Here is a 72,089-nt window from a genome sequence, read left to right as displayed (position 1 = left end):
CACTACTGCCTTCCCGCACGGTCAGAACGAAGATCTATAACGCAGTTCCTCTCATTTAACATTTAAATCTGAACCGTTTAATTTCCAACCAAGACAGTTAAGGACATATCTGATATTCAGCTTCGAACAGAGTGAGATTTTCATCAGTGAAGAGACAATTCAATTCTGTTTCTCACACTGGTTTTACATCCATTTTGGAAAACATGACTCATTTTCTCTATGTGGTCTGGTGGTCTCCCGACAACAAGCCTCCTGCACCCTCTTCCTCAATTCTGGTTTCCCAAATGCTTTCCACCATTTCTCTACTAGAATGTTTATTTCCTCAACAAGTGTGTAAGTTTTGAGCAAAGAGTACAGAGTCACACCTCTCTTTTAATATATGTGATTTTTAGAACACAGTGTACTCCCTGATTTCCTCATTTGTGTCGTGAATTTTATATGCTTCATTCTCAGTGACATCATAAGACCCATTTCTTATCCATGTATTAGTTCACTTTGTTTAGTACCCAGGGTCTAGACGCAGCATATCACATGCTATGGCAATATGGATTCATTCAGACCCTGCCATCTTGTCCCCTGAAATACTGGAATGAATGTTGCTGCTGTGCCTGCTCCTATATTACTAACCCTGGACTGAAATCTGCTTCTTCCCTGCTGTATTTTCAACCTGTTACCCAAGGACTGGTTACACAAAACCACTGGTTCTAGCCTCATTCTGGGCTTTTCCCAGAAAGCATACCCAAAGTGGAGTAGAAATGCAGCAAGCTTTGCGTTTGGAGCTGTTGACTGCAAACCATCAGGTCACTGAGAGTGGTTTTCTTTTCCTGCCAGCCATCCCTCCTCCACAATTAAAATGGTTTCCATGTTTTCATAGAGCGAAAGTAAATGTTTAGTTTTGAAGCACAAGCTTTATTACCTAATCTTTGTACATATACCTGGGCATCTGTGCACATATTTTGAAAGGTAATTATTAAGTAATGAACCTATTAAAATGAAATATGAAACCTAGTCAGAGGAACTGCTATCAGGAATTTAGTGAGGACTAAAACCCCGGTTCTCACAGTATGATCTAAGTGCCCTGGGGAGCCCCAAGATCTTTCAGAGGTTCATGAGATCAAAACTAGTTTGTAAAAGGGCTAAAACGACATTTTCCTTTTTCCGCGGTGTCAGTACTGGTACTGTACTCACATCACAACAGATTGGATCCAGAAGCAGGCATGCGGGACGCCCTGGTGGTCCAGTGGTTGAGAATCTGTCTTTCAATGCAGGGGACGTGGGTTTGATCCCTGGTTAGGAAACTAAGATCCTATGTGCTGTGTAGAAACTGAGCCCGAGCACAGCAGCTAGAGAGTCTGCATGCCACGATGAAAGATCCCGCATGGGAAAATAAGACCCGACACCACCAGATAAATCAATGTTTTTAAAAATAAGCAAGTATGAGATTCTACCTCTCATTTGATTAAGCCAACCGTTATAGAGATTTGCAAAAATGTGGACCAATGCTATTCTCCTCTCTAATTTTTTATTTTAGAAAATAGTTTTTTTTTTAATAAAACACATTGACATGTAACAGGTTGAATAAATACACATTCAAAACTTTCTTCAATTTAATTTGTAATACAGTAAATATCAACATATATAATTCACATAATCAAGAACTCTTTGGGATCCTTAATTTTTAAGAAGGTAAAGAGTTCCTCAGCCCCAAAATTCTGAGAGCTATTATACTCAAATTATTATTCAAATTCAGTCTAGTTATCTTAGCTTCGAATAATTTTTTAGCTCACAAAGATGGGAAAATTCTATCCACTATTTCCATCTTCATATATTATAGGTTTTTATTATAACAACTCATTTGTATATACCTATAAATATAAATGAAAAGGAAATTGTAAAAGGGGATTGGAAGCCCCATCCCATACAACCCAGAAAAGACACACACATGAGTAAAAATCTGTCCCTGAGAAATAAAAATTTCTTCTGGTATCAGTTGAAGTGTACAGAATTCTGTGTCAAAGTAATTAAAATGTTACTTTAAAAAAAAGAGGTTAATAAGGGCGTTCCCTAGTGGTCCAGTGGTTAAGACTCTGCACTTTAGAGTGCAGGGGGGCCCAGGTTTGACCCCTAGTCAGAGAACTAGATCCTGCAGGCCACAGCTAAGAGCGGTGCAGCCCAACAGATTCAAAAAAGAAGAGAGAAGATAGCATCCTCTTCACTTCACTTCAGTCACTCAGTCGTGTCCGACTCTTTGCGACCCCATGAATTGCAGCACACCAGGCCTCCCTGTCCATCACCAACTCCCAGAGTTCACTCAGACTCACATCCATCGAGTCGGTGATGCCATCCAGCCATCTCATCCTCTGTCGTCCCCTTCTCCTCCTGCCCCCAATCCCTCCCAGCATCAGGGTCTTTTCCAATGAGTCAACTCTTCGCATGAGGTGGCCAAAGTATTGGAGTTTCAGCTTTAGCATCATTCCTTCCAAAGAAATCCCAGGGCTGATCTCCTTCAGAATGAACTGGGTGGATCTCCTTGCAGTCCAAGGGACTCTCAAGAGTCTTCTCCACTATCCTCTTAGTTCATTCATAACTCCTGTTTCTCTAAAGTCACCATCTCACAGCATTTTTTTAAACGGCTTTCTTGAAATATAACTCCTATGTCATATATAGTGTATAGCTAAATGGCTTTTAGCATATTTAAGAATTGTGCATCCATCACATAATCAACCTTAGAATATCTCCATTACCCCAAAAGGGAATGTGGTACCCATTAGCCATCATCACTCAGCTCTCTTCGTCCTTGGCAATCGCTAACCTACTTCCTGTCTCTATAGGCAACTATCCTGGACATTTCACATAAATGGGATCATGCTGTAGGTGATCCTTTGGGACTGACTTCTTTCACTGAACATGTTTTCAAGGCTCACACAGGTGTAACATGAATCAGTATATTGTTTCTTTTTATTGCCAAATAATATTCTTTTGTATGCCTATCCCACATTTTATGTATTCATTCATCAGCTGGTGGATATTTGTGTAATTTCCACTTTATGGCTATTTTGAAAAATGCTGCTATGAACATGAATGTACAGGTGTTTGCGTGAGCATGGGTTTTCATTTCTCTTCGGTATGGACCTGGGAGTGGCAGTGCTGGGGCAGATGGTAACTTAATGTTTGAGATTTTGAGAAACTGCCAGACGGTTTTGCAATGGGGCTTATCCATTCCACATCCTCGCTAACAACACACCAAGATTCTAACTTCTCCAGACCCTCACCAAAAAAAAAAAAAAAAATTCTAGCCGTTCTGGTGGGTGTGAAGAAGCATCTCATTGTGACTTTAGTTTGAAATGGCCTTTTCATTGTGAAATGAAGATTGTCAACTGGAAAATTCTAGAATCTCAGGCTTTAAACACCCAACTTCCTCAAAACTCCTCTTCTCATGGGGATGCTAACCTCAACAGCTTTCCCTCCTAAATAGTAACATTAAGTTTAGGGCAATTTTCTTTCTGTAGGGTGTCTCAATAACCCTATCAGTTGAAAGCAAGACCTAGAGAGTTCAGTAGCCCCACACACGGTCACAAACTCAATGACTTGGTTTTCTCTTCTGTGTCTCAGACAGTAAATAACATGCCGGCAAAGTGGGAGACCTGGGTTGGATCGGGGTCAGGAAGATCCCCTGGAGGAGGGTATGGCAACCCACCCCAGTATTCTTGCCTGGAGAATCCCATGGACAGAGGAACCTGGCAGGCTACAGTCCATGGGGTCACAAGGAATCAGACACAACTTAGCGACTAACACACACACAACCTTCTTTATGGTCCAACTCCCTCCTGAGAACACAGCAAGAAGTCTGCACTCTGCAACCAGGAAGAAGACTCTCACCACCGCTCCACCAGACTGGCACCCTGATCTCAGGCTTCCAGCCCCTGGAACTATGAGAAATGTGTGTGTGTGTGTATAAGCCGCATAGTTAACAGTATTTTCTTATGATAGTTTGGTTGGACTAAGATACTTTCCCTTAAAGGACCCGGATGGAAATTAAGCAAAGGTTAACAAAGGAAATTGACCTACAAAACAGGAGTAAAACAAGGCCCCAGGAAGATTCCCTTTGGAGACAGGAATACAGAGCTGATGTTTGCTGAAGACAGGTTTCTGAAGCATTGTGGATATTGATAAGCCATTCTATAATTGAAGCAATGTGGGGCTTCCCTGGTGGCTCAGATGGTAAAGAATCTGCCTGCAATGCAAGAGACCTAGGTTTGATCCTGGGTTCAAAAGATCCCCTGGAGAAAGAAATGGCAACCCACTGCAGTATTCTTGTCTGGAGAATTCCATGGCCAGAGGAGCCTGGTGGGCTACAGTCCATGGGGTCACAAAGAATTTCACATGACTGGATCAACTGACACTTTCACTTTCATTCTTCTGGACATAGAATCTATTAGGCAGTATTGTGTGAAGTCAAGAGCACTGGTTTTGGGTAAATCCCAAGGTCAAAATAATCTCTAACTCTTCCCAGCTATGTGAACTTCATCCTGTAATTTGTTTCCCCCCTCCAGTCTCTTTGTCTATAAAAGAGGACATCACCATCTATCTAAGAGAAGTATGTTATTACAGTCAGAGTCACAAGCTCTGGACCTGATCTACCTAGATTTGTAATCCAGCTCTGCAACTTCTCGGCTGTATGACCTCGGGCAAGTTGCTTAACCTCTCTGATCCTTTGTTCATTCATCTGATGCCTACCCACAGAAGCGAGATAAAGACCAAAGGATGAAATGATGTAAAGTGGCTGGTGTATAGTAAAGCACTCAACAATAGTTAGTGCTGTTACCTAATACTACTATTACTATGAAATTAAATAAAGCAAAAATGGGAAAGTTGGATGATGCCAAGAGCTGGGGATATGAGGAAAGAATATCTTTTGTTGACTAACTGGGGGAACTTAGTCAAGTTAAACATATGTTTACTTTATGACCCAGCCATCCCATTCCAGTGTATATATTGCAGAACAATTCTCAGACAAGATTCACGAGGGAACAAGTGCATGAGAATGTTCATCAAAATGCTGTGTGTGGGAGTAGGACTTGGAAACACATGTTACCCAGGACACGGATGAGTAAAGTGTGGTGGATACAGTGTAGCTCAGTAATGAGCAGTCAGAGAGCTACATATACAAATAAGAACAGAGACAGACCTTAAAATACAGTGTCACACACATAAAAAGGGGGAAACCAAGTGTATTAGCTGGGGATTAGCAGGAATGCATAAAACATTGTAAGCATTTTAAAACAGAGAGGAAATTTAATATGGGGAATTGGTTACACAGGTGAAGAAAACTTGAGACACTGACGTGAGACAGGTGAGGCAGCCTAGGTGTTCACAGCAGCAGGAAGTAATCACCACCACCCCAGGCTGGAGGGACAAGGGACTCAGGTGCGACCTGAGTCCAGGGACTGAGGTCACTGGGAGAAGCTGGATTTGTGGCAGGGTTTCATTTTCAGTTCAGTCACTCAGTCGTGTCCGACTCTCTGCGACCCCATGGACTGCAGCATGCCAGGCTTCCCTGTCCATCACCAACTCCCAGAACTTATTCAAACTCATGTCCACTGAGTCAGTGATGCCACCCAACCATCTCATCCTCTGTCATCCCCTTCTCCTCCTGCCTTCAATCTTTCCCAGCATCAGGATCTTTTCCATGAGTCAGTTCTTCCCATCAGGTGGCCAAAGTATTGGAGTTTCAGCTTCAGCATCAGTCCTTCCAATGAATAGTCAGAACTGATTTCCTTTAGGACTGACTGGTTTGATCTCCTTGATGTCCAAGGGACTCTCAAGAGTCTTCTCCAATACCACAGTTCAAAAGCATCAATTCTTTGGCGCTCAACTTTCTTTATAGTTCAACTCTCACATCCATACATGACTCCTGGAAAAACCACAGCTTTGACTAGATGGACCTTAGTTGGCAATGTCTTTGCTTTTTAATATCTAGGTTGTCTAGGTTTCTCATAGCTTTTTAATAGCTTTTTGATATCTAGGCTGTCTAGGTTGGTCATAGCTTTTCTTCCAAGGAGCAAGTGTCTTTTAATTTCATGGCTACAGTCACCATCTGAAGTGATTTTGGAGCCCCCCAAAATAAAGTCTCTCACTATTTCCATTGTTTCCCCATCTATTTGCCATGAACTGATGGGATTGGATGCCATGATCTTAGTTTTCTGAATGTTGAGCTTTAAGCCAACTTTCTCACTTTCATCTTTCACTTTCATCAAGAGGCTCTTTAGTTCTTCACTTTCTGCCATAAGGCAGGGTTGTCCAGGGGGAATTGGAGCCATGGGGAAACACAGCTGCTGCAGGATATCCTAAGAGAGAGAGACTGAGGAGCAAACACTGGACTCCCCCTTCCTCCATCCTCGTCTCCCACCATGTCTCCCACTGGCTCACTTCAGGCAGAAGCTGACTAGGGAACCCAGCAATGCAGCTTGCCCAGATGAGTTCACCCCCATGCCCCCCATCTCACTTCACTCCACTCCACCCTACAGTGCGTGGTGATACAAACCAGAGCAGGGAAAGAACAAGAAACAGGTATGAGAGTCAGAGATACCAGTCGGCACACAATTAGTCATGTAAACTGCAAACACCTATACATTCAGGGAAATGGCAACCCACTCCAGTACTCTTGCCAGGAAAATCCCATGGACAGTGCATGGGGTCGCTAAGAGTCAGACACGACTGAGCAACTTCACTTTCACTTTTCACTTTCATGCATTGGAGAAGGAAATGGCAACCCACTCCAGTGTTCTTGCCTGGAGAATCCCAGGGACAGGGGAGACGGGTGGGTTGCCGTCTATGGGGTCGTGCAGAGTCGGACAAGACTGCAGTGACTTAGCAGAAGCATACATTTAGGGATTTCTCTGGTGGTCCAGTGGCTAAGACTCTGTACTCCCAGTGCAGGAGCCCTGGGTTGGATCCTTGGTCAGGGAACTAGATCCCACGTGCCGCGTCTAAAGCTCCTGTGCACCACAACGAAGACCCAGTGCAGCCAAATAAATATCACAAACACACACAGAAAACAAGTACCTACACATTCAAAACATAGCTACTTATTTTGCAAGGAACCTATAAACTCAAGGACACATAGAAAACACACGAGAATAGCTGTCCATGCATGAAAATTTCCTGTCAATCCAGAGGTTGGAATTTTACCTTCCAATGCAGGGGTGAGTGGAGAAGGCAGTGGCACCCCACTCCAGTACTCTTGCCTGGAAAATCCCATGGATGGAGGAGCCTGGTGGGCTGCAGTCCATGGGGTTGCTAAGAGTCAGATACGACTGAGCGACTTCACTTTCACTTTTCACTTTCATGCATTGGAGAAGGAAATGGCAACCCACTCCAGTGTTCTTGCCTGGAGAATCCCAGGGACGGGGGAGCCTGGTGGGCTGCCGTCTATGGGGTCGCACAGAGTCGGACACGACTGAAGTGACTTAGCAGCAGCAGCAGCAGGGGTGAGGATTTGATCCCTGGTCTGGGAGGATTCCACACGCCACAGAGCAACAAAGCCCATGCACCACAACTACTGAACCTGTGCTCTGGAGCCCGGAAGCCTCAACAGAAGCCATTGCAATGACAAGCCCACTGAAAACTAGAGAAAAGCCGGAGCACAGCAACGAAGACCCAGGGCTACCAAAAACACAAAATAAATTTTTTTTTAAAAAAAACTGGTCCACATTAAAAAAAAATTCTTAAAAAGAAATTGTCCATGTAGGAATGAGTGAGGGAGTAAGAAATGGGGCTAAAGAGGAATAACAAACAAATAAATGAAACGAGAGCAGGACTTTGCAGGAGCACAAAGATACCTGCTCACAAACCAGAAAGTACAATTAATTAACCCCAAGTACAATTAATCAAACCCATGTCTTTTGCACTCCTGCCTTACAGGCGGATTCTTTACTGTCTGAGCCACCAGGGAAGTCCCATAGTGTTAGTCACTCAGTTGTGTCCCCATGGACTGTAGCCCACTGGGCTCCTCTGTCCATGGGGATTCTCCGGCAAGAATACTGGAGTAGGTAGCCAATCCCTTCTTCAGGGGATCTTCCTGACCCAGGGATCAAACTAGGGTCTCCTGCATCGAAGGCAGGTTCTTTATCACTTGAGCTACCAGGGAAGCCCCAACTAACCTGCTGCTGCTGCTGCTAAGTCGCTTCAGTCGTGTCCGACTCTGTGCGACCCCGTAGATGGCAGCCCACCAGGCTCCCCCGTCCCTGGGATTCTCCAGGCAACAACACTGGAGTAGGTTGCCATTTCCTTCTCCAGTGCGTGAAAGTGAAAAGTGAAAGGGAAGTCGCTCAGTTCTGACCCCATGGACTGCAGCCCACCCTCCATCCATGGGATTTTCCAGGCAAGAGTACTGGAGTGGGTTGCCATTGCCTTCTCCCAACTAACGCTGAGGTGCATAAAAAACAGGTGGAGCTGAAAATGACGATAGGGTAAGGGAATGTCATCAGCTGCTGTTTAATTGTTAGCACCTTAGTAGATCTGTCAGTTCCCATCCTCTTCTTGCTCCTTCATAAAGAATCACAGAATCTAGAGGTGTAAAAGGACTTAGATCCTCTGCATCTTCTGGAAGGAATTTAATGTGTTAGGAAGACCACAGGCTTCATAGGCAGGTAGGCCTGGGTTCTTACTGGCTGGAGGACTGTGTGCTTGCTAAACCTCTCTGAGCTTCAAAATCCTCACCTATAAAATCACAGTACATTAAAACCTTGCAAGGCAGGGCTGGAAATGATACACATAGAACAATAAGCGGATTGTCTGGGACACATCTGGCTTTCAATAAATGGGGCTCTCCTCAAGTCCAGGGGGCTTCCCTGGTGGCTCAGTAGTAAAGAACCCGCCTGCCAAATACAGGAGACATGGATTCGATCCCCGAGTTGGAAAGATTCCCCTGGAGGAGGAAATGGCAGCCCACTCCAATATTCTTGCCTGGAGAATCCCATGGACAGAGGAGCCTGGTGGGTTACCGTCCATGGGGTCACAAAGAGTCAGACATGACTTAGCAACTAAAGAATAACAAATCACTGAGTTCAAACCCCTCACTTTCCAGAGAAAGAAGTGGACACTACCATCTCACGGAAGCTGGAGGTGTTATCTGGGGTTGTACAGGCAGAACAGAGTTGATTATGGATTTAAAATATCCATATTTAAAAATCTACTTAGGGAATTCCCAGGGCTTCCCTGATAGCTCAGTTGGTAAAGAATCTGCTTGCAATTTGGGAGACCTAGGTTCAATCCCTGGGTTGGGAAGATCCCCTGGAAAAGGGAAAGTCTACCCACTTCAGTATTCTGGCCTGGCAAATTCAAGTCGGACACAACTGAGTGACTTTCACTTTCACTTAGGGAATTCCCTGGAGATCTTGTGGTTAGGGCTTTGCACTTGCACTGCAGTGGCCCAGGTCCAGTTCTTGGTCAGGGGACTAAACTCCCAAGCCACACCAAGCAGCCAAAAAAAGAGAGAACTATTTAAATGGATCTCAAGGGTATCTACCTAGGACTCCAACTGAAGGTAGGACTCTAGGATAAATTCCTAGAAGTAAGATTGTTGTGTGAAAAAGTTAATAAATATATAGTTTAGTTCAGTTCAGTTCAGTTGCTCAGTCGTGTCTGTCTCTTCTCGATCCCATGAACTGCAGCATACCAGGCCTCCCTGTCCATTTCCAACTCCTGGAGTCTACCCAAACCTATGTCCATAAAGTCAGTGATGCCATCCAACCATCTCATCCTCTGTCGTCCCCTTCTCCTCCTGCCCTCAATCTTTCCCATCATCAGGGTCTTTTCAAATGAGTCAGCTCTTCACATCAGGTGGCCAAAGTATTGGAGTTTCAGCTTCAAAATCAGTTCTACCAATGAACACCCAGGACTGATCTCCTTTAGGATGGACTAGTTGGATCTCCTTGCAGTCCAAGGGACTCTCAAGAGTCTTCTCCAACACTGCAGTTCAAAAGCATCAATTCTTCAGCGCTCAGCTTTCTTCACAGTCCAACTCTCACATCCATACATGACTACTGGAAAAACCATAGCCTTGACTAGATAGACCTTTGTTGACAAAGTAATGTCTCTACTTTTTAATATGCTTTCTGGGTTGGTCATAACTTTCCTTCCAAGGAGTAAGCGTCTTTTAATTTCATGGCTGCAATCACCATCTGCAGTGATAATTTTGTTAGGTATTGCCAAATTCCACCTCCCCAAAAGAATGGACGTGTTTGCATTTCTACCAGAAACTTATGAGAGTGCCTTAAACTTTTTTTCAAAAGAGTAGTGATGTCTCTAGTGTAGGAAGATTGAAGTAATTTCAAAACCATGTTGTGCAAGACGCTGCATACAAACAGGTGTGCCCTTAATGGATTAAACGAGTTCAGCTGACATGTCATTTTCATTGGGGACGGTGTGAGTACCAAGGAAAGCGTTTAGCACAGAGCAGCTATTCAATTGGAAAGCTTTCTTTTTCAAATATTGATTTCCTTGTGTGTGAGGGAAGCTCTGCTTTGTAGAGAAGTGAGAGGGATGGAGGTGGGGTGACCCAGATTTGTGGCTTTGTAAACACACATCCTCATGAACAAGGTTTAATGAGATACACGCTGCCACCCCACCAGCCACTCCCACTTCTCCTAAGGACTCTGATTGTGCTGCTGTTTACTGTTATCCACTTCGTTCCCCAGAGCCTTTCTACTTTGGAAGAATATGCCTCTACCCCTAGATCTAGAAGGTCTAGGTGGGTCATGTGACTCAGGCCTTAGCTAACCAGCCCAATCTTTTCTTTTGAAATTTCCTTATTTATTTTCTCCATGCTCTGTGGCCTCCAGGATCTTAGTTCCCCGACTAGAGAATCAAACCCGCTCTTCCTGCACTGGAAGTGCAGACCTTTAACCCCTGAACTGCCAAGGAAGTCCCCTAACCAGCCCAATCTTATTCCATGATTGTGTTGATATTTCCGGTGTGGATGTATAACACGGTGAGGACCACAGTAGAAAATATGAATCTGACAAGAGAAAAAAGAAAGTAAGGATGTGTTTGCCTAGCTGAGCCTCTCAATAAACTAACCATGAAGACTGTCTGCCGCTGGGTCTCCATCTGCATGACCCAATAAATCCCATTAAGTAAATCAGTAAGACCTGGGTGTTCTATAACTGCAACCAAAACCATTCTGATTTATACAATGAGAAGCTTCAGTATTACCTACAAGAAATGTTTCATAAGTACATGATATTCTTTAGTTTTTTTTTAAAGAACAGGTATGTGAAAAAATACATATCTTTTTAATCAAAGTATAGCTGACTTACAATGTTGTGTTAATTTCTGCTGTACAGCAAAATGATATATATATATATTCTTTTTAACATTCTTTTCCATTACAGTTTATCCCAAGAATATAGTTCCCTGTGCTATATAGTGAGACATTGTTGTCCATCCAGAAAGATATACATCTTTGCATGAAGCTTCTTAATTCCAGAAAACAGTTTGTCATCTTAATAGCCGATGCTACTGGTTCCAGATTCTTGCCTTTTAGAACCTATCATGTACTAAGTCGCTTCAGTTGTGTCCGACTCTGTGCAACGCTATGGACTGTAGCCCGCCAGGCTCCTCTGTCCTTGGGATTCTCCAGGTAAGAATACTGAAGAGGTTTGCCGTGCCCTCCTCCAGGAGATTTTCCCAAATCCAGAGATCAACCCTTATCTCCTACATCTCCTGCATTGGCAAGCAGATTCTTTACCACTATTGAAACCTGGGAGGCCCTTAGAAACTAAAGTGGGCATTAATATTGGTAGTTCTAAATTTGTGACCTCTCAGTCTTACAAGTTAGATTTAAAAGTTTATTGAGAAAGTTCAATAAGTCATGAAACATCTTTAGATCGGAATGAAAGACATATACACCTAGATTGGCTACACTTTCCCACCATTTTAAAATACAGTTGCCCCACCTTTCTCAATTACGATTATATTTCTGCTTCTCCGAGCTTCTGCTTTGTTCAATCAAAACCTTTAATTTATCCTGTTACAGATTGTTTAGTGTGGGTTGTCAAGACCTAAAAAGATCCTGGGCTTTAATTCTTCCTGCAAGCTGACAAAGCAGCCTATGACAATTTCATGGATGCTGACAGACCACACAAAAGTCAAAGTTAGACACAAAAGATTTTGTTGCTCATAGTAATAGGAGTAACCAGCAAATCAGCATTTCCTCTCACTGCTTGCCAGAGCCCCAGTAGCCATAGGGCAGTGGGGAAAGGGTGAGACATGATCAGCACATGGAGTGGGCTGCATACAGGAGAAGAATCTTTGGCTTAGGGAACCCAAATCTTTTATGGGCAGTATGCATGACTTTTCTCTGGTTACTCTACAAATGGCTTAGGAAATCCAGGACCTCAGTAAAAAATGGGTTGTAGTTCAAATCATTGCCATCATCAATATTATCTGAATCAGATTAAGATTTATGGACTTGGTAAGGGAGCAAATAATACAGTTTGGCACCTTGACAGTATTTGTCTTATTTTCTGGAGACTCCACGTGTGGTAGTGGATGGAGAGGAGGCAGAGGAGAGAGATGTTGGTGGAGGCAAATGGAGATGGTGGGAACACACCAGCTTGTTCACCTCGCCTTCAATCACAGTCCTTTAAGCCCACACATGGCAACCTCATGTTACGAAGGCGCATGTTTTCTGGCACCTTTTTCACCCTCTTTCCAAGAGGCTTTGCCTCCTAACCTCATACAGTATTCACCTTGAAAAGAGCTGTGATAAAAATACATTTTTTTCCCATATCACATGTCTGCAGCATTTTCGTACCTAGAGAAGTTGCAACACTTTTTATTCAACTCCCAGACAGGCTCATCTCTTAATCTGGCCCTAATCGCTGCAATCACGGGGAATGGAAGATCTCTACCAAGTATTATTGTATCTTTGGTGCTACATTAAGTGACAATCTAAGAAAGGCAGGGAGGTAGGAAAGGAATTTATATTTTGGGCAAAGTACCGTGCTAACCATTTTAAGTACATGGTTTCACTTAGTCATCATCAGTTCAGTTCAGTTCAGCCACTCAGGCGTGTCCGACTCTTTGCGACCCCATGGACTGCAGCACGCCAGGCCTCCCTGTCCATCACCAGCTCTCAGAGTTTACCCAAACTCATGTCCATTGAGTCGGTGATGCCATCCAGCCATCTCATCCTCTGTCGTCCCCTTCTCCTCCTGCCTTCAATCTTTCCCAGCATCAGGGTCTTTTCAAATGAGTCAGCTCTATGCTAACTAAGATCCAGAGAGATAAGTAACTTATATCAGGGTAATAAGTGACAGAATCAGGTTAAAACTTCTACGTGTATCTGACATCAGAATCCATGGTGAGTTCAGAAAATTCATCTTGAAATTCAGGAACATTGTAACTCAGTGAAGAGCTCTGTGCAATGAAAGAATAGTACTGCTGCTGCTGCTAAGTCACTTCAGTCGTGTCCGACTCTGTGCGACCCCATAGGCGGCAGCCCACTAGGCTCTGCCATCCCTGGGATTCTCCAGGCAAGAACACTGGAGTGGGTTGCCATTTCCTTCTCCAATGCATGAAAGTGAAAAGTGAAAGTGAAGTCGCTCAGTCGTGCCCGACTCTCAGCGACCCCGTGGACTGCAGCCTACCAGGCTCCTCCGTCCATGGGATTTTCCAGGCTAGAGTACTGGAGTGGGGTGCCATAGTACTAACATGTGTTGAATATTGAACCTGACTATAGATAATTACAGGAAAATTTCCCTAGTTAGAACAATTACTGCCGTACTCTACCACAGTATTAGGTCTCTCACCTACTGCATTATATATGCAAGTAGATCAAGAGTGGTTTTCTGGGGAGGGTGGGGAACATTTGTTTAGAGTTGGGTGCTCCTTTTAATCTTCTCAAGAGGAATTTAAACCCCAATCTTGTATTTCTACTAGCTAGCTATTTACTTCAGAGAAAAAAACATAAGTGCTCAGACTAGAACTTCCTGAACCTCTTTGAGCTCCACATCCCAAACTATATTTGGCACCTACATCCATGTTTTAAATGAAGCATCATTGCATGTCAAGAAGCAACAGTTAGAGCAGGACATGGAACAACAGACTAGTTCCAAATTGGGAAAGGAGTACGTCAAGGATGTATATTGTCACCCTGCTTATTTAACTTTATATGAGTACTTTATATGCAGAGTACATCAGGAGAAATGCCGGGCTGGATGAAGCACAAGCTAGAATCAAGATTGCTGGGAGAAATATCAATAGCCTCAGATATGCAGATGACATATACAGGATGGATAAGCAACAGTGTCCTTTTGTGTAACACAGGGAACTATATTCAATATCTTGTGATAAACCATAAGGGAAAAGAATATAAAAAAGAATGTATGTATACATGTATAACTGAGTGACTTTTCTGTACAGCAGATATTGTAACACAGCACTGTAAATCTACTACTGTTGTTTTTTAGTCAATAAGTCATGTCGGACTCTTTGTGACCCCAGGGACTGCAGCACGCCAGGCCTCCCTATCCTTCACTATCTCCTGGAGCTTGCTCAAACTCATGTCCACTGAGTCAGTGATGCCATCCAACTATCTCATCCTCTGCTGTCCCCTTCTCCTGCCTTCAATCTTTCCCAGTATCAGGGTCTTTTCCAATGAGTAGGCTCTTCACATCAGGTGGCCAACTTAGGATTGACAGGTTTGATCTTCCTGGGACTCTCACATCAGGTGGCCAACTTAGGATTGACAGGTTTGATCTTCCAAGGGACTCTCAAGAGTCTTCTCCAACACTACAGTTCAAAAGCATCACTTCTTCAGTGCTCAGCTTTCTTTATAGTCCAACTCTCACATCCATACATGACTACTGGAAAAACCATAGCTTTGATTAGATGGACCTTTGTGGGCAAACTAATGTCTCTGCTTTTTAATACACTGTCTAGTTTTGTTATAGCTTTTCTTCTAAGAAGTAAGCATCTTTTAATTTCATGGCTGCAGTCACCATCTGCAGTGATTTTGGAGCCCCGCAAAATAAAGTCTGACACTATTTCCACTGTTTCCCCATCTATTTCCCATGAAGTGATGGGACCAGATGCCATGATCTTAGTTTTCTGAATGTTGATCTTTTTTTTTTTTTTTAATTTCTTTTACTTCACTAAGATATATTCAGGACAAATTTATTGGACTCATATATGTTTAATTATACACCCTCTATGTACAAACTTATCCTATGGCTGAGTTCAGTGAGAAAAACGGGCTGCTTTTTAAATAAGTCAAATTCAATTCAATGCTTATCATTGAAAGTATGAAATCTACTACAAATATGATTTAAGAGAACAAGGAGAGATGGAGTGCTTGAAGAGTGCTCTCCCCTGCCCTCATCAGAACCCCCATCAGCAGTCAGTCCAGATTAGATGCCTGTGTTTGGCTGCAAGTTCAAAACCACAGACATAACGTTCATCTGTGTTCCTGCCTCACTGCACTAGAATTGTCAATTTGAGGGTCTTTCTATCCTTCCAGTCTGTGGGAGCCCTGAGAGCAAGGTCCACATTTTCACTCTAATTCCAACTTTTATTTTTATTTATTTTTTTTATTTTTAAACTTTACATAATTGTATTAGTTTTGCCAAATACCAAAATGAATCCGCCACAGGTATACATGTGTTACCCATCCTGAACCCTCCTCCCTCCTCCCTCCCCATACCATCCCTCTGGGTCGTCCCAGTGCACTAGCCCTAAGCATCCAGTATCGTGCATCGAACCTGGACTGGCATCTCATTTCATACATGATATTTTACATGTTTCAATGCCATTCTCCCAAATCTTCCCACCCTCTCCCTCTCCCATAGGGTCCATAAGACTGTTCTATACATCAGTGTTTCTTTTGCTGTCTCGTACACAGGGTTATTGTTACCATTTTTCTAAATTCCATATATATGCGTTATTATACTGTATTGGTGTTTTTCCTTCTGGCTTACTTCAATCTGTATAATAGGCTCCAGTTTCATCCACCTCATTAGAACTGATTCAAATGTTTTCTTTTTAATGGCTGAGTAATACTCCATTGTGTATATGTACCATTGCTTTCTTATCCACTCATCTGCTGATGGACATCTAGGTTGCTTCCATGTCCTGGCTACTATAAACAGTGCTTCGATGAACATTGGGGTACATGTGTCTCTTTCCCTTCTGGTTTCCTCAGTGTGTATGCCCAGCAGTGAGATTGCTGGATCATAAGGCAGTTCTATTTCCAGTTTTTTAAGGAATCTCCACACTGTTCTCCATAGTGGCTGTACTAGTTTGCATTCCCACCAACAGTGTAAGAGGGTTCCCTTTTCTCCACATCCTCTCCAGCATTTATTATTTGTAGACTTTTGGATCGCAGCCATTTTGACTGGTGTGAAATGGTACCTCATGGTGGTTTTGATTTGCATTTCTCTGATAATGAGTGATGTTGAGCATCTTTTCATGTGTTTGTTAGCCCTCTGTATGTCTTCTTTGGAGAAATGTCTATTTAGTTCTTTGGCCCATTTTTTGATTGGGTCATTTATTTTTCTGGAGTTGAGCTGTAGGAGTTGCTTGTATATTTTTGAGATTAGTTGTTTGTCAGTTGCTTCATTTGCTATTATTTTCTCCCATTCTGAAGGCTGTCTTTTCACTTTGCTAAAAGTTTCCTTTGATGTGCAGAAGCTTTTAAGGTTAATTAGGTCCCATTTGTTTATTTTTGCTTTTATTTACAATATTCTGGGAGGTGGGTCATAGAGGATCCTGCTGTGATGTATGTCAGAGAGTGTTTTGCCTATGTTCTCCTCCAGGAGTTTTATAGTTTCTGGTCTTACGTTTAGACCTTTAATCCATTTTGAGTTTATTTTTGTGTATGGTGTTAGAAAGTGTTCTAGTTTCATTCTTTTACAAGTGGTTGACCAGATTTCCCAGCACCACTTGTTAAAGAGATTGTCTTTAATCCATTGTATATTCTTGCCTCCTTTGTCAAAGATCAGGTGTCCATATGTGCGTGGATTTATCTCTGGGCTTTCTATTTTGTTCCATTGACTATATTTCTGTCTTTGTGCCAGTACCATACTGTCTTGATAACTGTGGCTTTGTAGTAGAGCCTGAAGTCAGGTAGGTTGATACCTCCAGTTCCATTCTTCTTTCTCAAGATCGCTTTGGCTATTCGAGGTTTTTTGTATTTCCATACAAATTGTGAAATTATTTGTTCTAGTTCTGTGAAGAATACTGTTGGTAGCTTGATAGGGATTGCATTGAATCTATAAATTGCTTTGGGTAGTATACTCATTTTCACTATATTGATTCTTCCAATCCATGAACATGGTATATTTCTCCATCTATTAGTGTCCTCTTTGATTTCTTTCACCAGTGTTTTATAGTTTTCTATATATAGGTCTTTAGTTTCTTTAGGTAGATATATGAATGTTGATCTTTAAGCCAACTTTTTCACTCTCGTGTATTCGTCCTGTATATGTGCTGGGCTTGTGCTTAGTCGTGTCCGACTCTTTGCAACCCTATGGACTGTAGCCCACCAAGCTCCTCTATGGGAATTCTTCAGGTAAGACTACTGGAGTGGGTTGCCATGCCTTTCTCCAGGGGATCTTCCAAACCCAAGGACTGAACCCAGGTCTGCCACATTGCAGGCGGATTCTTTACCATCTGAGCCACCAGGGAATCCCACGAATACTGGAGGAGCCAGGGGATCTTCCTGACGCAGGAATCAAATTGGGGTCTCCTGCATTGCAGGCGGATTCTTTACCAGCTGAGCTATGAGGGAAGCCCATGCTATATATAATAGTTTGCATCTGCTAACCCCAGACTCCCAATTCATCCCTCCCCCACCCCATTGCCCCTTGGCAACTACAAGTCTGTTCTCTATGTCTGTAAATCTGTTTCTGTTTCATCAGTTCAGTTCAGTTCAGTTGCTCAGTCATGTCGGTCTCTTTGCGACCCCATGAATCGCAGCACGCCAGGCCTCCCTGCCCATCACCAACTCCCGGAGTTTACCCAAACTCATGTCCATTGACTTGGTGATGCCATCCAACCATCTCATCCTCTGTCCTCCCCTTCTCCTCCTGTCCCCAGTCCCTCCCAGCATCAGGGTCTTTTCCAATTAGTCAACTCTTCGCATGAGGTAGCCAAAGTACTGGAGTTTCAGCTTCAGCTTTAGCATCAGTCCTTCCAATGAACACCCAGGACTGATCTCCTTTAGGATGGACTGGTTGGATCTCCTTGCAGTCCAAGGGACTCTTGAGAGTCTTCTCCAACACCACAGTTCAAAAGCATCAATTCTTCGGTGCTCAGCTTTCTTCACAGTCCAACTCTCACATCCATACATGACCACAGGAAAAACCATAGCCTTGACTAGACGAACCTTTGTTGGCAAAGTAATGTCTCTGCTTTTTAATATGGCATCTAGGTTGGTCATAACTTTCCTTCCAAGGAGTAAGCGTCTTTTAATTTCATGGCTGAAATCACCATCTGCAGTGATTTTGGAGCCCAAAAAAGTAAAGCTGACACTGTTTCCCCATCTATTTCCCATAAAGTGATGGGACCAGATGCCATGATCTTAGTTTTCTGTTTCATAGATAGATTCATTTGTGTCATATTTTAGACTTCACATATAAGTGTTATCATTGGTCTTTTTCTGTCTGACCTACTTCACTTAGTAGGATAATTTCTAGGTTCATTCCTGTTTCTGCAAATAGCATTATTTCACTCTTCTCTATTGCTTAGTAATAGTCCATTGTGTGTGGGGATGAATACCAACTCTTCTTTACCTGTCTGTGGACATTTAGGTGTTGCCATGTCTTGGCTATTGTGAATAGTCTGCCCCTATTATTGATTCCGCTCCCTGCTCACAGTGGAAGATGCCCTCCCCCATCTAAAGCTGATTCTTATATCCAGACCCTCCTTCTTCTTCCGGTCCAACTCCATCAACTATCCTTCCTCAGATACAGTGTCTCTAACCATTACATGTCTACCAGCTCTTAACTATCAGCATTTAAACATGAACCAGGCTTTACCTTCTTAAAAGACTCTTCCTATATCCTATATATATGTTTCTTCTATGTAGCATGTTATTTCCTTCCTTCAGAGCCAAGTTTCTTTGAAGAACTGACTGTATTCATGGTCTTTGCTTCCTATTTCTTATTAATGTCCCAACCACTATGATGATTGAAGTGAAGTGAAGTGAAGTGAAGTCGCTCAGTCGTGTCTGACTGTTTGCGACCCTGTGGACTGTAGCCTACCAGGCTCCTCCATCCATGGGATTCTCCAGGCAAGAATACTGGAGTGGGTTGCCATTTCCTCCTCCAGGGTATCTTCCCGACCCAGGGATTGAACCTGGGTCTCCCACATCACAAGCAGATGCTTTAACCTCTGAGCCACCAGGGATGATTACAACACAGTAAAATGGGCCAAAATAAATGCCTCAGTCTCCTCACCAGTACAATGCAGATTATTACAATACCCACATCAGGACTGTGAGGATTAAATCAGTTATTATATATTAAAGCCCTTAGGACTGCCTGGCACTGTAAATGTTAACTATCATTACTATTATAAAATCATTTCTTTATTACACAGCTGCAAGTGTAAGGATAAGATTAAGAGAATGGAGAGTGCCAACCTCAAAGTTTTGCCCAACCAAACAACAGATACAGCTGTTGGAAAGTGACTTTTTAAAGGACACATTGGAATAAATGACTTTCCTATGCTGTAAACTTCATTCAGTGAAAGTGAAAGTCCCTCAGTCGTGTCGGGACTCTTTGCGACTCCATGGTCTGTACAGTCCATGGAATTCTCCAGGTCAGAATTACTGCAGTGGGTAGCCGTTCCCTTCTCCAGGGTATCTTCCCAACCCAGGGATCCAATTCAGACCTCTCGAATTGCAGGCGGATTCTTCACCAGCTGAGCCACGAGGCAAGTCCAAGAATAACTCCATTCAGACATGTATCTTATTCTTTGTTCTGTTCCCAGGACTCCGCACAAGGTCTGGAGAATAGCAAATACTCAATATCCATCCATTTTTCTATCATCTCATCTAATATTCATCTTAACGGATAGACACTTGATAGCAACTTATTAATAGAATTCTTCTGCCTCCAAAATGAACTCAATAAATCTGTCGGCTTGGTACATTTTTAAAAATTCGTTTAAATTTAATGTACTTTTTTTCAGAATCAACCATGAACCACACGCACACGCTGCTAGTTTTACTTAACAAAAGCATATTGAAGTTTACGAGAGAGGAAAATAACCCTCTAATGGCACCCCACTCCAGTACTCCTGCCTGGAAAATCCCATGGACGGAGGAGCCCGGTAGGCTGCAGTCCATGGGGTCGCTGAGGGTCAGACACGACTGAGCGACTTAACTTTCACTTTTCAATTTCATGCATTGGAGAAGGAAATGGCAACCCACGCCAGTGTTCTTGCCTGGAGAATCCCAGGGACTGGGGAGCCTGGTGGGCTGCCGTCTATGGGGTCGCACAGAGTCGGACACGACTGAAGTGACTTAGCAGCAGCAGCAGCAGCAGCAGCAGCAAGCTGTCTCCTAGTCTCCTAGGAGACGGGGGTCTGACGTCAGTGAACCGGCATGCTAGAACGCCCTACTGCGCATGCCTGCCGGCTCCCCACCGTAGGCTGGGTGCAGTGCGCATGTCACGCCGGGGTCAAAGGGTCAGCGTCTTTGACTGGCTGAGGGGAAGACGCCGGGCGGTAAATGGCGCTGTAGGCGGGAAGATTGAGTGGCTGGTGCGCCGAGCCTCCGGGGAGATGTGTAGTGACTTCCATAGGGCTGAATCTGGGACGGAGGTGAGAGGCGCCGGGGTGAAAGCCAGGGAGACGAGAACAGGGCCGCGGGTCGGCGCGGGAGGCCAGCGGGCGCGGGAGGCCCGGGGCCTCAGGAGGAGGAGGCGCGCGGGGCCCGGACCCCGGCGACCCTGGTGCCCCGTCCCCCAAATTTGCGCCCCCCGGAGACTTGGGGCCCTCAGAGGGCTCACTGCGTACACGACTGCGTGTAAAATGGGAGCTGTCTAGTCTCTAACGTTATGGGCCAAACCCGTGCACGGCAGTCAAACACGGTTTGCAGGAGAGGTAAGAAAAGCAGGGTGTCGCCCAGCTGAGCGTTCATAGATTTTTCTAGAACAGGGGTGTTTGAGTAGGTGGCGCCACCTTCGCCTTCTGTTCTGTACGTCTTTGCTTATGGCGTCCTGCCCTCGCTATTACAATATATATCCAGCCCAAGTATCCAGGGCCACACAAGCAGTGAGTGTGAGGCCTGCAAGGATTTATTCAGGAATTGAACCAGCAAGGATCAAGCACTTCGTATGTGTTAGCCGCGGGTGAAAGACCTAGAGTTAGAAGCAGGAAACAGCTTCCGCTATTGCAGAACTGAGAACGGAGGCTGACCGCCAATTACAGGACCTTGGGCAACCTGGAAGACTTAACTGGGAGGGGGAGGCGACAGCGGAAGTTTCAGGGACCTTTTGAAGGTGACTTGGCAAGGAAGGGGTGACATGGGGCAGGGAGTTGGAAGTATGTGGGTTCTGCCTTTGGGCATCCCTGATACCTCAGTTGGTAAAGAACCCGCCTGCATTGCAGGAGACCCCAGGTTCGATTCCTGGGTCGGGAAGATCCCCTGGAGAAAGGATAGGCTACCCACTCCAGTCTTCTTGGGCTTCCCTGGTGGCTCAGCGGGTAAAGAATCTGCCTGCAATGCGGGAGATCTGGGTTCGATCCCTGGGTTGGGAAGATCCCCTGGAGAAGGGAAAGGCGTACCCACTCCAGTATTGTGGTCTAGAGAATTCCATGTACTGTATAGCCCATGGGGTCGCAAAGAGTCAGACACAACCGAGCGACTCTCACGTTTATGCTCCCTGATTTAGGGGAAGTGCAAGTAGCTCTTTGTAGTTGAAGCCAAACAAAGATAGTGCGGACACATTGTTGGGAAGTCAGCCCTGAGAAGTAGGCAGTGCAGGTTACGGAGGATCTTTTATACGGAGGAGGGAGGACGGGTAGCACTGCCCTAAACTGATGAGCAAGCTTTCCGCGGAGGTCCAGATAGTCTGTATGTAGGTTTTGCGGGCCGTTCCGTCTGTCAGGACTACTCAACTCTGCTGTTTAATGTGAAGGCAGCCAGAGACGTGTAAACAAATGAGCGTGGCTCTGTTCCAATAAACCTTTTGTTCTTTTGGGGAATCTTATTTTTGGTGCCAGGTCTTCATTGCTGTACCGGCTTTCCGTAGTTGTGGCAAGTGGGGGCTGCTCTCTGGTTGTGGTGCTGCGGCTTCTCGTGTTGGAGCGCGGCCTGTACCGCACAGCAGGCTTAGACAGCTGTGGCAAGTGGGCCTTGGAGTTGTGGTCCGCAGGCTCTAGAGCACAGGCGTGGTAGTTGTGGCGCACAGGCTTGGTTGCCCCACGGCCTGTGGGGTCTTGCTGGACCAGGGCTGGAACCCAAGTCTCCTGCATTGACAGGCAGATTTTTTTTTTTATCAGTAAGCAACCAAGGAAGTCCCAACCTTTTGTTTTTTAAACATCAAGGTTTGGTCTGCTGGCCGTTGTTTGCCAACCCTTGCTCCTTTAGAGTGGAGGCGCCGCTCCCCATAAGAACTGCCACAGTTACAAGCTCACTGATTGAAATGATAATTTGAATCCTAGGTTAAACTCAGATGACTTTGGCAGTCAGAACAAGGCTAGCATCTAAAAACTGAGAACCCAGTACAGTCAAATTACTGAACAAAAAATTCATCATATCGTCTGCCTGCCCCAGCCGTCTGGCGATCCTCAGCAAGATTGCCTTGCTAGAATTACTTTGGAGTACAGAGTGGGCGGGGGTGGGGAGGATGCTTCCTTATTCTTTTTCCTTTTTGTCAACAAAACCAACTAAACAAGCCTCTTTTTTAAGTGCTGGGCACCCTGTGGCCGTTGCTGAATTTATTTGGATTTTGTTTCTTTTCTTAGTACATTAGTCTACTACACGAACTTCTTCTTGGAGTCCTTGTGTTGAAGATATCTGAGGTCACAGACTATCCCAAGAAACTGAAATAAGCTACTTTTTAATTCACAAGAATAGCCACATTATAAAATAGCTAACTTTCCCCCACGTCTTGTGACTAGGAGGCAAAAGACATTTCATACAGGGTCTTAAAAAAAAAGACAAAAGTTGCAAAGAGGATTTTTTTTTTTAAGCAGATTCCAGGGATGCAATCTCTGGTAGGCGAGAGAGCAAGTGGAAAACTTACGTAGTGAGCCCTTGATTTAAAGAAGACACACCTTGGAATGCAATTTACAGTAGATAATCTGTTCTTTACCTTACTTTTAAACAGTAGCAGTGGTATTTTTACTTTTATATCCTCTGAACATTAGAAAAGATTTTGGCGATATTTTGGTATCACCCACCAAGTGGCTGCATTTGCACGTAGTTGTTAAGTAGTGACGTACTTGGAGTTTTCTCAAAAATGCCAGTATTCGTTAAGTGTAAAAGTAACCAGGGGATAAAAAAATTTGCTGTCCAGTTTTGGTTGACATGCACAACATACTCTTTCTTCTCTTTAATTTTATTATGATAGTTTCTATTGTATTTATTATTAAAGTATTACATGCTTATGGCAGAACATTCCAGTAGTACGAAGTGAAAAGTTGGAAACCTCTCCACCCCAATTATCATGTCCCAAGGGTGGTGCTAGTGGTAAAGAACCTACCTGCCAATGAGGGTTGCTCCCTGGGTGGGGAAGATCCCCTGGAGGAGGAAATGGCAACCCACTCCAGTATCCTTGCATGGAGAATCCCATGGACAGAGGAGTCTGTAGGGCTACAGTCCATAGGGTCGCAAAAAGTTGAACATGATTGAAGCAATTAGCATGCATACAAGGTGGATTTTTGTGAGGTTTCCCAGAAATTCTTTTTTTTTTTTTTTTTGGTATTTTGGCTGCTCTGCTCAGCATGTGGGACGGTTTTCCAACCAGGTATCGAACCCAGGCCACCACAGTGAAAGTGAAGAACACGAACCACTAGACCACTAGGGAATTCCCTGCCAGAAATTTCCCAGTGTCATTGTTTTGGAGGCTGAGATGGAGAGTGCTGGATCATGATTCTAGTCTTGGCTCTGCTGGCAGCAAGCTGAGAGATTTTGTATAAGTTGTTAAACCTTGGGGCTGCCCAGGTGGTGCCAGTGATAAAGAATCTGCCTTCCATCTCAGGAGACCTAAGAATGGGGGTCGATCCCCAGGCCAGGAAGATCCCCTGGAGGAGGAAATGGCAACTCACTCCAGTATTCTTGCCTGGAAAATTCCATGGACAGAGGAGCCTGGCGGGCTGCAGTCCATGGGCCGCAAAGAGTGGGACACTGCTGAGCACACGTATTAAGCCTTGTCTTCTAGCTGTAAAGTGAGGGGATAGATGATGATTTCTCAGTTCCCTTTCAGCTGTACTTCTAGAAGGTGAGTCCTTATACTTCTGCATATCCTTCCACTAAGCACAGTATTCCCTGCACAGTGAACACTTGATAAATATTTATTAATAGTAGTACCTGGTTTTCTTTATTTTTTGGCTGTACCGTGCTGCACACGGGATCTTAGTTCTATAACCAGGGGTTGACCTGTGCCCTTGGCAGTGACAGTACCGAATTGTAACCATTGGTCCACCTGGAAATCCCCTGGTTTTCTTTTCTTAGAAAAGGTTCAACTCACCTGCCAAATCAACTGGCCCTGAAAATAGATGGCACTGGAGCGTCGGGCCCATAGCTGGCTGTTGCTGGCAGTCAAAGAGGCACAAGAGGACTGGTGTGCCAAACAACACCCCTCCACGCCCCCCATGCTGTAACGCATAGGAGGGCCACTTCGGTGGGCCTTGAAGCCTGGGTTGTGGACCCATGTGGAGCCACAAGAGGCAAATATTACATAAGACAAGTAGTGTTTCTTAAATAATAATAATTGGTCTTGCAGTGATAGAACAACATCTATCCCCTTCTCTCTTTTCGTCCCTTCTTATCCAGAACCGAATCAGTGCTCCATTATTACCATTAATCCATTGTGAGTACTTTCAACTTCTTGTCTTTTTATATCCTAACCTACAAAAGCAGAGACATTACTTTGCTAACAAAGGTCCGTCTAGTCAAGGCTATGGTTTTTCTGACAGTCATGTATGGATGTGAAAGTTGGACTATAAAGAAAGCTGAGCACCGAAGAATTGATGCTTTTGAACTGTGGCTTGAAGAGTTGAAGAAGGACTCTTGAGAGTCCCCTGGACTGCAAGGAGATCCAACCAGTCCATCCTAAAGGAGATCAGTCCTGGGTGTTCATTGGAAGGACTGATGCTGAAGCTGAAACTCCAACACTTTGGCCACTCATGCGAAGAGTTGACTCATTGGAAAAGACCCTGATGCTGGGAGGGATTGGGGGCAGGAGGAGAAGGGGACGACAGAGGATGAGATGGCTGGATGGTATCACTGACTGAATGGACATGAGTTTGAGCAAGCTGCAGGAGTTGGTGAAGGACAGGGAAGCCTGGCATGCTGCAGTCCATGGGGTCACAAAGAGTCAGACACAACTGAACTGCTTTCCTGACCATGGTTAAACCCAGCTGTCTACTTCCTACTGTTTACTGTCTACCCACTTAGCTGGATATTGCTAGGGAAAATCACGACCAGGCTGACTGATTTCATTTTTAAATTTATAACCATCAACTTCAAGTGGACTCCCAATCCCACCTGTGCTTTCCTAGCTAATTCACTTTGTCTCAACAAAATACCTGTTATCAAACCCAACCTTATGCCTGAATTCCAGCCACACATGTTCTAGTACCTTCTTGATACCCACATGGATGTCTAATAGGCCTCCCACACTTAACATGTTCATCGTGATTGACTCCTGGATCCAAAGAAAATAGGAGAAGCCTTGCCCCAAATTGAGCCCTTGGTGTACCACCACACATGTACACCCAGCCCCAGCCTGCCCCCTCCTCTGCCTTCCCTATCTTGTTAAATGGTGAACTAATTTTTTTCTACCTTTTGCTCAAGCCAAAAACCTTGAAGTCATTGTTGAATCCACTTTTTCCTCTCATATCAGCCCACATTCGTTCGTGCATTCTGTCTTCTGTACCTTCAATGTGTTATCATGGATTTGACTACATTTCACTACCTTTCCTGCAGCCATTCCTCTTCCTAGTAACCATCACCTGCTTGACTGCACTAACCTCCTAACTGGTTCTGCTTCACCATGTTCACACTTCCTCTAATGTATTTTCCACGTAGTGTCCATGATGCTCCACTCAAAACATAAGCAGACTCTACTGCCCAGAGCTTTCCAGAGGTTCCTGTATCATTCATAGTAGAACCTGGAATCCTGTTTCTTACATGATTTGCAAACTGTGTGATTTGTCCTTCCGCCCCACCCATAACCTCAGCTCTCCTCTCCTGCCTTTGTGATCTTCTCTCCCACTCTCCCTGACTCTTCTTCAGGCACACTGTTCTTGCTCTTCCTTGAATGTACCAGATCTGCCTCAGCCTCAGAGCCTTTGCAGTTCCTATTGAGTCGGCCTAGATACTTCTCCCTCAGAAAGTGACACAGCTCACTTCCACACTTGCGTCGTTTGTGTTCACAAGCCAACTTGTACGAGGAGGTCCTTCCTACTGTTGTTTTTTAAGATTTATTTTTGTTTATGGCTACACTGGGACTTCGTGGCGTTGTGCAGGCTTTCTCTGGTTGGGGCGAGTGGGGGCTGCTGTCTGTCAGTCACTGCGGTGGTTTCTCCTGTTGCCGAACATGGGCCCTAGAGTGTGCAGGCCTCAGTGGTTGCGGCTCACCGGCCCTAGAGCACAGGCTCAGTTGTCCCACAGCATGTGGGATCTTCTCAGGCCGAGGGTTGAACCCATGTCCCCTGCATTGGCAAGCAGATTCCTAACCACTGAGCCACCAGGGAGGTGCCCTTCCTACTAGTAATTTTATTCCATTTAACCTTTTTCTCCCTCTGAACACTTACATCTGACATCTTACATTGTACATGTGTTGTCTTCCCACCTCCCACCCCCGCCATTTAAGAATCATGATTGCAGATGTTCTCTGCTGAGTTTATTTCTTCAAGTCTCAGCGTTTAGAATAGTATTTAGCTCACTGAAGGCGCTCAGTAGGTGTTCCCTAGTAACTCAGTAAAGAATACCTGTGCGATGCACGTTCGGTCCCTGGGTTAGAAAGATCCCCTGGAGTAGGAAATGGCAACCCATTCCAGTATTCTTGCCTGGGAAATCCCATGGACAGAGGTGCCTGGTGGGTTGCAGTCCATGGGGTCGCAAAAGCTGGACACGACTTAGCTACTAAACAACATCTGGCTTCTGTCTCCATCTTCCACTAAGTGCTTTTCTCAAGGTTACCGTCAAACTTTATGTTGCCAAATGCTCATTTCTAAGCACCCGTCTTAGACTAGAAAGGCAGAAGGTACACTTCGTGCAGACAAGCTGTCAGGACCCCGGCACAGGCTGATCAGTGCGTGTCTAAAATAATCCATTAGGAAAATCCCTCCTTCCCTGGGGAAGAGAGAACAAGAGGATAGGAGAATGCACCTCACATGTTTCTCCAGCGGAGTCTCACAAATGGGGCAGGAGGCCAGGGGAGGGAGTTCCTCCAGTGTTAAGCTTCTGCAGTTTTGAGTCTATGCTTTGTTGTCTCTTTCTGAGGTCTTGTGTATAGTTGATTTTTCTAAGTGAAATTTTGAAGCACAGTCTGATAATGACTTCCTAGTGAAATCTTAACTGTGTAATGAAATTACTAATTTGTGGAATGTCATAAATTAAAATTTAGTCTTTATTTTGCTAGAAATTAATGCTGCTTAGGTATGTATAGTAATTTTCGCCTGACTTTTAATAAATTTTTCTTATAGGATGATTGCTTTTTAAAACATATTAGTGAAAGGCAGCAGCTCTCAGGGAATATACTAGAAACAATGGAATTGTACTATTTAGTGTCTGAGTAACAGCTGTCTTTTCCATGTAATTTAGACAAAAGCTTTATTGAAGAACCAGGCCTAGTACTCTGCCCTGAAGGGCAGTTGAATTTTCTAAGTAGCAGAAGAGCCTGATTTCATAAATGAAAAGAATTAGTCCTCTGATTTAAGGGACTCCATGATAAGGGCCAAATTTTGCATTGATCACATACATGTTAACATAGATGCTGTTTCCTTGCCTTCCTACACGTTCCAGCTTGTCTCTTTATGTGTTGTTGGGTCACTAAGTCGTGTCTGTCTGACTCTTTGCAGTCACGTGGACTATAGCCCACCAATCCATGGGATTTCCCAGGCAAGAATACTGGAGTGGGTTGCCATTTCTTCTTCAGGGGATCTTCCTGACCCAGGGATCGAACCTACATGCCCTGCATTGAGTGATGGATTCTTTATTGCTGAGCCACCTGGGAAACCCTCTCTGTGTTATAGTTACACATATTTGCCTGGAGTGAATTTCCTCTATATATTGTATATGCAGGAAAACTAAGAATTGTATTCAGTTTGTAGATGAAAGTCCAAGCCTGTTATAGGGCAGGGGGGTGAATATTTGATTTAGAGTGTAGATGGACTTTCACACTTAACTGGTTTGAAACCTTGCTGCTGGGTCCATCTGCAAACAGATTTCATCACAAAAGGTCAGGGGAAATGAGCCTTTACCCAAATGATAATTACATACGCATGTTTGCCTTAATATCATTCATTTCTGGTAATTTGATCTTTAAGCTCCCCTTCCTGCTCTAGTGTAAGCTTCTCCATAAAAATAAAGTGATGCTTTAAAGCATCTTTATGATACATATTCTACTTAATAAGCATATATAATAAACATATACCTTGAAGGTATATGTTCAATAAAACAGACTCTTGTTAATGACTATTAATAACTTTAGCAATAACTGTGAGTCTGGGTGAACTCCGGGAGCTGGTGATGGACAGGGAGGCCTGGCATGCTGCGATTCATGGGGTCGCAAAGAGTCGGACACAACTGAGCGACTGAACTGAACTGAACTGAAGAATACTCATGGGCTTTTGTAGAACTTTGCATAGGTTGTCCAAACATAGAAAAATTTGTATAGTTTAAGGATCCTTATACTCCAGCCTTTGCCCAGTTCTACCTACCTGTGCCCTGTTTACCTTCATCTTAACAAGCAGCTACTAAGGTTGTGCCAGATGTAAAGCGTTTTGGAATTGGTGGTGAGCCAAGATAGAGCCCTCTCCTTTAAGCTCTTACGTCCAGATGAGGGAGACTGGTAATGTGTTCTGAAGTATAGGAATAGCTTTCTGGAAGGAGGTGGCCCTCAAGAATGTATAGAGTTTTCATTCATTCAATAGTCTGGGCCTTAGAGCATTTGAGAGTATAGGGAAAGGACATTTCTTGATCAATGAACGTCTCTTTCAAAATTAAAGTAGCCTCTCACACAGATTAGAATCCACTCTCCCTTTTCAGTGCCTTCACAGAGCCCCATGTCATTTCTGTTACAGCACCTACAATACTTTCTTGAATTCTTTAACCTTTTGACTCTGCCCCATTCAATTTTTTGAGGATAGAAACTGTGTCTGTTGTATCTATGTATGCCCAGCAACTTATTCACTGGACTATTTACTGGAAATATTCAACTGGAATATTTACTAATGAATATTTGTATAATTAAGTATTACCCCCTATCTTTCTGCTGTTGAAAGAAAATATTTGGGGATCCTTGTGATGTTAGGGTGTGTTATGAGAGATGGTGAGAGAGCCCAGGTAAGTGTTTAGACAGGACCTTAGGTTGGTTTGACCTTCCGCTGAGGAAGTCCAAACCCGTTGTCCCTGTGTCCAGTGATGCAGACTTCGAGGCTTTGTAGCGCAGGGGAGAGCTTCAGGCTTTGGGAGGCAGAGGTCTCAGTGAAATCCTAACTCATTTTCTCATCTGAGAAGCAGAATGATAACAAATAGAGTTAATGTAACAATTAAAAGATAATGTATAGAAGTTATGTACCACTGATACCACAGCAAGTACAAATAGTAGTTGTTTTTAGATAGGTATTGTTATGATGATAAAACCTGGCAGATACTGATTTACAAACCAAATGCAAAAACTGTTCATTTACAATTTGAGTGCATGTGCCAAATAGATGAAGATTGTGTCTGCTGTGTATTCTTTCCCAATTAGGAAATTTGGGCTCAGAAAGGGTGCTTAGAGAATCAAGAGAAATAGTTTAATTATCTTAATAGATGCCATCACCAAACTCTGTTTGTCTGACGTGGTCATCTTCCCTAAAGGAATTAAACTGTCCCGTCAAGCAGAATTTAGTTGGATTCCTTGTACCTTGGCTTAACTTACTTTTTGCACTTCTGAAGCTCTAGTTTGATTACACCTTGCTTCTTTCAACTCCTCAAATCTGGACATCATTCACTTAAATTTATGTAATGGTCAGGTTTATGCCAAATTTTTAGGGTATTTTCTACTTGGGTTTGGAAGATACTTCATCCCATCAGATGACTTTTACATGTTGTTAATATTGCCTATTTGTGTAAGTATTATTATGAAAAATAGCTATGTTTTCCTCAACAAAAAATGTAGTGAGGAGTGAAGTTAACTGGGTTCTCATCTCTCCTTCTGTATCTAATCTATTACTATGTGTTGTTCTGGTTAAAGTTTGTGAAGATCATCTCAGCTCTTACAGAGCTGGAAAAGGAAGAAGTATTTTTGGACAATTGTGGATATTCTTCCTTGACAGTATACCAAAACTTGACAAGTAGTGAAGTTATTGCATTGTAGAATATGAAATTATTTCAGTAAACTTTTCATATGTTACAATCCATTGACTTATCATAACTTTAAACTGTCTGGGAGTGAATTTTACCCAGTGATTGGTCATTTGGAAATGGTGGTTCACTGAGTTATGTAGATCTTCCAAGTATTTACACGTTTGTTAAATAATTAGCCCCCCAAAATCACATTTGTTAAAATCACCAGTGATTTTACCACTACCTTAAGTATTGGGATGCTGTCAAGCTCACAGTAGTAGATAAAAGTTTTCCAAAATTCATATTTTATCATTGGCAACAAATACTGACAGTTACTTTTCCTTAAAGTGATAGGCTCACTTCCTTCATTTTCAATAAGATGTCTGACATCTACCCAAGTTTGTGTAATCATAATTTGTCAGTCATTCTTCAAATAAAAGTGTTTTGTGAAAAAGTATCCATCTCATATAATCACACAAGTGCTTTTCCTAGAGAAAACCCACTGCGTTTGAGTTTGCAGCAGAAGTGCTTTCTTTGTGTGTGAAGTTGGGGGAAGTCCCTAAGACTCCGTCTGCAGAGTTCCAGGTCCTCACACCCTCACTCATTCAGACATTAATTGCATGTTTGGCGGTTCCCAAGGCTACCTTCAGGTTTAGTGATTTTGCTGGAAGGACTTACAGAATACACTGAAAGCTTAGTCACACTTATATTTTGCTGCAGCAGAAGGAAACATTGAAATCAGCCCAGGGAAGAGGTACAGTGGGACGAAATCCAGCATTCCCAACAGGAGCTTCCGGTTGTCCTGTCCTGGTGGGGTGTGGGCAGTGTGCTAGCTTTCCCCAGCGGCAGCGAGGACAGTGTGCTGGCCGAGGAAGCTCACCTGAGCTTTGGTGTCCAGAGTCTTTATGGGGCTTTGTCATGTGGACATAGTCAGCCCACCAATAACTGAGGTTGAGTTGCCTCCAATCCCTCACCCCACCACTCTAGGCATCAATTTCTCTTGGAACACATTGAATCCTTAGCAGTCTTGTGAAGGAAATACTGGTTTTTTCTTCCCTTTACCTATGAGAAACCCCAAGCCCAGAGATCTAGTGGGTCAGGTTCTGAAGTCCCAGCTGTCTACTCTTAACTGTTGTAAATTGCTGCTATTTTTTTTTTTAAACTTATGATTTACTTTTGGCTGTGCTGGGTCTTTGTTGCAGTGCACGGACTTTCTCCGGTTGTGGTGAGTGGGGCTGCTCTTCACTGCAATGCTTAGGCTTTTCTCTTTACGGAGCACAGGCTTTAAGGCAAGCAGGCTCAGTAACTGTGCTTAGTTGCTCCATGGCATGTGGGATCTTCCCGGACCTGGGATTGAACCCATGTCTCCTACATTGGGAGGCGGATTCTTAACCACTGGACAACCAGGGAAGTCTATTCATTGCTTCTGAAAACCCCTTGCTCTAATCTACAGACCAGAGAGCAAACTCATAAAGGTGACATCCAAGATCTTTTGTGATCTGACTTCTGTTCTTTAGGACTTCGTTATGTCCTGCCTGTTTTGTGCCGAAAGCTCTGGCATTTCAGATCTCCTTACAGTTTACCTACACACAGCTGTTTATAATCTTTTCATCTTGGCTGATGTTGCATCTGCCAGGTATGCCTGCCTATGTGCCCTGTTCACAGATTCAAGTATTTGGAGCTTCTCAGGGAGAGTTTTTCTCCATTGTCCCTTCCCTTCCCATCCCCTCCACCAGATAAGGAGCTGGCACTATAATGGACAGATGAAAGCTGATACCTGTGTGACAAGTGTGGTAGGCATAGTGAGAAAGATAATTATAGCAAGTAAGGAAGGTAAATACTTTGCAATTAGTTTGATCCTGTGTCCCAAACTATGCTATCGGCTTCTTTGAAGGCAGAGACTCATTTTATACCAAGAGTACTTGGTACGTAAAAAATAAAGTATATTCTGGGTAAATGAACACAACTTTTCTTCTAAATTATATTTTCTATTTCATAATTTCCTCCAAATCCTCAAAATGCTGGTGAAAAGTTTCTTACAGACTTTTGGTAAATTGTATAAATTTTGATTTGTTGTGTGTGTGTGTATGTTGGATTTAAAATTTTTAGATAATAAATTTTCCTTCTCTCTCTTTTTTTCCTGCCTTTTGCAAGCTCCTTGCCCGACTGGAAGGTAGAAGTTCCTTGAAAGAGATAGAACCACATCTGTTTGCTGATGAAGAGTCACCTGTGCATGGTAAAAACACAGTCTCAAGCCAAAATACAGTGTCATAAATGAAATTTTATAAGACAAGTTTTTCCCCTGCATATATCCATATATGGGTTTCCCTGGTGGCTCAGATGGTAAAGAATCTGCCTGCAATGTGGGAGACCCAGGTTCGACCCCTGGGTTGGTAAGATCCCCTGGAGAAGGGAAAGGCAATCCACTGCAGTATTCTTGTCTGGGAGAATTCCATAGACAGAGGAGCCTGGTGAGCTACAGACCACGGGGTTGCAAAGAGTTGGATATGACTGAGCAACTAACACACCCACACACACACATTCATGTACATACTCATACTTCTAGCAAGAGCCTACATAGATTAAACATGAAATTAAAAACCGGGACAGAGATGATGGCGGCACACTTTTTAACCTTCGTTGTCTGCCAGCTGAGATGGAGCCTGGCTTACCTTCAGTAAGTCTTCAGTGTAAAAACCTCTCTTATCCCAGCACAGTAACTGTGGGAGTTTGTTACTTATTTTTTGTTTCCGTAGAAGTTTGAGGATCACAGGAAAGTTCTTAGGTACTTGGTAGTTCTGTGAATATTTTTACAATAGGGAAAATGATAGCCGCTTATTCTGCTAACACTTCTCCACTAGGGAAAACTTAAAAAAGAAGGTGGTGTGCTTAGATGTGTGTGTGTGTGTTTTTCTCTTCCGCTGTAATAGCTTTAAGGAGATACAATTCACTCAAGTGTACAGTTTGCACTTATGCGTCTATTGGCACAGTCAATTCTAGAACATTTTCTTCACCCCCAAAAGGAACCCATGCCTGCTGGTAGTCACTCCTCAATTCCTCTCGTATCCCTTAGCTCTAGGCACCTATTAATCTACTTTCTGCCTCAGTGATGTGCCTTTTCTGGACATTTCATGTCATTGGAACCATCCAGTATATGGTCTTTTGTCACTGATGTCTACTTTGCTTCATATTTTCAAGATTTATTATACTGTAGCATGCATCAAGTAGTCTGTTCCTTTTTATTGACTAATGTTCTGTTGAATCCATTCATCAGTTGATGGCCATTTGGGTTGTTTCTGCTTTTTGGTTATTAAGAATAATGCTGCCATGATCGTCCTGGGTACAAGTTTTTCTCTGGAGAAATATTTTCCATTTTCTTGGGTAGTACCTATGAGAGGAGCTGCTGGGTTGTATGGTAGCTCTGTGTTTAACCTTTGGCAAAATTTCCAGGCTGTTGTTTAAAGTGCCTGTTGGGAAACCCACGTTTCACCTGTCAGCGTCAGTGAAGTGTGTCCTGGTTCCAGTCTACCCAGGTCCTGCACACAGCTATTGTCTGTCTTTTTGATTATAGCCTTCCCAGTGAGAATGAAGTGATACCTCATTGTGGTTTTGATTTACATTTCCCTAATGGCTAATGGTGTTAAGCATCTTTGCATGTGCTTTTTGGCAGTTTGTGTGCGTAATTTGGGGAAATATCAGATCTTTTGCCTATTTATAAAATTGGGCTGTCTTTTTATTATTGAGGTGTAAGAGTCCTTTATATATTTTAGCTACAAGCCTTTATTAAATATGTGATCTGCAGATATTTTCTCCTGTTTTATGCTTTCTTTTCTCCATCGAGGCACAAAGTTACTAATTTTGATGAAGTCCATCAATTTATCCAGTTTTTCTTGCTCTTGTCTTTAGTATCAAAGCTAAGAAGCCATTGCCTAATCCAAGGTTAAAAAGATTTAGGGCTTTTGGTATTATTGTAACTGGTTTCTGTTTTCATTATTTTCTGATCTGAGAACATACTTCTGTGATTTCAGTCTGTTTAAATTTATTGAGATGTGTTTTCTGGCCAAACATATGGTCCATCCTGGAGAATGTCCTACGTGTGCTTGAGAAGACTGTGCATTCTGCTATAGCTGGGCCAGGTGTTTTATTGATGTCTCTTAGTTCTAGTTGGCTTTTAGTGTTGTTCAGGTATTTTTTTCCTTGCTGATCTTCTGTCTTGTTGTTCTGTCTGTTGTTGAAAGTTGGATATTTTAGTCTTTTAGTCTCTAACTATTGGTGAATTGTCTGCTTCTCCCTGTCTGTCAGTTTTTGTGGGTTTCATGTAGTGTTGGGCACATGTATGTTTATTATCATTATTATAGCTTATCAATGAGTTGACTTATTAATCATTATAAAATGTTTCTCTTTGTCGTCTCACACCCTTTAAGATGGCTACTGTCATAACAAACTCACAAGTGTTGGTGAGGCGGGGAGCAGATTAGTACCATTGTGCACTATTGATGGGATCATAAAATGCTGGGATCATAAAAATGGGATAATAATGGTGCAGCCATTATGGAAAACAGATTGAAGGTTCCTCAAAAAGTAAAATATAGAACTACCATTGTACTTCTGGGTATACAGTCGAAAAGAATCAAAAGCAGGGTATTGAATAGGTATTTATTTGCATACCTGTGTTCATAGCAGCACTATTCACAGTAATTGCTCAAAGATGAAAGCAACCCAAGTGCTCATCAACAGATGAATGGATAAAAAAAAAGGTGGTCTGTACATAGAATGGAATATTATTCAACCTTCAAAAGGAAAGAAATTCTGAAACATGCTACAACATGGATGAATCTTGAGGACATGCTTAGTGAAATAAGCCAGTCACAAAAAGAAAAATACTTCCTGAATCCCCTGTATTATATGGGGTATCTAAAATAGTCAGATCATAGAAACAGAAAGTGGAATGGTGGTTTCCAGGGGCTGGGGAGGAAAGAGAGAATTGTCGTTTAATGGGTACAGATTTTCAGTTTTGTGAGGTGATAAAGTTCTGGAGATCTGCTTCACAGGTGTGTGAATGTACTTAACACTACTGGACTGCATGATGAAGATGGTAAATTTTATGTTATGTCTTTTACCACAGTGAAAAAGAGGTCCTTTGTCTCTAATAACAGTTTTTTGTCTTAACGTATATTTTGTCTGATGACAGGCTAGCCACTTGTGGTCTCTCTTGGTTACGTTTGCATAGTATTTCTTCTTCTGTCGTTTTACTATCAACCTTGTGACTTGGGATATAAAGTATGCCCGCTGTAGACAACCTGTAGTTGGATCATGTTTTTTTATTCCCTTTTGTCAGTCTCTGCCTTTTGTTTGGACTGTTTAATCCATTTGTTATTATTAGTTGAGATGGGGTTTATGGCTGCCATTCTGCTATCTGTTTTATATGTGTCTTACATCTCTTTTGTTCCTCTATTCATCCTTTACCGTCTTCTTTTGTGTTAAATGGGCTTCAGTGGTGGCTCACATGGTAAAGAATCTGCCTGAAGTTCAGGAGACCTGGGTTCGATCCCCAAGGCAGGATTGAAGGGCATGGCAACCCACTCCAGTATTCTTGCCTGGAGAATTCCATGGACAGAGGATCCTGGTGGGCTGCCATCCATGGGGTTCTCAAAGAGTTGGACACAAAAAGTAAAGAAAAAATAGTTGGACCTGACTGAGCAGGAAGTGAAGAGGAACTAAAAAGCCTCTTGATGAAAGTGAAAGTGGAGAGTGAAAAAGTTGGCTTAAAGCTCAGCATTCAGAAAACGAAGATCATGGCATCCGGTCCCATCACTTCATGGGAAATAGATGGGGAAACAGTGTCAGACTTTATTTTTTGGGCTCCAAAATCACTGCAGATGGTGACTGCAGCCATGAAATTAAAAGACGCTTACTCCTTGGAAGAAAAGTTATGACCAACCTAGATAGCATATTAAAAAGCAGAGACATTACTTTGCCAACAAAGGTCCGTCTAGTCAAGGCTATGGTTTTTCCAGTGGTCATGTATGGATGTGAGAGTTGGACTGTGAAGAAAGCTGAGTGCCGAAGAATTGATGCTTTTGAACTGTGGTGTTGGAGAAGACTCTTGAAAGTCCCTTGGACTGCAAGGAGATCCAACCAGTCCATTCTGAAGGAGATCAGCCCTCGGATTTCTTTGGAGGGAATGATGCTTAAGCTGAAACTCCAGTACTTTGGCCACTTCATGCGAAGAGTTGACACATTGGAAAAGACTCTGATGCTGGGAGGGATTGGGGGCAGGAGGAGAAGGGGTCAACAGAGGATGAGATGGCTGGATGGCATCACTGACTCAATGGATTTGAGTCTGGGTGAACTCCGGGAGTTGGTGATGGACAGGGAGGCCTGGTGTGCTGCAATTCATGGGGTCGCAAAGAGTCGGACACGACTGAGCGACTGAACTGAACTGAGCAACTAACACTTTCACTTTGTGTTAAATAGATATTTTCTAGTGTATCATTTTAATTCCTTGTCATTATTTTTACCTTTTTTTGAGTTAGTTACCTCATGATCACCCTCAGGATTACAATCAACATCTTAATTTATAACAGTCTAGTTTGGGCTACATACCGTCTTAATTTCTATATTTTTTGTAAAAAATCTTTGCTATCATATAGCTCCATTCCTGTCCCCTTCCTCTTGCTGTTATAAATTATGTATTATACAGTATATGCCCTTCACACTTAAATTTTTGCTTAGTTAAAATAATTAAAATTACTTAATGCAGTTGTTTCTTAAATCACATGAAAAAATAATTACAAATATAAAACACACATAACTTTTATATTTACCTATATAGTTATATTTACCTGTGTTCTTTATTTGCTCATTTGGAATTAAGTTACTGTCTACTGCTATCCTTTCATGCATCCTGAAGGACTCCTTTTAGTATTTCCTATAGAGCATATGTGTTAGTCAAAAAAATTCTAAACTGTCAATAATAAATGACAAATTTTGCTCAAACATATTAGACAAAAGATTCAACTATCTTTTTATTCTATCAGAAAGGATATTATTACATTGAACCTTATGGAACTGACATTAAAACATGGATTCGAAGCATAGCTTAAACATTTGAATGTTATGTTTATAGAAACTTTAAAAAAAACCATTATGTTCAGTCACTAACAAAAAAGTTTACTTAAAATTATGATAGATCTTAGAGCTATAAAGCTAGTTAGATGGAAAAAAATATCTGGTTAGATGAATATTCTTTAGAGCAACAGCAGACATAAAACTAGGATTATAAGGGTTATTTATCAACAACAGCACTTTAACAGAGTATTATAGGGAAGTTCATTTTGAAGCAGTAAGAGATTGAGGGGTTACAAGCATCTCCAGTACTGTTGTGAAACGTTTTTAATGCTTTTTTTGGATAGGAGTTATTCAGTACCATATGCAAACTCATTATCTCTTCAGCACTATAGTGATTGCTCTGCAAATTCAGCATATTTCTTATATGATTGCTCAGTCGTGTCTGACCCTTTGAGACCCCGTGGACTGTAGCCCGTCAGGCTCCTCTGCCCATGGGATTCTCTAGGCAAGAATACTGAAGTGGGTTGCCATGCCCTCCTCCAGGGGATCTTCCCAACCCAGAAATCAAACCCAGGTCTCCTGCATTACAGGTAGATTCTTTACTGACTGAGCCACCAAAGAAGTAAGTTGGTACCTAGAGGATGTATTTTTTGGCTTTTCTCTCTTTGCCTTATTTTGAAGGCTGTTTAGATTCTTAAACTCACTCTGACAATCTGTTACCCAAACCCCTTACAGCATTCTATTTGTGATAGTAACTATCAAGGCCAAACCATCCAGATTTTCTGATTTAGTTTAACTTGTCAACTGTCAAACTGTAGAGGTAATTTTTTTTTTTTTTTGGTTTGGGTTTTTCCTTTAACTACCAGTTGTGATACTCAATACTTTGACTGGACTGGGGCAAGATTTCTCTTAACAGCTCACAGAAACTTATGAGATAGTGTTTCAGATGCAGTTAAAAGGACCATGTCTCTCTATAGAACATTATGTTTGAATATTATTTTTGATCTTATGATTAGGTAGTAAATGTTTATAAAAATCAATGAAATTTAGTTCATCATTAAACAAACATATTTGTAGAGAATCTAGTTCAAGAAGTTAATGATCGTATTCATCTTTAATTTCCAAGTTGGCAGATTTTACTCACCCAGTTGTTAGAAATGCCCTTTCCCCCCGCTTTGCTACTAATCTGTAAAAGGGGAAGAGTGCTTCTACCTACCTGATAGTCTCTTCAGTTCAGTTCAGTTCAGTCGCTCAGTCGTGTCCGACTCTTGGCGACCCCATGAATTGCAGCACGCCAGGCCTCCCTGTCCATCACCAACTCCCGGAGTTCACCCAGACTCACATCCATTGAGTCAGTGATGCCATCCAGCCATCTCATCCTCTGTTGACCCCTTCTCCTCCTGCCCCCAATCCCTCCCAGCATCACAGTCTTTTCCAATGAGTCAACTCTTTGCATGAGGTGGCCAAAATACTGGAGTTTCAGCTTTAGCATCATTCCCTCCAAAGAAATCCTAGGGCTGATCTCCTTCAGAATGGACTGGTTGGATCTCCTTGCCAGTCCAAGGGACTCTCAAGAGTCTTCTCCAACACCACAGTTCAAAAGCATCAATTCTTCAGCGCTCAGCCTTCTTCACAGTCCAACTCTCACATCCATACATGACCACTGGAAAAACCATAGCCTCGACTAGACAGACCTTTGTTGGCAATTAGACAGCCTTAAACTTTGCCTCAGTTTCATTCATGCTGAACCAGGGCTCTGAAGAATCCATATTCACACCACACTGGCTGTTCCTCAATTAATGCATGGGTTTAGAAAGCCTTGTTAGATCTTGTAGGAGAGTGCTCTCAAAGCTTTACTCTTTTGAATTACACTGAAAAAATGTTTATGAGCACCACCCCTCTCTATCCAAGAAAATACTTAGCAAAGTTTTCATTTTCCCTCTGTTGTGAGAACTCCAGAAAACACCCGGAGAGGTCTCACAGTTACCGTCTCACCAATATCATGGGTTTCTAGCTCCCTGCGGAGTCCCTCCTCTGTTGCTTCAGAATATGTTACATTTCTCTTACCTTATCTTCATTTGACTCTCCAGCCACATGAAATTGCTGTTGAATTTTTACTCTTTAAACGAGCCTGCTGCTGCTGCTAAGTCACTTCAGTCGTGTCTGACTCTGTGCAACCCCATAGACGGCAGCCCACCAGGCTCCGCCATTCCTGGGATTCTCCAGGCAAAAACACTGGAGTGGGTTGCCATTTCCTTCTCCATTAAACGAGCCTAAACCATTGTTATTTTTCTGGTTCCTCATGTATGCCTCCTTTCCTCCAGTCTGATTTCCATCCTGCTCTTACCTAAAGACAGTGACTGCTCCCTGTGGTGCTGTTTCAGACTGAGTATCTCTGTTTTTAAAGTTTGGTTCATAAAATAATGTTTATGTTAAAGGTGCTTTTGCAGACTGTACATTTCCACGACAGTTCGGTGATCTGTTCCTTACCTCTCCCCTTCCATTTTTTTAATTTTTAGAACTTTTCTGCTGCATTTACTATTATTTAGTACTGTTTCTATTAAATTTGTGTCTTAACTGCCTTCATGCTGGCTTCTCTAGCTGTGGATGTGTCCTGAGACTTGAGTTTCGGCCTCTGTCTTAGTTTTAGGTTCACTCCCACTCCCCTGAAGAGTTTTCTGTTCTCCGTTTCTGTGTAGCTTATTCCTAAATTGCTCTCTTCAACCTCTTATTACTGTCATGAATCTTGAATCCTAGTGGCCGTAGGATATATTTATTTTTGACACCTAGAGATACATCTTAACATACCATTTTGAAAGCTAAATTTATGTGATATGTGGATTAAAATATTTATTTGTGATATTTATGTGATATGCGGATTAAAAATCTCTACTCAGTTTTGGTTTTTTCTTTCTTTACACGGCACTTCCAAGCCTGTCTTTGAGAACTTTTAAGTCACTACGCTAGGTTTCCCCTTACCTTCTGAGTAAGTGAAGGAGGCCAAAGACTTGATAGAAATGAAGCATCAGCACACTTGGGCCCAGGGGCAGCTGGCGGGGGCTGAGCTAGCCCTGGACCATTGGTTCCTGTCCTGGCTTATCTCTGGTGTTGGCCCCTCATTCCACGCCTTGGTCAGTGGCCTTCACACCTGCCCACTCTGCTAACCAAAGCCGCACCCCACCTGCGCCTCCCTGCCACACCTGCTCCCTTTCAAAATGCTGTGTTCCAAAACTGACTTTGTGCATGGAATGAGAACTTACATTTTCCTTTTTTAGATTTCTTTCAAGACGTTCTTAAGAAGAAAAGAATCTGATGAAATGCATTCAAAAGATTCTGTACTTTGCACTAGGGATAGAGTATTCAAGTCCTCACCTTAAAGTAGTGAACAGGAAATCTACCAAGTAAATCGTCAGAGATGACATACCATGTAAATGTAATGATGATTGATGATAAAGTTTGCTTTTCCTACCTCTGAGTGTTATTATTAGGATTCCCTTTTTCAGTTGGAAGGCCCTGTGGAAGTGTTGATGGCTGCTCCTCAGCCTTGTGGGCCAAGTTCCTAGGAAAAAGAGGCGCATGTGTGTGGTCTGCTTGTTTATCTCCCCACTGCGTCCCTTCGTGGCCCACTGCGTCCTCACAGCCACTTTCCCATTAACCTTGCTCATCTGTGTTTTCAGCTTTCCTTCCCTATCGTTAATATTGGCTCAATGTTAATGTTCCTTCATCTAGTGATGTAGTTTATTCTCTTTCTATAATATAGGGCGATAAAAGAGTTTTATCTGGGGGCATGGGGAGGATTTCCACTTAGTTCTTCCTTAGCTATATGGTAGGAGGGAGTAACCTGAACTTCTGGGTTGAATATAACTGAACATAATTTTAGTCACTATAAGAGCATCCATGAACAATTGTTAATGTGAAGATAATTTTACTCTCTGAGGCTGAAATCTTGGGAATGGGGGCGGGGAGAATCTTTTTAATTAAAAATTTGAATTGCAAATTGTATATAAGATTATAGTGAAAATTGGCTGAAGTTTTGTACTACTTAAATATGGTATGGTGGCAGATTGCTAGATTTCTTACAGATTATTTGTGAGTGTTCCAACATACAATGGTTTGTTAGTAATAACAGGAAATAAAGTAACTGGACTCTCAGACAGACCTTGTAGTTGGTTCAGAGCCTAAGAAACTGCCTTTTTAACGTGGTGTTTCCACTTATACTGTTCAGCCATAAAGCGAATGGCAAATAGACAAGAATTGAAAAGCCCCTGTTGTGAGTGGATTTTGAAAGTCTGGCGGCAGGACAGTTTCCCCAGGTGTTTTATTTGTGCTGTCCTCAGTAAACGAGAGTGACTCGAACCTGCCAAGAAAGAGATTTGAGTCTTCAGAGTAGTTGACCCTGACTTATAATGCTCGGAAAATAACTCATAATGCAGGTGTCATTTGAACGAAATGGTGTCGAGCGGTATTCATACAGCACAGAGCAACTCAAGGCAGTGTGGAAACGTGCAGAGTGTTTCCCCTGTGGATGCAGTTGGCACTCAGGGCCTGAGGGCTGGGGGCCCTACTGCCTGTGTGCGTGAAAATGCACAGTCAAGAGCCCTTCCACCCAGAATGCCAGCCACTCTGGGAAGCCCTTGTTAGGGAGTGTTTCAGCAGCACATAACAGAAGCCCAGCCTCATGACTTCGTTCTTCATGTTGGTGTGGAGGCAGGCTGCGCATGGCTGCTGTGCGGGGTTCTGTATTGTCATCCACGTCCTGGGCACCTCCAGGCTTCCTGCTCTGTCCTCCTTAGGGCCTTCCCTCCGCGATGTATACCTGTCGTCCTCGCTGTTTCTAGATAGCTGTCACTTCCGAGAAGGGAGCAACAGAGCGGAAGTGGCGCCCATGTCAGGACAGCACAACTGGAAAACCCCAGCAGACGTCCACCTGTGGCTACACTGTGGTACCTGGTGGCCTCTCTTTGCAAGGAAGACTGGGGAAATCGCTTTTAAGCTGTGCACATTGCTTTTCCCCCCAAAGTGGGGTTTTATACTTAAAGAAAAAGGAGAAACCAGATATTGGGTAATTAACGACTAGAAATGTTGTGTACCAGTAGTCAGTATCTTTTTAAAAGATGCTTGGTCTAAGGCACTTTATTCGCAGTGCTATAAGAGCACTTGTGAATGTATGAGGACCCATCTCCAGGAGATGCCCATAGGCCCATTTCAACCATCTCATTTTGTTTGTCAGATTTTCTTGGTGCTAATTAACAGCGAACACCTTTTTCAGAGGTGAAATGTAATGATTTATGTTTAATGTCTTTATTTGTATTTGCATATACAAATTCCTTTTGGCAAATGGGTTTAGATTTTCTTTCAAAAGAGAAAAATTTCCATAAATGTCTTTATAAAAAACATTTTTTGCAGACTTCATTTTGTATCCTGTCATTATTGTGCTGTTACATGTTGACTGACATTTTATAATTTTACACAGGTGATGTTCTTGAATTTCATGGTCCAGAAGGAACAGGAAAAACAGAAATGCTTTATCATTTGACAGCACGATGTATACTCCCAAAATCGGAAGGTGGACTGGAAGTAGAAGTTGTGTTTATTGATACAGATTACCACTTTGATATGCTCCGGCTTGTTACAGTCCTTGAGCATAGACTGCCGCAGAGCTCTGAGGAGATGGTCAAACACTGCCTTGGGCGGTTGTTTTTGGTGTACTGCAGTAGCAGCACCCAGTTACTCCTCACCCTGTGCTCGCTGGAAATGATGCTCTGTAGGCATCCCTCTGTCTGCCTGTTGATTTTGGATAGCCTGTCAGCTTTTTATTGGATAGACCGCGCCAATGGAGGAGAAAGTGTTAACCTGCAGGAGTCTACTCTGAGGAAGTGTTCTCAGCTCTTGGAGAAGCTTGTAAACGAGTATCGGTTGGTTCTCTTTGCAACAACACAAAGTATAATGCAGAAAGCCTCAAACCCGGAGGAAGGGCCTTCCTGCGCCGGTAATGGCCTGAGTGACGTGGGTGTGGACTATAGGCCCTATCTCTGTAAGGCGTGGCAGCGGGTGGTGAAGCACAGGATACTCTTCTCCAAGCAAAATGACTCCAAAGCCGGCAACCAGTTTTCTTTACTTTCACGTCATTTAAAAAGTAACAATGTAAAAAAACACTTTTTTACTATTGGAGAAAGTGGTGTTGAGTTTTGTTGACGTGTATCATAAAACAGTCTTTTGTCAGATGTTATGCAAGTTTTAAAAAGTGTTTAATAGGCTAAAATGATTTGATTCTAAAATTTTAAACTCTAAGGGAATCTAACATAACCACGTTTCTACACAGAATGGAGTTCTTAAACTGGAACCTTAGACTGTTCTGTTCCTGGGTTGTTGAAGATTATTCAGAGTGATAACAATAATAGTTAAACTATATTAAGTTGTTTTAAAACTAAATAAATAAGATACACATTTCAGTCCAAATAAAATGGAGTTTTCTAACTTTGTGTCACATTTCTGGAACTCAGTTAAATACTTGTTTAGGAAAGTTGAAATGCCTTTCTGATTTTTCGTATGTAACTCCTTTAAGAAGCTGTGAACTTGGAAAATGTTTCTCTGGAGCTGTTATTTCTGTAAAGAGGATGAAAGCAAGGAGCCTACCCAATCTGCCGTTCACATCCAAGACTACGGGAAGTCAGAGCATTCTGATCTGTTATACCGAATCCCAGGACACAGCTGCATTGTGGTTGGGTTTCTGTATAATTGTTAAATCACGGGGAAATGAGATACCCATTCAGAGAATTCTGTGAAGGTTGAAATTTTCATCTTTCTTGTTAAGTAACTTGTTGTTTGTTGTTCAGTCGCTCAGTCATGTTCAACTGTTTGTGACCCCATGGACCGCAGCATGCCAGGCCTCCCTGTCCACCATCTCCCGGAGTTTGCTCAAACTTGTGTCCATCGAGTCCATGATGGCATCCAGCCATCTGGTCCTGTCACCCCTTTCTCCTCCTACCTTTGTTAAGTAAGAGGCAAATGCTAAAACTATAGTATAATTGCACATTACTTGTGTTTTCTTACCCATTTAGAATAGGTCAGACATACCCTGAAATGAACTGAAATGTTGCCAGCTGAGAGCTGGACAAGGCTTTATATTCCTTGGTCTAGTAATGGCCAGAAAGGGGTGCATGCATCTCCAGGGGCACACAAGGTAGCCTGCCGTGAAGGAGCAAGAAAAATTTAGAACCTTGATTCATAGATTCTAATCTAAGAAAGGATTGAGTCATATCAATATTTGATATTGACCCTATCACTCATTCAACCCATATATCAGATTGCCTTATGTCACTTGTATTTTTGAGGTATCCTGTAGGAAAAGTGGAAAGAACAATGGACTCGGGTGTTCTCAAGGGTGTGATCATTTAAATGTAACCTGTTTAGTTAAAATTAACTGTATGTTCACTTACCTAACAAAGCTGCTCTGTAAGGGCTTAAAAGATCATTTTCATAATGCAGGCATAGCAGATGTAGCATATGCTGTTTGTACCTGCAGCTCCTCCAGCTTTGGGGAACCTGCAGTTCCCCAAACCCAGCGACTTCTGCAAGTGTCATCTGGACACAGAGCCTGCTGGGCGGCGTGTGGGCCAGGCGGGGCAGTCCTTACCAGTGAGGGCCAGGGCTTGGTAGGTTGGTAACGCCTTTCCTCACCCCTTGGTAAGAACCAAGGTGTTTCTCAGGTGGCCCCTGTAGGAGCCATCTCCTCATTATCTCAGTGTTTCTTGCCTTCCACCCTCCCTCTCACTTCCCCACTCTCATGCGGCCTCATGGGATTCTCTCCCTGAAAAACAAAATCCTTGTCTAGGGACTGCTTTTGTTGTGAGTTGGAGGGGAACCAAACTGTCGGCAGGCAATAAAAAGTCGTCAGGCTAACAGCCCTTCTAGGTGCCATATTTGCTCTTCAGCCATATTATGGAATTTAAAATGATGGCATTCTAATTGTTAATCAAGTTAAATTACATTGGATCATATTACTGTCATTCACACCCACTTGTGTGCCCTCAATAAATGTTATTTTGCTATTAATATACTTTATTACCATATTTTATCCACAGTTCCTTTTTCATTTTATATTCTTGTGTATTTTATTACATGTAGTACATGTTACACGTAAGTTCAATTCAGTTAGTTCAGTTGCTCAGTCGTGTCTGACTCTTTGTGACCCCATGAATCGCAGCACGCCAGGCCTCCCTGTCCATCACCAACTCCCAGAGTTTACTCAAACTCATGTCCATCGAGTCAGTGATGCCATCCAGCCATCTCATCCTTTGTCGTCCCCTTTTCCTCCTGCCCCCCCAATCCCTCCCAGCATCAGAGTCTTTTCCAATGAGTCAGTTCTTCGCATGAGATGGCCAAAGTACTGGAGTTTCAGCTTTAGCATCAGTCCTTCCAATGAACACCCAGGACTGATCTCCTTTAGAATGGACTGGTTGGATCTCCTTGCAGTCCAAGGGACTTTCAAGAGTCTTCTCCAACACCACAGTTCAAAAGCATCAATTCTTCGGCACTCACCTTTTTCACAGTCCAACTCTCACATCCATACATGACCACTGGAAAAATCATAGCCTTGACTAGACGGACCTTTGTTGACAAAGTAATGTCTCTGCTTTATAATATGCTGTCTAGGTTGGTCATAACTTTCCTTCCAAGGAGTAAGCGTCTTTTAATTTCATGGCTGCAGTCACCATCTGCAGTGATTTTGGAGCCCAAAAAAATAAAGTCTGACACTCTTTCCCCATCTATTTCCCTTGAAGTGATGGGACCAGATGCCATGATCTTAGTTTCCTGAATATTGAGCTTTAAGCCAACTTTTTCACTCTCCTCTTTGACTTTGATCAAGAGGCTTTTTAGTTCTTCTTAATCTATAAATATTTGTATGTTGGGGGAATATGCTTATTTTTCCTCCCCATAAGAGTGTGTGATCAATAAGAGTGACAGTCTCTTGCTCTACTTGAGAGGACTTCTCCTTTTAGCTGTTGAGATGTGAAAATTCTGTTACCTTCATTATCAAGCTCTGGATGTGTGTTACACACATTTATGAAAAACTTAGCAACTCTTAGCAGGACTCTGGCCTTGACTGTGATAGGAGCTTCCATTTCTCCTCTGTATAAATGAAGTGCTAATTTCATGGACTGTTATTCACAGATTTATAACTTATTCTTCAGGAACATGATTAAAAAATAATGAACTTTTATTATTAACTTAAATTATCAATTATATATTAATGTGTCAGACCAAAGACTTAGTTATCTTAAAAAGATTTGTTATCTGACATGTTGGAAGGAATTAAGAATCCTGGTTAATAAAAAATTCTTTTAAACTAAAAATTATACCGGTGGGATTTCTTGAACACTAGAAAAATGAATACTTGTTTAAAAAAAAAAATTAAAGCAAAGGAAGCAGCACATCCCGAGTCCCAGATGGCAGATAACGCGATGCTGGGTAGAAGCAGGAGAGTAACGGGGGTGAGGGAGTACAGAACTTAGGGTATTTATTCCATTTCCTTGTTTAAAAGAGAAGGGGGGTCATAAAATAGTCCATATGAAGATCACTGTGAGAATCTAGTTTTCAAAAAATGTGTTTGAAAGATATTTCAGACATTCTTCTGATAAATGCTATACAAAAATCCATGTACTGCTTACCTTACCACTTCCTTTCAGCTTTCAACTCTCAAATGCTGGATCATTAATGTCATTCCAGAAAACTTTGATGCAGACTACTCTTCTGTATGGATTACCTAAGAATGAGGATGAAACAGACATTTTCAGATGTACAGAAACTAAGAATTTACCATAAAAATTGCCTCATTAAAGGAACTTCTAAAAGGTGGACTTCATGGAGGAAGAATGTTATCCCAAAGTCTGAAATGTAAGAAGTAATAGTGAGTAGAGAAAATAGTAAGTCCTTGAGCAAATCTAAAGAAATATTGATAGTGTAAAACAATGTCTAATTTATGGGAGGAGAAAACAATATAAACATTCTAGTTATCCCATTGCCTATAAGCCTAGTATGTGTAAGGTAGGTAACTGAAATTACATCAGTCTAAATAGCTTGTATTACTCTGAAGGAAAGTAAAGATGGGCCAACTTTAGACTTAAGTTTTAACTTGACAATTTGAAGAACTGCCTCTAAAATTAATATGTGCTCCAGTAGTATATGTTGAAACAAAGGGGAAAACAAAATATGAACAAACACAGGAGAAAAAGCGGATAGGACAAATGAGCCCAAAATACTGGGGTCGAGGTAAATCCGGTTATAGATGTGCTGCACTCTTCTGTGAGAAATCTTAGGTTGTTAGACTAGATTTTTAATAATCTGCCCTGTCCTTTTTAAAGAAATGCTACTAGGGAGGTGGGTGGGAGGCTCAAGAGGGAGGGGATATATGTGTACATATAGCTGATTCTGGGCTTCCCTGGTGGCTCAGCTGGTAAAGAATCTGCCTGCAGTTTGGGAGACCTGGGTTTGATCCCTGGGTTGGGAAGATCCCCTGGAGGAGGGCGTGGCAACCCACTCCAGTATTCTGGCCTGGAGAATTCCATGGGCAGAGGAGCCTGGCAGGCTACAGTCCATGGGGTCGCAAAGAGTCAGACATGGCTAAGCGACTAAGCACAGCACACAGCAAATAGTTGATTCACTTTGTTGTAGAGCAGAAACTAACACAACAGTGTAAAGCGGTTTTACTCCAATTAAAAAAAAAAAAAAAATCTAAAACAAAAATACAGAAACGTTGAGAGCCTAAAGATGAAAAAGACTAGAAAGATAGGAGCTGTGAAAGCAGACTTTATAACTATGGTAATATTTTCTTTTTTAAATGAAGATCACTTGCTAATGATAGAAGGTTAAGTTTATATGTCCTTTGTAAGATAACTTCAAAAACATAAAGCAGAAATTTCAAGAACTACAAGGAGAAATCAACAATCACCATCATAGTAGATATTTTAATGTACGTGGGAGACCAATCAGTTAAAAACGTTAGTTAAAGATAGAGAATCTAAGCACAAGTTCAGACTTGATCTCATGGACATACATAGAACTCTACAGACAAAATGAGAATGCATATCTTGAATACAAAAGGAACATTTATGAAAACTGATCATGTGCTATGAGAAGACATCAGATTTCAAAGAATCAATATGGAGCTAATTTTTCTTCATTATAATGCAGTTGTCAGAAGTCAACAACAAAAAGGATAACTAGAAAGCTTCCAAATTTAGAAAAACATTTAATTTCTAAATAGCAATTCACATAAGTTCTATTCACAATTAAACAATACTAACATACAAATCAGAGAAGGCATTGGCACCCCACTCCAGTACTCTTGCCTGGAAAATCCCATGGACGGAGGAGCTTGGTGGGCTGCAGTCCATGGGGCTGCTAAGAGTCGGACACGACTGAGCAACTTCACTTTCACTTTTCACTTTCATGCATTGGAGAAGGAGATGGCAACCCACTCCAGTGTTCTTGCCTGGAGAATCCCAGGGACGGGGGAGCCTGGTGGGCTGCCGCCTATGGGGTCACACAGAGTCGGACACGACTGATGTGACTTAGCAGCAGCAGCAGGTTGCTCATAACTTTGCTTTCAAGAGGCAAGCGTCTTTTAATTTCATGGCTGCAATCAACATCCGCAGTGATTTTGTAGCCCAGAACAATAAAGTCAGTCACTATTTCCACTGTTTCCCCATCTATTTGTCATGAAGTGATGGGACCAGATGCTGTGATCTTAGTTTTCTGAATGTTGAGCTTTAAGCCAACTTTTTCACTCCCCCCTTTCACTTTCATCAAGAGGCTTTTTAGTTCCTCTTCACTTTCTGCCATAAGGCTGGTGTCATCTGCATATCTGAAGTTACTTATATTTCTCCTGGCAATCTTGATTCCAGCTTATGCTTCATCCAGCCCAGCATTTCTCATGATGTACTCTGCATATAAGTTAAATAAGCAGGGTGACAATATACAGCCTTGACGGACTCCTTTTCCTATTTGGAACCAGTCTATTGTTCCATGTCCAGTTCTAACTGTTGCTTCCTGACCTGTATACAGGTTTCTCAAGGGGCAGGTCAGGTGGTCTGGTATTCCCATCTCTTTCAGAATTTTCCACAGTTTAATGTGATCCAAACAATCAAAGGCTTTGGCATAGTCAATAAAGCAGAAATAGATGTTTTTCTGGAACTCTCTTGCTTTTTTGATGATCTAGCGGATATGGGCAATTTGATCTCTGGTTCCTCTGCCTTTTCTAAAACCAGCTTGAACATCTGGAAGTTCACGGTTCACATATTACTGAAGCCCGGCTTGGAGAATTTTGAGCATTACTTTACTAGCAGATGAGATGAGTGCAATTGTGCTGTAGTTTGAGCATTCTTTGGAATTACCTTTCTTTGGAATTGGAATGAAAACTGACCTTTTCCAGTCCTGTGGCCACTGCTGAGTTTTCCAAATGTGCTGGCATATTGAGTGTAGCACTTTCATAGCATCATCTTTAAGAATTTGAAATAGCTCAACTGGAATTCTATCACCTCCACTAGCTTTGTTCGTAGTGATGCTTTCTAAGGCCCACCTGACTTCACAGTCTAATGCTTAGTTTTCTTTAATTTCATGCAAAACAACTTTGTTAGATTGTATTGTGACAGCTGTCATATGACCATGTATTAAAAAAAAAACAACAACAAAATTTGTGTAGCCATTTTAAGATTGAAGATGGAAGAAACAAAGCAATATTTTTGGCATATTATGGCTTATTATTTTAAGAGAGGTAAAAGCACAGCTGAAATGAAAAAAAAAATTTTTTGCTGTGTATGGAGGTGGTGTGACTGATTAAATGTGCGGTTTGCAGTTTCCTGCTGGAAATTTGCTGGATGATGCTCCACAGTTGGTTGACCAGTTTGAAGTTGATAGTGGTCAAATCGAGACTTTAACTGAGAACCAACAACATTATACTACTCAAGAGAGAGCCCACATATTCAAAATATCCAAAAAAGCATTGAAAATCGTTTGCACCAGCCTGGTTGGTAATTGCTTTGATGTTTTGGTTCCACACAAGTTAAGGGAATAAAACCTTTCTGACTTGTTTTTCCACATGGGATGCTCTACTTAAATGTAATGAAAATGTTCCGTTTTTAAAACAAATTGTGACAAGCGATAAAAAAAAAAAAGGATACTGTGTGAGAATGTGAATGGAAAAGATAATGGAGCAGGCAAAATGACCCACCACCAACCACACCAAAGCCCAGTCTAGATCCAGAGAAGGTGATGTTGTGGGAGTGGAAGGGAGTCCTCTATCATGAGCTCCTTCTGGAAAACCTAATGACTAATTCCAATAAGCATGCCTCCCAGTTAGACCAACCAAAAGCAGCAGTCCGTGTAAAACGTCTGAAATTAGTCAATAGAAAACACATAATCTTCCATCAGGATAGTGCAAGACCGCATGTTTCTTTGATGACCAGGCTGAAACTGTTACAGCTTGACTAGAAAGCTTGGCTGATTGCTTCCTTCCTTCATTTATTTTGGTCTTTGCAAAATTCTCTTAATGGAAAAAAATTTCAGTTCCCTGGAAGACTGTAAAAGGCACCTGGCGCAATTCAAAAAGATAAAAAGCTTGGGGAAGATGGAATTATGAAGCTGCCTGAAAAATGGCAGAAGATAGTGGCACACAGTGGTGAGAGCATGTTGTTCAATACAGTTCTTGGTGAAAATGAAAACTATGCCTCTTATTTTTACTTAAAAACTGAGAGAACTCTTTGGCCAACCACTGTTTGGCACTAAAGACAATCAACAAACAATTCAATGAAAGGTAAATAGTATCGCAGCCAAGTTGGTTTGTTCCGGGGTCACAAGGCGGGTCTAGCATTTGAATGTCAGTAAAGTTTGCTATGTAAACTAGATTAAAGGGGGGAAAGTTACAATAACAATGCAGAAAAAGTGTTTGATAGAATTCAGTTATTCCCTGATAAATCACTGTAATTTTCTCACAAACAGATTAAAGTTTTAAAAATGTGAGTGCATAAGTAGATACAGAGAAGCTTTTAATAAAATTGAACATCTTTTCACAATATTAACTCCAGAAGATAATTTCCTTGAATAAGAAGTAGCTACAAAAATCCCACTGTAAAGATTCCTACATAGTGAAATAGTAGAAGTGGTCTCTTTAAAATCAAGAACAAGTCAAAAATGGGTACTGTCCCTTCAAATATTGTACGAAAAGGGTCAGCACAATAAGGCAAGGAAAATGAATAAAAGGCTTAAGGGAGAAATAAAATTGTCATTATTGTAAGATTGTACAGTTGTGTACATGGAAATCCAAAAGCCATCTATAAAGAGATGTTAGAATTGAGTTTAACAAAATTGCTAGTTATAAGATCAACATTTAAATATTTTCTGAATACCAGCAACGGGATTAGAAAAATGGAATTTTGAAAGTGTACAATATCAACTGTAACTAAAAGTTTACCTTAAAAATCTCACAAAAATACGCAAACCCCTTTGGGAGAGAATCACAAAGCTCACTTTTATGCATTGGAGGAGGAAATGGCAACCCACTCCAGTGTTGTTGCCTGGAGAATCCCAGGGACAGAGGAGCCTGGTAGGAGGCCGTCTATGGGGTTGCACAGAGTCGGACACGACTGAAGCGACTTAGCAGCAGCATGTTGAAAGAAGCTAAAGAAAACTGAAACGAGTGGAGGGAGGTGGCATGCTTGTAAGGTGAGAGACTCGGTGTTATAGACATCAGCTCTGCAACTGAGACATTAATCACGTGCAATTCCTGTCAAAATCCTGACTTTTCCTTTTCATTTTGGAACTTAAATGATTCTTAATTTCTTAAATTTAGTAGAGCAGGGAACCAAGAATAGCCAAGAGCCTTGTATCAGTTCAGGTCTTTCAGGAGACAGATGCCAAATGTGGTTAGAAGTAAAAGATGTGAAGGATAAAGAGAAGGAGCAGGAGGAGGCGGCTAGGGTGTGGGGCGGGGGGTAGCCTTCAGAGTGTGCCGCCGGTCTGATGCCCATGGGGGAAGGAAGGGCTGACAGGGAGAGCTTGGTTCTGGCCACACAACCCTGAGAAAATCTTGGCCTGACCACAGCGAGCTCTGGTGCAGAGATGGCAGAGAGGTCCTCAATTGGGCCAGCCTTAGTCCCCTGCCCTGCTCAGGCCCTGGTTAGCTGCACAGGAGGGGCGCTACCTTGCTTCAATCGCGGCTGATCCAGAAGATGCTTTAGGTGGAGGGTGTCAACTAACCCCACCCCTTGTGGCAGATGCCAATTAAAGGAAATTGATCAGTGCGCCGGTGTTCTCAACAAACCCACCCATGTATGGAGCTTAATACAGGTCAGAAGTAGCAAATCACTGTGGGAAGGATGGACTCTTCACATGGCAGTAAGGATAGTTGACACATGGAAAAAAGTGAAACTGAATCGTGTGTGTGTGTGTGTGTGTGTGTGTGTGTGTGTGTGTGTGTGTATAAAATATTTAGAAACCCATTCCAGCGGTTAAAGACCTTAATGTAAAAACAAAACATTAAAAACTAGGGAAGACTATGAGGATATACTTGTGATCTTGTAGAAGGGAAATACTTATTCAAGTAGACATAAAAAGCAATCAACCATAACAAAGAAAATTTTGACATTAAAACTTTGACAGAAATTAACACAACATTGTAAAGCAACTATACTCCAATAAAAAACTTAAAAAAAATTGAACATTTATTCACTGAAAGATAAAGTGAAAAGCTACAAACTGAAAGTGTATTTGTAAAACCCATGTAAAGAGCATGTTTAATACCCAAACCAAATTATATACATATATGGCATATATATATATATGAATATACATATTATAATTTTTCCTGTTCATTAGCTTTTCTAATTCATTATAAGTCATTTATACATATGTTGTCAAAGAAGGCAATGGCATCCCACTCCAGTACTCTTGCCTGGAAAATCCCATGGATGGAGGAGCCTGGTGGGCTGCAGTCCATGGGATAGTGAAGAGTCAGACTCGACTGAGCGACTTCACTTTCACTTTTCACTTTCATGCATTGGAGAAGGAAATGGCAACCCACTCCAGTGTTCTTGCCTGGAGAATCCCAGGGACGGGGGAGCCTGGTGGGCTGCCACCTATGGGGTCGCACAGAGTCAGACACGACTGAAGTGACTTAGCAGCAGCAGCAGTAGCATACATATAGTGTACACACAAATCAATCAGGAAAAAATTAATGCATAGAAAAATAGGCAAAACATTTGGAGGCATTTCACAGAAGGGCTTCCCTGGTGGCTTAGATGGTAAAGTGTCTGCCTGCAATGTGGAATACCTGGGTTGGATCCCTGGGTCAGGAAGATCCCCTGGAGAAGGAAATGGCAACCCTCTCCAGTATTCTTGTCTGGAAAATCCTATGGACAGAGGAGCCTGGTGGGCTACAGTCCATGAGGTCACAGAGTTAGATACGACTGAGCGACTTCACTTTACTTCACAAAAGGAGAAACAGGAATAGTCAGAAAAAATATGAAATGAAGTTCAATCTCATTGGTAATTGGAAAAGCAGGTTAAGATCTCAGTAAAGTGTCATTTCATACACACCTGGATGACAGCCCTGAAGAAGGCAGGCAATAAAAAGAAGTCCAATTCAGTACTGGTGGGAATGCAAACCCACATGGAACAGCACTTAGGAAAGTAATGTAGCATTGTTTTATAAAGTTAAACACAAATCTCTGTAGTCTGGTATATATCCTTGCTCACGTACAGCAGGAGAGATGTATACATCTATTGGCATTGTACCAGCAAGAGCTAGAGTCAAGTAAAACTTTCACTCACTACAGAATGGGTAAGCAAATGGTAGCACTCAACAGCATTAAAAATGAATGCACTACTGCATGATACGTAAACATCAGATAAATCTTAGAAGCATCGTGTTGAATTTTCTTAAAAGACTGCAGAAGAATACATTCAGCAAAATACCTTTTTTGATAGCTTTATTGAGGTATAATTCACATACCATAAAATTTACTCATTTAGAGTATACTCTGGTGGGTTTTAGTTTAATATTTAGAATTCTGCAGCTATTTAATTTTAGAAAATTTTCATCACCCTTACAAGAAACTCCATACCCACTGTCAGTCACTCTCCCCAGCCCCTGGCAACCACTAGTCTACTTTCTGGTTCTAGGTTTGCCTATTCTGGACATTTCCTGTAAATGGAATCGCACAATCGGTGGCCTTCTCTGAGGCTCCTGTCACTTAGGATAACGTTTTCAGTGTTGCAGTGTCAGTCCTTCATTACTTTTTATTGCCATATGATATTCTATTATAGAAGTATATACCATTTAAAAAATTCCTTCAGTTGATTGACATTTAGGTTGCTTTCAATTTGGGGCTGCTATGAATAACACTTAGGTCAGATGGTAAAGAATATGCCTGCAATGCAGGAGACCAGGGTTCAATCCCTGGGTTGGGAAGAGCTCCTGGAGAAGGGAGTGGTTACCCAGCCCAGTTTTCTTGCCGAAAAATCCCACGGACAGAAGAGCCTGGAAAGCTACAGTCCATGGGGTTGCAAAGAGTCAAATGAGACTAATACTTTTCACTTTTCATGAATAATGCTGCCATGAACACTGGTGCGTTTATATTTGGAGATTCTTTTAAAATAAGGTTCAAAGGGGACTTCCCTGGCAGTCCAGTGGTTGGGCGTCGCACATCCACTCTATGGGGTGTGGGTTCCATCCCTGGTAGGGGAAATAAGATCCCACATGTTGCGTGATGTGGCAGGAGCGGGGGAAAAAAAGGTTCAAAGACAAAACGAAACGTGTGCTAACGTCAGAAAAAGAAGGGGACGGCAAAATGAGATTTAGGGATGTTCCATATTTTTTTTTTTTGGCAGCATCTCAGGCATGTGGGATCTTAGCTCGCCGAGCAGGGATCATACCCGGCCACCACCCCCCTGCCCCCACAGTGGAAGTGTGGAGTCTGAACTGCTGGAGCACCAGGGAAGTGCCCACTAAGGTTCATTTTTAATGCATCTCATAACTTGTGTTCATAGGTTACAGTAGTTAGAACATATACACCCAAATGCATAGGAATAGGGTGCTCAGGCCTCAACAGCCTGTAAAAGTCTGATGGTTGGATGTGGGGAGATGCTGGCCTCTAAAATCTGCAATAGGTTTTGATTTCTGAGGGAGACCTGGGTTCTTCTCATTTCCCAAGTACGTTTTCCACTTTCCAGGTGTGTTCATTTCCTGAGCACTTTGAGTTCTGACGGCTGAATCGGCCTGTTTCTGGACTGCCTGCCTGGCTTTCTCTGTCACCTGTTTTACTGGCCCACAGGGTACCCCCACACACCCAGCTTTCTAGCCTCAAAAACTGTTGCTGTTGTCTCCTCCCCTCTCCTTGTCTTTATGGATTTCTACTCCCCCACTTTGCTGTCACTGTATTTTGGCTCCAGGAGGAATTGGAGGTAAATGGGTATGTTCAACTGCTGAGGTTACCCAGAGATTTTTGAGCCTGGGTTTCTTATTGCTTGCAGTTAATGGCATCCTGATGTTATCGACAGTATTTTCACACAGAAATATTCTATGACATGGTATTTAGTATTTCCTCTTATAGATGCAGAATTATTTAATCATGCTTGAATATGTGAGTGCTTCCAATTTCCTGAATATTTAAAAATAGAATTTAGAAATATATTTACTGCAATGTTATGTTATCAAATGTCTCGAGGAGGTTTTTTCCAGTTTATACTCCTGCTCTCAGTGGAGAATACCAGTATCTTCACACTGACAACAGAGAGTACTTACTTTATTTACACTGTACACTTTATTTTCTAATTATATTCATTTGAAAAAACTCGGAAAATACTATCAAGAAACAGAGCAGTCATAACCCCACCATCCAGAGATGGCCACTATTAGTATTTGGAGCGCATTCTGGGCTTCTCTCCACATGTGTGTGTGCACTGTGAGGCAGCGTTTGGCTTTGTTTTGCTTCGCTCTGGTCGTGTTCTTGCTCTGCTTACTTGGCAGTGTGCTGTGGACACCGTGCCGCAGCAGTACTGATTAGTCATTGTCAAAGCTCTGATACCATTGCTTGCTTAACCTACCCCATCGAGGGATGTTCAGATTGTTTAAGGATGTAGGAAAAGATGCAGACACGTAGCTTTGAGGTAATACACATTTTTCCCTTAGATAAATAGACACTGCTTGGTTAGCAGATGTTTACTTTTTGGAGTTCTTCGTCCACTACTTACTGCTGAAGGCTGCAGAAACAGCAGAGCCAGGAAGGCTCCGACAGTATTGTTTGATCTGCGTCATTCAATTCCTGTACTTTTAACTTGTGTGAACTAATGAATTTACACTTGGCCTACTCTGGCAAAATGTGTAATGTGTAATTTCAAACTCTTGCTAAGCTAAAGAGAGGGGCACTTGACCCTGTCTATATTCATATTTTCATAACGTAAAGTTCAGATTTCAACCCTGATGGGAACTGCAAAATGCTATAATTCATGTGAATGCTATTCAAAACACAAATTATTCAATAACAAATCATTCAATATTTAGGAAGTTTGCATCTGTTTTATGTAGTATGTCTAAATTAAGAATATGGGTTAATATTTAGAGTATTCTTAGCCTGATATATTACATCACATATGAAGTCTTAAATTGACATGAATTAGCCTATACATCTTTAAATATTTGCAAAATTATATTTTATATGAGCCTGTAATAAATGACTGTATTACAATTCAGAAGCTGAAAAGTGTAGTGAAAGTTGCCATGGGAACCTTAATGTGATAACCCCTTGCTTTCATTTAAATTTCATTTTTAATATTACATTAACATTTTTGCATTTAATAGATAGATATTTGAATTAATATTGAAGTACCCTCTCTAATATAAATAAAATATAAGAAATGAAAATGTGATTTTTCTTCCAGTGAACAAATGAACATATAATCCAAGATCTCGTAGAAATAACAGCACTTGAGTTTTAAATTATTGGATTTCATTCATTTATTTTGAAGTTTCTTAAAGGATCCCTTTTAAAAGATTAAGAAATATTTATGGATAGCCACATAACTCATGTCTTTGACATTTCAAATATGGTTCAGAATTTTCTGAAGGCTATTTGGGGGCAATTTACTTCACGGTGCCTTGATTTATTCTGTGTATTTCAAACTCGATGACCTCAGATGCCTCTCCCACCTCAATAAATCCATATTAGTATACCAATCATTTATAGGTGGATACACTTAATCTTACTTAAAACAAAACACAATATTACCAAATACAGATTCATCTATTTAAGTTTATTATAGATAATAAAAATCTAACTCATGCCAGAGATATAGGGTACTTTTTTATTACAAAGGAATCTTGACTGCACTAAGTAAATATTCACTCAGATTATACGTGGATTGTGTGGTTAAAGTTGAAACGAATATATAAAATTTATGGACAGCAGAATCTTTGGTTGAAAGTCTCTCAGGTGTCAGGAGTCTCTGGTTCTCTAACGCACTACAGCCAACTAAATCTTAACTCTGTGCAAATCATTTAATCTCTTGTGTGTGAAACAAAAAGAGTAGTGAATTCCCTGGCAGTCCAGCAGTTAGGACTCAGCACTCTCACTGTTGCTGTGGCCCAGGGTTCAGTCCCTAGTTGGGGATCTAAGATCCCACAAACTGCACACCCAAGAGAAGAGCCATGTGAAAGGGAGGGCGGTCTGGAATAGGGCAGGAAATGACACCATCACTAGTTACACACCCGGAGCGAGCTACAGCAGTAGGGAGTGGATCTTGGTGTGCATCAAGGGAATGAGTGACTACTAGCGTTAAGATGATTCTTTGCTTTCTTCTGGAGAGGAAGTGAGGGCATCTGACGCAATCTGGATACCGTAAGAGGATATGAGTAGATCCAGGTGGTGCAAGCGGTTGACTGTATCATACTCTGTTCTGTACGAACCAAACTCTGCATGGCCATGCCTGTTTCACCTCATACCTGCTACCTGTCCCCTGCACACACACACACACACACACGTACACACACACATGGAGCAACACCAGCAGTGGCTCATAGTTCTCTGTGGTCATGGACCCAGTAAGAGATGCTGCCACCACAGCCCTGGAAATCAGGGAGCACCACCCACCATCCTGACAATGAAGAGCATCTGCTATGCCTGCCAGTAACTGGGAACTGTGCTTCCCCAGTAACTGCCTGAAGAGGCCACCTAACACCACCTGGCACTTGAGGTGCCTTAATGTGTACTCAGGACTAATGATCAGGAGTTCAGGAAAGGAAGTGAGCTGCTCTATAAGTTATTTTCGCTTCCTCTCCATGAATGGACTACTCCTAGACTCAGTTCTTTATATCAACATACTGAAGACACCCTGTGAGACCAGGCTGACTCTGTTAGGATGCTGTGGCAAGCTTTATTGGTGTATATACTCTATAAGATTTTCTTAAGCATTATAATAGTTTTTTTTAAGCAGTATTTTACTAGTTTGTTCCAGAGCTTCTCATAAGGAAAGAAAAATCTATCTTCTTAGAATTAGATCATTGTTAAATCTAAGAGATGAGACCTAAAGGTATAACCTGGAGATGAACAGGAAGACAAAGATCCTTTTTTTGTTTCATTTTTAAAATCAAAACTAGGACCATATTGACTGATAGACTTTTATAACATACTTTTTTCCTCTCACTTAATATTTTGTAATTTTTTTCCACATCATTAAATTTTATGATTATATTTTTAAGGCCACATGATATTTCATGGTTCCATAATTTATCAACCAGTGCTCAACTGTTGGATATTTCTTTGCTTTCTCCTTTTAAACATTGTTTTGTGTTTTGGTGACATTCATGCAGATATAATCTTTGTACTACTGTGTAATTATTTTCATAGGATAACTCCTTTGCAGTGGTAATAAATTCTAAAGGGAAGGTTGTACCAGTTTAAATTCTTAATAACTGTATATGAGGACACTGGTTTCTTTGCACACTTGCCAACTGCAAGTATTGTCTCCTGCTTTAGTCTTTGTATGCTGCTCTCTGCAAAAGGGTATCTCCTGTTCCTATGCATTTCTCTGGTTATTAGCAAGGTCAAATACAGTTTTGGATGTTCATTGGCCAGTACCGTTTCTTTTGTGAATCGTCCACGATACAGGTCTGTCTTTTGTCATGTTTTTATCTCAACTTGTCACTCATCTTTGTTTATAATATCACATGTAGTTTTCTACATAATTGGAGTTATTTTGAGGAAAATAGCAACCCTTCATTTATTCACAGTCATTCCTTTTAGAGAATTTTTCAGTCAAATGGATAGTAAATCCTTCAAGGCACAACCTAAATGTTCCTTTCTCCATGAAGTCTTCCGTGACTTCATCTAATTTAGTCCTGAGTGACTCTTTCTCGCCTACATGTTTCTACATGGGCACTAATGCTTTATTCAGCCTTTCTTGTATTAAATGTGTTTGCACATCTCCCTAATCATAGCTTTTTGAAAGCAGGAACAATGTTTTATTCCTATTAGCACGATTCAGGGCCCAGTAAGGTATCCTGCCCATAATATATAGTCAGTGGTGGTGGTGGTAATTTAGTTGCTAAGTCATGTCTGACTCTTGTGACCCCACAGACAGAGGAGCCTTGCAGGTTACAGTCCATGGGATTCTCCAGGCAAGAATACTAGGGTGGGTTGCCATTTCCTTCTCCAGGAGATATTCCCAACCCAGGAATCAAACCCGGGTCTCCTGCATTGTAGGCAGATTCTTTACCAACTGAGCTACAAGGGAAGCCCATATATTCAGTAGTGGAAGTTGAATTGATTTGTTAGCTCTTTCAATAACAACACGTTTACACTTTAAACTGTTCTTCACAGAATTTGTTTTGAATTATACATTTGTACAAACATCTATTTTTGCTTTATTGACTATGCCAAAGCCTTTGACTGTGTGGATCACAATAAACTGGAAAATTCTGAAGGAGATGGGAATACCAGACCACCTGACCTGGCTCTTGAGTAACCTGTATGCTGGTCAGGAAGCAACAGTTAGAACTGGGCATGGAACAACAGACTGGTTCCAAATAGGAAAAGGAGTATGTCAAGGCTGTATATTGTCACCCTGCTTATTTAACTTCTATGCAGAGTACATTGTGAGAAACTCTGGGCTGGAAGAAGCACAAGCTGGAATCAAGATTGCTGGGAGACATATCAATAACCTCAGATATGCAGATGACACCACCCTTATGGCAGAAAGTGAAGAGGAACTAAAAAGCCTCTTGATGAAAGTGAAAGAGGAGAGTGAAAAAGTTGGCTTAAAGCTCAACATTCAGAAAACTAAGATCACAGCATCTAGTCCCATCACTTCATGGCAAATAGATGGGGAAACAGTGGAAACAGTGTCAGACTTTATTTTTTGGGGCTCCAAAATCACTGCAGATGGTGACTGCAATCATGAAATTAAAAGACGCTTACTCCTTGGAAGGAAAGTTATGACCAACCTAGATAGCATATTGAAAAGTAGAGAGATTACTTTGCCAACAAAGGTCCGTCTAGTCAAGGCTATGGTTTTTCCTGTGATCATGTATGGATGTGAGAGTTGGACTGTGAAGAAAGCTGAGCGCTGAAGAATTGATGCTTTTGAACTGTGGTGTTGGAGAAGACCCTGATGATGGGAGGGATTGGGGGCAGGAGGAGAAGGGGACGACAGAGGATGAGATGGTTGGATGGCATCATCGACTCAATGGACATGAGTTTGAGTGAACTCTGGGAGTCAGTGATGGACAGGGAGGGCTGGCGTGCTGCAGTTCATGGGGTCGCAAAGAGACATGACTGAGCAACTGAACTGACTAACTGACACTTTCTTTAGGAGAGTTTATTAAAACAGTTTAGGGTTTTTGATAACTGATGCTTCTATAAAGATGATGTGTAGAACTTTACTATTAGACACTGATACCTTCAGAGGTTTAGAGAGCTGCCGCCTGTAACTAAGTGGCCCTGGGTGCTTATGGATTATGTATTCCTCTCTAAAAGCACCTCTCTGCTAATAAATCACTGTGTCCAGTACTCTCCAGATGAGAAAGGCTGTGAGAATTAACTCTAAAACTGGACTTCAGTGCCCTTTAAATTTATGTGTAGGTTGGTTCCCAACTGGGTTCCAGATCACCGAGGCTGCCATGTAGATGACCTCTGTGCTCATTAATATTCACTGGAACATATTTTTGTGAGCCGTACGTCTCTGAGTCTTGTCATTACATAAATCAAGTCATGTTACCTCAAACTGTACAGAATGAACACCAGCCCTAAGTGTTCTTTTCTAAGTGGTACAATGTCATATGCATTAGCGAGATCTGCATGCTATACTAGTATGATGTCGGGCATTTGTCATTCCCTTTTGAGAGCCTCTTCCGAGTGTCAGGACAATTATTCAAAACTCAGGCTAGAGACATGAGAGGAGGTTTCTGGGTGTTCTTCCAGTGCACTGCCCAGATTGCTCCTTTAACTGTCTGTTGACAGTGTCATTTGACAACTCCATAGCAGCAGAGGTTAACATGTGTATTCCTGTCTGGTTAGAGATGCAGATGATTTCTGTTCAGTGGGAAGGATAACCCTCTAGGCTGTGGCCTGTGGCCCTGTAGGACATTAAGTAATTTTGCATCTAACTTAGTATCTTAAGCAATACTAACATTCCTTTTTAAATTTATAAATACTTAAGCTCCTCCAATTCTAATTCAACCCCAGTCTTTTACTATTTCCCTTATTAATTGAGTTGAATAAAATCATTCACCACATGTTTATTTTATACAGGTATGAGATCATCTTTTTAGCCTTTTGAAAATTATTCTCCAGCATTATTTTAGGACCCCTCATTTTTACTGTAGCTGCCAAGTAGTTTAGATTGCTCGGTAAATAGTAAAATACACTATTATTAACAAAAACAAAAGCAAGTCAGCTGGTAATCAGATCCCAGTCTGTTTTTTCCCCCCCTCCTTCTTCTTTCACTGTTAAATACTTTTTCTGCTTGTAACCTAGAAAAGATGGGCTAGAAAGCCGCACAGAATCATTCTTTCTGTGACTCCATCTGCCAACAACATTTGTTAAGCCCCGTGTGTAAAGAGCATGGCCCTGGAGGATGCAGTGAACTTGCAGCAAAAGTGGGGATGTTGCTGCATGGTTTCATGTTATTTTCAACTGGAGTCCTGCTTGGCTGCAGCAGGAGGGAAAATATCCACCAGGATGGTGAAATGAAGATAACACGGGAACATTTTGCCAGATAAAGAAAGAAAGCTCCATTAGCTAAATTATCATCCAAACATCCAAAAATGATCATTTTGTTGTTGGGCTTTTTTAGTTGAATTGTTAATAACATAGTGAGACTAACACATTTGGTCCTTAGAATCAGATATGAGAGTCCCAAGGAAATGTTTCTTTTGGAAAAATCACTATGAGAACTATGGCTGATGGAGAATATTTTATTCCAACCAACTATCAATTCTATCATTTTGTTCAACTTCGATTGAGCTTCAGTGCCATGTCAAATCCTGTGTGCTCTGTAAGCTTCCCTGATCACCCAAGACCAAAGTTAACTTCTGCACACTTGTTTGTAGTCCTCATTTGAGACTTATATACTCTCTTGACCATTATTTTTATGTGCATCTAGTTTTTCCTCTCAGTCTAGGCCATAAATTCCTGGGGAACAAGTTTTGTTTCCCACACTTTTATATCTTTCGCAGTGTTGGTTATATAGTGTGTGCACGCTAAGTTGCTTTAATCATGTCTAACTCTTTGAGACTCTATGGACTGTAGCCCACAATTCGCCTCTGTCCCTGGGATTCTCCAGGCGAGAATACTGGGATGGGTTGTCCAGCTTTCCTCCAAGGGATCTTCCCCACCCAGGGATCAGACTTGTGTCTCTTAATGTCTCCTGCATTGGCTTGCGAGTTCTTTACCACTAGCACCTCCTGGTTATATAGTAGCAGCTCAGTAATCAGTATCTGTTGGTGGGTTCACAGGAGAGCAGATTACTCTTGGCCAGTGTAGGCAGAAAAGTGCTATAGCCTGACTTTTTTTCCCCTGAGATAACCAAGTTCATTGGCAAGTGATACAGTTATTCCTCTGGAAGATCCTGAAGTAATGCATGCAGTCTCCTGTATGGCATTTTTAAACTCTCCACAGCCATTATTGCTGTTTTCTTTATACTGCACTATGCTTAAACAGCCAACTCATTGAAAGAGTCCCTGATGCTGGGAAAGACTGAGGGCAGAAGGAGAAGAGGGCATCAGACATTGAGATGGCTGGATGGCATCACCGATGCAATGGACATGAACTTGGGCAAACTTCGGGAGACGGTGAGGGACAGAGAGGCCTGGTGTGCTGCCCCCATGGGGTCGCAAGAGTCAGACACGACTGGGCGACCGAACAACAACAACAGTGCTTAGAGCTGGAGTTGTGCTTACTGAGCAGAGAGCTTAGGAAACTGCTCTAGAATTTTCGATGCAGTATTTAAATTTGACTCGTCTAATGAAGAGCAGGATGCGCACAGGGAGAACAAATCTAATTCCATATAATAACATGCATTTTTACATTTGTTTAAGGGAAGCATTTATTAAAGCAGCATGCCTTGCTTTTCATGGAGCCAGTTAGAATCTTAAAGAAGTCTAATACGGCAGAGAACTAGAGTTGAATCTAACAGAATATGTAGACTATTTCCTATTTTAAGGATAGCCTGTCTCCCAGTAATAAAAATTAAGGATTTTAAAGAGTGCACATCCTTCATAACACATATTTGGCCAAAAGGTTTGTTTGGATTTTTCCTCAACATCTTACTTTTTGGCGAACTCAGCGCTTTGCTCATGGGATTCGATTAAAAATTCTTTGACCTTGAGTCATTAGGGTGAGCTGTGAGCTAACACGGGGACAGCACAAGGGACCACTTTGTCTTCTGTGACATGAACCCCTTTCCAAGTACTTCCTGAGTCCAGGTGCGTTTTAGGGTGACTCTAAGAGCCCTGAAGTAAGGCAAGAGCATTGTGGCATAAAAGGATAAAACTCTTGGTATTTTTCAACCAGTGATCCTCAAACTTTACTGTATACACAGATTACCAGAGGATTTTGTTAATGCGGATTTTGATTTTGTGGGTCCTTTTAATAAGCTCCCTAGTGGTGCTCCTGGGGCTGCACGGTGATCATCATTGCCTTAGAGAATCTGGGGCTTTCAGACCCCTCATTGCTACGCTAGAATCTACCCTCTTCCTGAAGCTCTTTATCCTTTTCTTCTTTTGGTGTTCTAGCCCGTGGGGCCACTGTGCCTCCTCCCTCCCAGGGATCCCTGTCATTTCACCAACGCAAAATAGGACTCACTCCTTTCCTTTTTGATAATAAGCTGTTTGTGACAGGAAAATGGAACAAGATGACGAAGTGAAGTATCAGATGCTCCCAGGCAAGAATCCACCGCATCTGAGATTATCGAGACAAAATGTTGCATGTTTTACATCGTGGGCAAGGATTTGTCTCTAACCCTTAGTAAAATTTAATAGCAGTTACTGTGATGAAACTTCAAGACAAAATTCTGTCACACAGTATGGTTTTGTTCATATGGAAAATGGGAATCCTTGGAGAATAGTAACCAGAGGATTGTTATCTGCTGGTTTTCATTTGGACAAGAACTCCAGCCATACTACAGTAACATACAAAATGGAAAACATCCATGATGCCCTTTAAAATTCTGGCTTCAAATATAAATCTCAAATATTTTTTAAAGTTCTTTTATCTTTTAAATTTCTTGGCCTCACTGTGCAGCATGTGGCATCTTAGTTGCCCAGCCAGTGATTGAAACTGTGCTCCTTACATTTGGAAGCGGGAATCTTATTAACCATTGGACCACTAGGGAGTCCCCTCAAACATGTTTTAGTGTGAAATAGTGAAGAGAAGCCAACAGAATGAAAAAACAGCCCTAAAGAAAAACATCTATTTCTGCTTTATTGACTATGCCAAAGCCTTTGACTGTGTGGATCACAATAAACTGTGGAAAATTCTGAAAGAGATGGGAATACCAGACCACCTGACCTGACTCTTGAGAAACCTGTATGCAGGTCAGGAAGCAACAGTTAGAACTGGACATGGAACAATGGACTGGTTCCATATAGGGAAAGGAGTACGTCAAGGCTGTATATTTTCACCCTGCTTATTTAACTTATATGCAGAGTACATCATGAGAAACACTGGGCTGGAAGAAGCACAACCTGGAATCAAGATTGCCGGGAGAAATATCAGTAACCTCAGATATGCAGATGACACCACCCTTATGGCAGAAAGTGAAGAAGAACTAAAGAGCCTCTTGATGCAAATGAAAGAGGAGAGTGAAAAGTTGGCTTAAAATTCAACATTCAGAAAACTAAGATCATGGCATCTGGTCCCATCACTTCACAGCAAATAGATGGCAAAACAATGGAAATGGTGTCAGACTTTATTATTTGGGGTTCCAAAATCATTGCATATGGTGACTGCAGCCATGAAATTAAAAGACGCTTTCTCTTTGGAAGAAAAGTTATGATCAACCTAGACAGCATATTAAAAGCAGAGACATTACTTTGCCAACAAAGGTCCACCTAGTCAAAGATATGGTTTTTCCAGTAGTCATGTATGGATGTGAGAGTTGGACTATTAGGAACGCTGAGCACCAAAGAATTGATGCTTTTGAACTGTGGTATTGGACAAGACTCTTGAGAGTCCCTTGGACTGCAAGGAGATCCAACCAGTCCATCCTAAAGGAGATCAGTCCTGAGTGTTCATTGCAAGGACAGGCTGATGCTGATGCTGAATACTTTGGCCACCTGATGCGAAGACTGACTCAATGGAAAAGACCCTGATGCTGGGAGGGATTGAAGGTGGGAGGAGAAGTGGCTGACAGAGGATGAGATGGTTGGATGGCATCACCAACTTGATGGACATGAGTTTGAGTCAACTCCGGGAGTTAGTGATGGACAGGGAAGCCTGGCATGCTGCAGTCTGTGAGGTCACAAAGAGTCAGACATGACTGAGCAACTAAACTGAAGTGAACTCAACCCACCAAGCAACCTTCTGAAAACAATACCCTCTGGCAGTCTAGATTCAGAAATTATATAATTTATCCAAGAACAGCAACTAGTAAATTGAGTTAAATATGAAAAAAAAAGTGAGTGTTAGTCACTCCGTCATATCTGACTCTTTTCGATCCCATGGACTGTCGCCCGCCAGCCTCTCTGTCCATGGAATTCTCCAGGCGAGAATACTGGAGTGGGTTGCCATTTCCTTCTCCAGGGGATTTTCATAATCAGTGATCAAAGCCAGTCTCCTGCATTGCCTGCAGATTCTCTAGCATCTGAGCCACCAGGGAAGCTCATTTATTTAAATCTAAGGCCTACCAGAAAAGTTGGCAGTCTACTTCTCATGGACTACAAAAGCCCTGGGCTAGACTTTTTCCCCAATCCGGTGCCTGTGTTAGCACTCCTCACATGCTGGTCTGAATTCTGTAACTGAAACGGTCTCCAGGACCACACACCCAAAGAAGTTCCGTTTGCATTTCTGCTGCTGTCAGTGCAAAGTGAGCACTGTTCTCCTGGCCTCTCTCACACTCACCTCCCACCTGTTTCTCAAGTAAGGGAGAGGCACATTTCATTTACCTAGAGGTTTTTGAAAGACTTAAATGAGTTTGTTGAAGAGCTGAGTTCTCCAGATTCCATCTTTAAATGTTATGTTCACTGCCTCTCCTCTTTTGCCCCCTGACGTTTGAGTAAATATATTTTTGAAAGGTATTAATCTAATTATGTGTCCATGTTTACTTCTCTGTTTATCCATCTGTTTAATTCCTATCCCTCTGTACTGAAAATAATAATCTCATACACTGAATTATTTGGATCACATTTAGGTTTTTGCATTTAATTTAGAGAGACATTTTTTTGAAGTGGTTATGATGTTTAGAGATTCAGACCTTTCCTCATTTAAAGAAACTGGTTAATCAATTTTAAAAAGAAACAAAGGGAGATTTGATGCCTGGTCTTGAATATTTGAAGAACTGTTTAACACAAGAATAATTAGATAATTTATTTGCTATTAAAAATGTTACCGGGACTTCCCTGGAGGTCCAGTGGTTAAGAATCCATCTTCCAGTGGAGGGGACATGGGTTTGAACCCTGGTCAGGGACCTAAGATCCCACATGCTACGGGGCAACTAAGCACACACACCACGACTACTGAGCCCACACACAGCCGCTGGGCCCATCACTGCAGCCACTGAGCCCATGCACGCAGCTTCTGAGCCCACGCGCCACAACTAGAGAGAAATCCACGTGCCGCAGCAAAGAGCCCAGCTGCTGCCTAAGCCAAAAATAAATAATTTTTTTAAAATGTGTTATCAATTGCAGGCATACTTAGGTCAAAATGACTTCTTTTGGGACTTCCTCGGTGGTCCAGTGGTTAAGACTCTGCGCTTCCGCCACCCAGGGAATGCGGATTAGATCCCTGGCCCAGGTGGCCCTAGTGGTAAAGAACCCACCTGCAAATGCAGATGACTTAAGAGATGTGAATTCGATCCCTGGTTTGGGAAGATGCCCTAGATGAGGGCATGGCAACCCACTCCAGTATTCCTGCCTGAAAAATCCCATGGACAGAGGAGCCTGCTGGGCTGCAGTCCCTAGGGTCGCAAAGAGTCAGACACGACTGACGTGATTTTGCACACACACTGGAAACTAAGATCCCCTACGTGCATTGTGGTGCAGCCAAAAAAAAGAGGGGGAGCAGCAGCTCTTTCCTGGTTGGAACCATGGAGGGTTCAGAAGATAAGAAAAAGAAGGTTTTTGCTATGCCAGAAACCCTTAGATCAAATAAAAGATTTTTGCAGAGCTTAAGATCAAGAGCTTGAGAAAGAAGTCTGCCCTAAAGATGCTTTGAAAAGCAAAGAGAAAGCTCATCTATGAAAAAGTTCTATGAAAAAGCTAAGCATTATGACAGGAATACAGGCAGATGGTATCACAGGAATATAGGTAATCATATCCATTACCTGCAAAAGTTTCGAATGGCTAGGATGGCAAGAAAAGCCAGCAACATCTATGTACCCTCTGAATCCAAACTGGCGCTTGTCATAAGGATCAGAAGTATCGGTGGCATTTGCTGAAAGGTTGGAAAGTTATTGCAGCTTGTTTGCCTCTGTCAGATCTTCAGTGGCACCTGTGTGAAGCTCAGCAACGCTTCAGTTACCACGCTGAGAACTGTGGAACCATACACTGCATGAGAGTCCCCAGACCTTCGGTCAGTAAATGAATTGATCTACAAGTGTGCTTATGGCAAAACCAACAAGAAGTGAATTGACCTGACAGATAACACAGTGATTGCTCGATCTCTTGGCAAAGATGGCATCATCTGCATGGAGAATCAGATTCATGAGGTCTGTACCATTGGAAAATGTTTCAAAGACGCATGCAACTTCCTGTGGCACTTCAAGTTGTCTTCTGCACGAGGTGGAATGAAGGAAGAGACCACCCATTTTGTAGAAGGTAGAGATGCTGGCAATCGGGAAGACCAGATCAACAGGCTTATTAGAAGGATGAACTAAGGTATCTACTGTGATTATTTTTGTAATCTGGTCAGTTAATAAACAGAGGCTGCTTTCAAATTAAAAAATTTAAATGATAAAAATAGGCAAAGGATCTGAGTGGACGTTTCTCAAAAAAACTGGCTAATAATCTCACGAAGACCTGCTCAATGTCATTATCTATCAAGGAAATGCAAGTAAAAACCATTGTGAGATGGCACTTCTCATCCTGTCGAAAAGTAGATAATCCAGGTGTTGTAGAGGATGTGGAGAAAATGGAAACTGTCCATCGTAGGTGGTGGTGTAAAGAGCTGTGTCTGCTGTGGAGAACACTCTGGAGTTCCTCAAAAGGTTAAGCAGGGAGTTTCTATCAGTTCAGTTCAGTTGTTCAGTCATGTCCAGCTCTCTGCGACCCCATGGACTGTAGCACGCCAGGCCTCCCTGTCCATCACCAACTGCTGGAGTCCACCCAAACCCACGTCCATTGAGTCGGTGATGCCATCCAACCATTGCATCCTCTGTTGACCCCTTCTCCTCCTGCCCTCAATCTTTCCCAGCATCAGGGGTCTTTTCAAATGAGTCAGCTCTTCGCATCAGGTGGCCAAAGTATTGGAGTTTCAGCTTCAACATCAGTCCTTCCAATGAACATTTAGGACTGATCTCCTTTAGGATGGACTGGTTGGATCTCCTTGCAGTCCAAGGGATTCTCAAGAGTGTTCTCCAACACCACAGTTCAAAAGCATCAATTCTTCTGTGCTCAGCTTTTTTTATAGTCCAACTCTCACATCCATACATGACTACTGGAAAAACCATAACTTTGACTAGATGGACCTTTGTTGGCAAAGTAATGGCTCTGCTTTTTAGTATGCTGTCTGGGTTGGCCATAACTTTCCTGCCAAGGAGTAAGTGTCTTTTAATTTCATGGCTGCAGTCAGGACCCAGCAACTCTTTTTTTTTTTTTCCCCATCTTTATTGAGGTATTATTGTACATCATTGTGTGTGCGTATGTACTCAGTCACTTTAGTCCTGTCCAACTCTTCAACTCTATGGACTGTAGCCAGTCACGCTCCTGGGTCCATGGGATTATCCAGGCAAGAACACTGGAGTGGGTTGCCATGCCCTCCTTCAGGAGATCTCCCCAACCCAGGGATGGAACCTGTGTCTCCTACAGCTCCTACACCTCCTCCATCAGCTCCTGCAGATTCTTTACTTCTGAGCCAATTAATGGATACAGTTTGGTTGGACATTTGTATAAACCCATATTATTAACACCACAATATAGGTATTAAACATATTCATCACCTACAAAAGTTTCGCTGTGTCCATCTGTTGGATAACCATGTTATTTTTCACCAATTCATATGTTTAAACACATGAAATCTTCAAAATAGTCCTCTTCGTTCAATCCTCTGGACACAGCAATTCTAAGATTATTCTAATTCTAATCCTCAGAATATAAGAAACAAAAACATATGTCCACATAAAAACTTGTACACAGGGCTCCCCTGGTGGCTCAGTGGTAAAGAATCCACCTGCCAATGCAGGAGACACAGATTTGATCCCTGATCTGGGGAGATCCCACATGCTGCAGAGCAACTAAGCCCATTCACCACAACTACCAAGCCTACAGCCTAGAACCCGTGACCCGCAACTGCTGAAGCCCACGCACCCTAGAGCCCATGCCCTGCAACAGGAGGAGCCACTGCAGTGAGAAGCCTGTGCCCCATAACTTGAGAGCAGCCCCCACTCTCTGCAACTAGAGAAGCGCCCTGGCAGTAACAAAGACCCAGCATAGCCAAACAGAAAAAATACATAACTTTTTGGAAAAAACAAAAAGAAGTGTACGCAAATGTTTGTGTGCTGTGCTTAGTAGCTTCAGTCGTGTCCAACTCTTTGCAACCCCATGGACTGCAGCCCACCAAGCTGCAGTCCATGGGATTCTCCAGGTAAGAATACTGGAGCGAGCTGCCATTTCCTTCTCCAGGGGATCTTCCTGACCCAGGAATCGAACCCGAGTCTGCCTCGTCTCCTGCACTGCAGGCGGATTCTTTACCACTGAGTCACTGGGGAAGCCCACACAAATGTTTTTAGGAGCATTATTCATAATAGCCAAAAAATGGAAACAACCCATCAACTTGATGAATGGATAAATAAGCTGTGGTATATCCATGTGATTTACTATTCCTTGACAATGCGAAGGAATGAACTTTTATTGGATAGTACTGATACACGCTATAAACTGGATGGACCTTGAAAACATAGTGCTAAGTGAAAGGAGCCTGTTGCTAAAGGCTACATGTCACATAATTTCCTTTGCATAAAATATCCAGAATGTGAAAATCTATAAGATAGGAGGACTTGGCACTTTCACTGCTGAGGGTCTGTTTTTGATGCCTGGCCCAGGAATGAAGATCCCGAAAGCTTGTGGCACAGCCAAAAAATATATATATTAGTGATTGACCTGCGGGTGGAGTGCGGGTGGGAAATGGGAAGTTACTTCCAATGGGTGTGAACTTTCTTTTTGGGTTGGTGAAAATGTAAAATTGATTTGTGGTGATGGTTGCACAACTTGGTGAATACACTAAAGTCCATTGAATTCTATACTTTATATGATTGAATGATATTTCTATAAAGCTATTGAAAAAGAAAGTAGAAGTATACCATGTGAGAATGTTTAAACAGTAGAAAGGTATTACCTAATTATTAAAGTGTTCCACTT

At 42.1% G+C, this 72,089-nt stretch overlaps 1 protein-coding gene and 1 pseudogene across 1 annotated transcript; both read left to right on the top strand.

Annotated features, from left to right (window-relative positions):
- The first annotated feature begins 20,541 nt into the window (after positions 1–20,541).
- XRCC2 (X-ray repair cross complementing 2) lies at positions 20,542–45,865 on the top strand. The gene is made up of 3 exons (XM_061415277.1): positions 20,542–20,832; positions 32,894–32,975; positions 43,284–45,865. Exons 1-3 carry the CDS (start codon positions 20,677–20,679, stop codon positions 44,003–44,005), a joined length of 960 nt encoding a protein of 319 aa, XP_061271261.1. The 5' UTR covers positions 20,542–20,676; the 3' UTR covers positions 44,006–45,865.
- An 8,801-nt stretch (positions 45,866–54,666) lies between these two features.
- LOC133246676 (large ribosomal subunit protein uL30-like) lies at positions 54,667–71,819 on the top strand (annotated as a pseudogene).
- The last annotated feature ends 270 nt before the right edge of the window (positions 71,820–72,089 follow it).

Source organism: Bos javanicus, chromosome 4 (assembly GCF_032452875.1).
Source record: "Bos javanicus breed banteng chromosome 4, ARS-OSU_banteng_1.0, whole genome shotgun sequence".
Lineage (NCBI taxonomy): Eukaryota > Metazoa > Chordata > Mammalia > Artiodactyla > Bovidae > Bos > Bos javanicus.
The sequence above is the reverse complement of the archived record's forward strand: the minus strand, read 5'-3'. Positions and strand labels throughout refer to the sequence as shown.

Excerpts from the sequence above, each read along its gene's own strand:
- XRCC2 (XM_061415277.1), top strand. The coding sequence starts at position 20,677 with ATGTCACGCCGGGGTCAAAGGGTCAGCGTCTTTGACTGGCTGAGGGGA. Across the intron at positions 20,833-32,893 it reads GGGCTGAATCTGGGACGGAG|CTCCTTGCCCGACTGGAAGG; the intron begins GTGAGAGGCGCC and ends GCCTTTTGCAAG. Across the intron at positions 32,976-43,283 it reads TGAAGAGTCACCTGTGCATG|GTGATGTTCTTGAATTTCAT; the intron begins GTAAAAACACAG and ends AATTTTACACAG.